Here is a 72,089-nt window from a genome sequence, read left to right as displayed (position 1 = left end):
AGGGTTTCCTTATGATATGAGTACGCCCAGTGTACACAAGTGTACGCCCAGCGTACTAGGGTGCGCCTAGTACACTCAGCGTACCCTTATGTACGCGCATCTTACTCCTCCTGGTCCCAAAATTGCAACTTAGCCCTTAGGCTTTTCATGGCTTTACCCTTCCATCCCCAGGGACTATAGATGACAAATCTTGGGATGATATAGTAGTGCATTTCCAATTTATTAATTTTTTGCTTATTGTAGAATCGTGTGAAGTAAGAAAAAATGAATTTGCTTATTGAACTTTTGGTTTGTCTTGGTTGTAACTGACTTTGATTTTACGATTTGAATTTATATTTTTCTAGATTATGATAATATCATAATGATTTCTATTTGATATTCGTTAGAGCAATTTCGAACCATGTAGCACAAATCAAAGAGACCACAAATCATACTTATGGACAATCCTAATTAATTATATTCGTTGTTCACGATTTTTCGTCCTCTTTCCATATCCATGTTAATATATAAAAAAAAACTTTTTTTCGAAAAAAACTCACTTCATTTTGTTATTTTTTTCTATATTTAAGTTTATTTTTATCAAAAAAACTAATTATACCAAAAATATTAATTTGTGTACTCTACTAATAAACATCAATACCAATTAAAAAAAATTCAATCAGTGCATACTAAAACTGTAAATCTACACTGTAAATATTTCAATTCGTAACATTCATAATTTGAAAAAACTCGATCAGTTCAAATTCACATTGTGAATCTAAACTATAAATATTTCAATTTGTAACATTCACAATGTGAATTTGACTTGCTATTTCAACTATTTAATCATTCGCAAATTAACTTAGTGAAATTTACACATGAATCAAAATATATTCCATGTAGTTTTATAATATTTAACATTTTCATTACTTATAAATTAGTTTGGTAAAATCAACAAATGGATTTATTCACATTGTGAACGTAATTTACTATTATTCACAATGTGAATATGAACAGGTTCGCAATGTGAATCTGAATAGGTTCGCAATGTGAATCTGAACTGAAATTTCGATTTTTTTTAACATCAATATGAATCTATGTTTAAAAAGTACAAGAAAAATATGAATTTTGATATATTTATTATTTTTTTTCTACAAAAAAATAAACTTTAACTTTTCAACAAACAAAGAAAATGAAGTGGTTTTTTGAAAAAAAAATCATTTTTATATATTAATATGGATATGTATGAAAAGAGGACGGAAAATCACGAATAATGGTATATTCTTTTTTTTTTTATAAAAACACGGCCTAAAAAAATTAAACTAAAAAAAGGAAGTGAGTTTTGTTATAATCCGGTGCATGTGCGTCCATTATAAAAGTCCACAACCCTTCATTTTACCGTTGATTGATTTAAATTTCGACGCTTCAGATTGGTTCATTCGTTTATTGATTAATAATGGTTCTCTATTGAACTATATATATATATATATATATATATATATATATATATATATATATATATATATATATATATATATATATATAGGTTCAAATGTTTCTCACATCTATTGTGTCTTAGAATGCACTAATAAAAATTTAGTAATAATTATATGTATATTAAATGTTATCCATACTTATAACTCATTTTCATGGAAACTAATTAAATTCGTTATTAATGTCAAAAATAATATTCTTTCAGAATGAATTCGTATCTAGAAGAATGAGAGTGTATTCCAACAGAATGAAAGTATATTATAGTAGAATACACTCTTGTTATTCATATTCCATGTAACTTTATTATATTTTAAGTGAGTGAGTCCTGAAAGTATATTATTCCAGCAGAATGAAAGTATATCATAGTAGAATACACTCTTGTTCTTCATATTCCATGTAACTTTATTATATTTTAAGTGAGTGAGTCCTGAAACAAAAAACGAACTCATATATAAAAACCTAGATGCGTATTCATTCTGAAAGAATGTTATTGTTGTTGACATTAATGATGGGTTTAATTAGAATTACAATTATGGATATCATTTAATATATATACAATTATGGAAATCATTTAATATCTATATTTATTTAATTAAATATTTATTTAATTTACTAAATTCATATTGGTACATTCTAGCACACAATAAATGTAAGAAACGCAATAACCTATATATATATATATATATATATATATATATATATATATATATATATATATAGAAAAGTTCAATAGAGAACCATTATTAATTAAGGAACCAATGTAAAACGTCGAACTTTAAAGTGATCAACGGCTAAAGGAATAGTTGTAGACTTTTACAATTGATTCGCATGCACCGGATTATAACAAAATTGACTTCCTTTTTTCGTTTAAAATTTTTTTAGGTCATGTTTTTTATCCAAAAAAAAAATCTGAATATACTATTGTTCACGTTTTTTCGTCCTCTTTCCATAGAGATGCATGATGATATAAAAAATGAACATTTTTTTTCGAAAAAATCACTTCATTTTCTTTGTTCAAAAGTTAAGGTCTATTTTTTTATAGAGAAAATTAATAAATATATCAAAATTTATACTTTTTGGTACTTTTTAAACATGGATTCATATTTATGTTAAAAAACGATATTTCAGTTCAGATTCACATTGTGAACCTGTTAAGATTCACATTGTGAACCTTCTCAGATTCACAGTGTGTATAATAGTAAGTCAGATTTACAATGTGAATCTAAACTAATCGAGCTTTTTCACATTGTGAATGTTAAAAATTTAAATATTTACAGTTTAGATTCACAGTGTGAATCTACACTGATCGAGGTTTTTTTAGTCGGTGTTGATGTTTATTAATAGAAAACAAAAAATTAATATTTTTGGTATAATTAGTTTTTTTTTTATAAAAATAAACTTAAATATTGAAAAAAGTAATAAAATAAAGTGAGTTTTTTTTTTCGAAAAAAAAATCTTTTTTTATATATCAACATGGATCTCTGTTGAAATAGGACGAAAAATCAAGAACAACGGTATATTTGATTTTTTTTTCGATAAAAAATGTGGCCTAAAAAAATTTTAAACGAAAAAAAGAGGTGGGTTTTTTGGTAAGGAGGTGGATTTTTTGGTATAATCGGGGATGTGTGCATCTAATGTAAAAGTGTACATCTATTTCCTTGACCGTTGATCATTATGATTTCCGACGTTCACGATTGGTTCACTGGTTCCTTTTTAATTATGGTTCTCTATTGAACCTCGCCCTATATATATATATATATATATATATATATATATATATATATATATATATATATATATATATATAGGATTAGGTTATTCTATTATATAACTAATTATTGTGTGGATATCGTATGCTATAAGAATTATTAATAGAATAAGTTGTTTAGCAATGCGAATACGTTCAATCTTACATAACTATTGTCATTAACACACGTTCTCACTAATTAAATCGTCTATAAGGTTATTATACACTTATTATTATTATTATTATTATTATTATTCTCATTTCTGTCAGAATGTTTATTTGGTCGTATTCTATCAGAATGAAAATGAGTGAAAAACGATGTGTGAGAACAAAAAATAAATAATAATTAGCGAGAATGCATGAAAATGACGATATTTTTGTAAGGTTGAACGTATTCATTTTGCTAAACAACTTATTCTCATAGTAATTCTCATAGCATACGATATATGCACAATAATTAATTAGAATACTTGAACCTAGTTATAAATATATATATATATATATATATATATATATATATATATATATATATATATATATAGGAGGGTTCAATTGAGAAAAAAAGGTTGAGAATGGGGGAATCATTATCAGCCACTCATTTATTTTTGCCGCAAAAGCCTCCATCGTACCAACGGAAATGGGAAAGGAATAAACATGTGTTTTCCAACAAAACATGTTTCCTTAAACTATGGTAATCATTACCTTAATATATACAAAAACATAGTTTTTTCGTTTTTTTTTAATTTTTAAGAAGCTATTTTTATCGAAAAATGATTTTAAATATACCAAAATTCATGATTTTTTATTCTCTACAAATAGACATCCATATTGATATAGTTTTAAGATAAAAATGCATATGTGAATAAAAATGCATCAAATTTTTGCAACAGTACATTCGTTATTCACTTATGAATAAAAATATATAATTAATTTTTTTTACAGTTTAAGTATTATTCATATATGAATATAGCATATAATAAACATAGTATATTCATATTTAAATATTAGACGATGAATTCACTTGTAAATATTGCATAATTTATTCACTTGTGAATATTAGATGATATATTCACTTATGAATATTAGATAATATTTTCATATCTGAATATTACATTGTATTACATGGTATATCACATGTGAATATTAGATGATATATTCACTTATGAATATTACACAGTATATTCACATATGAATATTACAAGGTATTTTCACAAATATATATAATTTTTACATATTATTCACATATGAATAACATACAGACTTGCATATTTGTTTTTTTGTTTTAATAGTCATATACTGATTCAGGTGAGAAAACATATTCATATATGAATATACCGTGGTAATTTAGTTTATGCATTTCATCAAACAGTTGGAGTGCATACAATTTAACTTTTTTAAAAATGTTAAAAACATGATACTTTGACTATTTAAATCTTACAAAATAATAGATTGATAGAGAATTATATGAAATTTTTCAAAAAAAAACGATTTGATTTTTTTCTAACCTCAATTTTGAAGTTTTATTTGAGAATCGATGTTGAATAAATGATATGAAGTGCATTTTTTATTGATTATCGATGATGTTGATCTAATGACGCTGAGAGTATAATTAATCGTAGATGTTGAAGATCTGATCGTATTCAAGCATAATTGAAGGTTGGATTAAAAGAACCAAAAATGAATTTTTGTTGTTAACTGTTGAATCGTGTTGATAAACATGTTATTGACGAAAATCGATGATTGATTAGCACTGGATGATGTTGATGATGGTTTAATTGAAGAAATCTGGATGATTGTTGAAGGTTGGAGAAGAAATTTGGATGATGAACGATGAATGAGTTTGATCTGTAATCTAATTCTCTACAGATACGTCTTTGAGATTGAAGGTTGTTATCATATTTACAAGTTTGCCACCGTGTCTTTTTATGCTTAGATTAAATGAATGGCTGAGACTGATTCCCCTATTCTCAACCTTTTTTATTTTCTCAATTGAACCCACACACACACACATATATATATATATATATATATATATATATATATATATATATATATATATATATATATATATATATATATATATATATATATATATATATATATAACACGTATATACAAAACATTTGCAATAATGTTTGACAAATGAACATCAACCAAACTTACTAGTACTAGACGGTGCGGTTAATATTCAATATTTTAATGTTATGATAAGAAAGATTAGGGCGACTTCTAGTGAATTATTATTTGGACCCTGAGTAAAATAATATTATGAAAATAATAATAATTCAAGAGAACATGGTTTTGAGGATGGCTGTTTAAAATCTTACGTCAATTTTACTACATGAGTTCACGATATATCTCTAGATATTGACGTTTATTAATTTTTTTTTTCCATATAAGGTTCATGCATTTTGAAAGTTTATATATTGAAAGCGATTGCTTAACAAAGGTAAGTTATATAACTAGTTATGCTTTTTTAAACGAAGATTTATCTTTCATTTTTGATATTGAATTCGTTTTTGCAACTTAGAATGTAATAGTGTATTAACTAGGGATGAAAATGGGGCGGGTTTAAGACGGGGTTGACCATCCCTGTCCCCATCCCCCAGTTTCTAACCTTGTCCTCATCCCCATCCCTATCCCTATGCCTGACGGATGCGGGGAATCAAATCCCTTCCCCTTTGTATTTTAGGCTTTTCCCTGGCCTATCCCCGACCCATCCCCAACCCATCCCCAATCTATCAACATAATAAATTCATCTTACAAAACAAAAACCAAGTTTAATAAGTGATCAAAATCATAGGCCATAATCAGATTCTGTTTACATCAATCATAAAGTTTAACAAGCATCAAAACGAAAAGTGACGATTTGATATACAGACCATCGAAAAAAGTGACGATTGATGAACTATCGGACTTGGGAACATAATTTGTTATATGGACTCTATGTATGATGGTCTAATATAGATCAATTCATCTTAGTGGACTTAATTCAAATTCAATAAATGATCGTTATACTAATATTATATATAGTCATCAAAGTGGGGTGGGGCGAATTGGGGATTGGTATACCCGGCCCCGGCCCCATCTCCGAGTTTAGCATAACGGGGATCCCTAGCCTCGAACCTGATACCCATTTTGGCAGGGAATACCCGTCCCCGGTTGGGGCAGGTCAACCTGGTTCCCCACCGGTTCGGGTAAAATTTCCATCCCTAGTATTAATTAAGTGTGAAGTTAGAATTATTACAATGGTAATTTTATATACAAGTTATACAAGACGAGGCAAACAAGAGAATAAACAAGAGTAAATTACACGAATGGTCCCTATGGTTTGGGGTAATTTGCACGCTTTGTCTCTAACTTATTTTTTTAACTCGGAAGGTCCCTACTGTTTGTTTTTGTTACACGCTTGGTCCCTAGAGTTTGTTTTTGTTACACGCTTGGTCCCTATCTTACCTAAAAAGACTATTATTTAAATTGTGAAAATGGTGAGGTAGGTAAGGTAATGTGAGGTGGGTAGGGTTGGGGTGTGTTTATTTAAAAAAAATCAAGGGCAAAATAGTCTTTTTAGGTAAGACAGGGACCAAGTGAGTAACAAAAACAAACAGTATGGGCCTTCTGAGTTAAAAAATTAAGTTAGGGACCAAACGTGAAAATTACCCTAAACCATAGGGACCATACATGTAATTTACTCAATAAACAATCATATCTACATTATAAATAGTAATTCTACTCTTGTACAACAACCCTGGAGACTACTTGAAGTCTCAGTGGGCAAACAGTATGCTCTGTGGATTATCAGAAACCCTGGAGACTATTCCAAGTGTAAGTGGGCAAACAGCACGCCCTATAAGTTATCAACAACCCTGGAGACTACCCTAAGTCTTAGTACTCACAGTAACACATATCATAGTAACAACAAATAAGACTCAACTGGTCAGCACGTATATACTACCACAAATGCAAGTGTATTGGGAAGATTTACCTGAATCCGATGCTACCCAATCTCACACACACACACACATGAGTTGCCGATGCGAATGCTCCTCACACTAATCATAACCAAAATGACCTTAATTAACAACTAAGGCAATTATCCATAACAAGGGTCCAAATTATATTCTATCGTGCCAAGGGTAAAAGATCATTTTACCCTTCCCTTACTTGACCCATCTAACCATGGCCCAAACCAAAATGACCCAATGCCCAAAAATGGCCTAAATGACTTTCTTGTGAGTACGTCATGCGTACCAACCCAGTATGCCCGACGTGCATCATACCAAGATGGTACGCCCAGCGTAACTCACTAATCTCCAAATCTTCGAGTGCTGAATCTTTTAAGAAAACTCATCCAATACTCATACATAACTCCTAAAAAGTTCTTAACTGATAAAGTTGACAACTTTAAGCTAACTTTTTCATGGCCTAATGGAGCCCAACACCAAATCCCTAGGTCCATAACTTCATAAAAAGGTTAACAACTCATGCATGGGTGACCTACAACCCCCAAGATTCAATTTTTGTGACTTAATAGCTTCAAAATGACCATAAGTGATGCTCAAAGGTTTTTGAGTAACTTTTACTCACATGATCCAAGCCATGGAACCAAGACATAGCCAAAACATGAGCCAATTCTAGATGTAGTGAAATGAGTGATAACGATTCAAGGTTTATACCTTCTGAGGTTGAGGAATGACAAATGAGTTTAAGATCCAAGAGCTTGAGCTTCACCAAGCTTCAATGGTAGACTTCTTCTTCTTCTTCTTCTTCAAGAAGCAAACGTCACTCACTTTCTAATTATGGCTTCTTTTTTTTCTCCCTCGAGAATGGCTCATTTGTTATGGGATCTCCCTTGATTTTGATATTGGCAAAGATATCCATAATGAGCATATCTCTCAAATCAATAATTTGTTAACTTTAAAGAAGTTGTTATTCCCATAAAAATGTAGATTTGTCAAAAGGATCTTTTGCATCATTATGCCTATGTACTCGATGTTCCAAAATGACTTTTTGTGAACATGTGAACATATGAAATGAATTTGCATTTGAGTGAAATGTTTCACCGAATAGCAACACTAACTTGATGAGAGCTACATAGACAAACTCGAGAATCACAATGTTACCCTTGACAAGAGTCTTGTTATAGATCTTGTACTTAGATCTATCATTAGTTTGTATGATAATTTCAACTTAATTTATTATATGAATAGTATAGAAAAGACATTGATGGAATTCTTAAACTTCTTCAAACCGAGGAAAATGGAAAGAAATTAGATTTTTTTATCCAATTCCATTTATCGCTTTTGAATAATTGTGGAAAAGGGAAGAAAACGTTCGAATCCTAAATGGAAAGGAACGGTTTCGTCCGAAACTTCCCATCATGAAGACTGGAATTGGTGTGTCCTCTATTCCATTCAACCATTCAAAAGAGGCAAGTTTCAATTAATATAATGACAAGGATCATATGAAATGATGATTACCCTGAGTATTTTGGAATGGTAAATTTAAATGTTTGACTGTACATCAAGTACTTGAATAATCAAACTCCAAATACTTCCAATTCATCGTTCCTTAATGCACGATGTAATAAACACATGTTTATGGCATTGTAGGATCTAAAGGAAAGAAGGAAGTTGAGCATCAAAAAGGTTGAATCGAATCATGGGAATGGAAAAATGTTGTATGTCTCAATGATTAAGGGTTTCAAGTTCGTGATTAGTAATGGAGTTAGGATAAAACTAGTTATTCGCTATTGCTCTTCGGAGATGTCTAGATAGACAAATTTTCATTTTATGCGTTGTATAAACATGAATTTCAATTTTTCTTTTGATAATGAAAAGGTGACAATTCTAGTTTATAAGGATGGTTGTTTTATGTTTAAAACTTATTCTTGAAATTAGCATTCATGAAATTGTAGTTTGTGTTCCAATAATAGTAGTGATGACTTGAGTAATAATTCATCTAATAGTTTAGATATGATCGTGCTTCTGCCATAGTCGCCTTAACCACATTATTGAGAATCGCATCACCAAGAACCAATTGGACCGGACTTGGAATCATTCGACCTTGAGTTTTTTGGGATACATATTTGTATAGATTTGATGATGCAAAATATATACATTATATTTCTAGTTTATCTGCTCAATGTAGACAGTCAGTCTTGTCTAACTAAGTGTAAATAATATAAATTAGACAAGTTGATCTGCCAGAGTTCACGATAATTAGTTAATCTGAAGATATGTTGATGGAAGTTCATATGCTAAAGACTAGAGATCATACCCTGATGAGCAAAAGACATTGCAGACACTATCAAGACTAAAGGCGCAAAGACACCACTCACTGAGGACTGATCAGTGTGTCCATACGCTGAAGGTCCTACACTGATGAGACAATGATCAGGTGATACGGTGATAACTCTCGTTGATGGTTATACTCTACTAAAGCTGAAGTTGCATGAGCTGAAGCTGAAGCTGATCAGCGTGTGACTCCCTGACGCTGACATTGATGCTCTGATCAGTGTATTTTGTACTAGTGTTAATGTCCAAATATGGAGCATATTAGATTTACTTAGGGAAGAAGTATTCTGAAGACCTGATATGATCCATTCCTTGTACACCAGATATGCATTTATCATTGAATAATCAATCCCATCAATCAGGGATTTGAAATAATCAAAGATTTGGTGAATCTGTAAAACTCCTGTCTCATAGGTTTGGACTATTATATATACTAGCCTCTCTCAGTAGTTAAGAGTTAATGATTTATATTGTATTCTCAGATTTAAAGTTTCTATATAGATAGATCTAACAGTTCTTGGTGAGTTATTAGATTGTACTCGTTGGCTTTGAGTCAACTACTTTGTGCACCCATTCTCTTTGTGAGAACCATTCTTAGTGAAAGACATATTTGTGAAATACTAATGTTATTATCCTGTATTTCTACTAGATTCATACACAAGTGTTAGGGTTTAGGACCTTACAAAGTTGGATGATGCATGCGAGTCTTGTATATTGGCAAGTCGAATTAGTCACCATTCACATAGACATACAATGGTGATACGGATTGTTAGATCATGTAAACACTAATGTGTGTAGACCCATCAGATCCACCACAAGGGACGACACATACTACTATGTCATATTTATTGATAGTTTCAGCAAATGTGATTTTGTTCAAATGATTAAGCACAAGTCTAACACTTTGAATAGTTCAACAATATCATAACAAAGTAGGGAATAAATCAGGCATGAAGATAAAGGGTCTTCAATCTGAAAGGAAATTAGAATGCCTTATTATCGGGTTCTTCAATCATCTTAAAGATTGTGGAATAATTTCCATAATTGGCTTCTCCAATGACACCATAATGTAATGATGTTACTAAAAGGAGAATTGGATGCTATATGGTTCAATCTATGATAGCTCGTGCTTCACTACCATTCACAAATGTTTGGGAATATACACTTGAAATAGTAGAGAATACTTTTGAACCTTGTATCCAATAAAGTAGGTTTCAAAATACCTCATGGAATATGGAGTTGGAAGGTTCCCTCACATTTAGTTCTGGTGTTATAAGGTCTTTCACTAGACGAGAAACCAATGATCAACTTGGATTGAGATTTATGAGGTGTTACATTTTCGAGTATTCACTTAATACTTTTGATATATGTCATGCTTATAGCTCAAAAAGAATGTTCCTTGAGAGGATTTAAACATACAAAGTTTCCAAAAAAAAGTGTGTAAGATTGAGAAATCTATTTATAGATATACACAAGCATCACGTAGCAAGGAATCTTTTCTTCCATGAGAAATTCAAAGAGTATTGCATTTTGATGACAATAATATCCATAGGATACATTGTCTCTAAGCTGCAAAGAGAAAAAGCTCGAGAATTGTTTCACTGTGATGGACAAGCGGAAGCGACATTGATACTTGGTATTTAGATCTAAAAGTAAAGATTGAAATAAATAATAGGATTCAGTTAAACTACAGTATGATGAAAGGTTTCAACATGGAAAATTCAAAATGGATTATCCATATGCTTCATAGCAAGGAAATGAGTGAATCTCAAAAGTCCTTCGTACTAGTCATGAAAGTGATAGGATGGTTCAAGTCATATATGCTTCAGATATAGGATCGATCATGAATGATATGAATTGTTCTTATTCTGATGTCAGATATGTTTTGAGCATCATGAGATTATATCAGAAATCAGCATGGATGAATTACTAGACAACTGTTAAGAGCATTCGAAGGTATTGAATGATATCATAGAACATGATTGAGAAGAGTTATAATGACATGAATTTTAGAGATGATTTTGAGTCATAGTCTAAATGGATATTCATTTTGAGTTGTAGCATGAAATGTTTCATGTAGGAGATGGTGCTAGATTTGACAATGTGGGTGAGACTACATCAGTACAAGTGAAGTATCCAAGGAGCGTACCTAGACTAGAAAGCTTCATAAATTGACCTTGGATTTGTTTTGAGTAACAAATTATCATTAGAAACATTTTGTGCAAGTGCAGTCATATTGAATAAGGATTTTTGACATCACAAAAGGTAAACGCATAGAAAGAGGAAATTCCACTACATCTAAGAAAAGGTTTGAGGATGGAGATCTAGTTGTGAAGTGAATATCTTTTTGATAATTTGTTCACAATAGTGATGCCCAAAGGAAAAAATGATATGCATGCTAAGATAATTGGCATGAGAAATATTGACAAACTTAATTGTTAAGTTGATTATCCTGAAACATTTATACAATAGATAAATCTGTAATTGTTATGGTGATTAAATAATAGGGAATTATTTATAATCCAAGAGTATGATGCCATAGAACAATTAGTTTATTATTGTGCTTCATTTTGTGTTTTATTTCCAAAATATTAATTTATTCTAAATTCCACAGTTATTCATACTTATGGGAGTAGGTATTGATTTAAGATTGTCATGTGTTGATTGTAGATTGTCCATAGAGATTGGACATTACATAGGGATTGCTGCAATATTCATGAGTATTCGAAAACAAAGATTTTAAGTATTAGTTAAACCCGCGCTTAGAGATTACTTCATAGATTCAATCACGAGTAATTCTAAGACGATAATATCTTCTATTCTTCAAACAAAGATATATAAGTCATATTTTACTAATCAGAAGTGCATTTGTTTACTCCAACGCATCTCGTAACTGGGTGTTATAAAGATTAATTTCATGTATGACATAATGAGTAAAAGGTATGATTATATAGTCAAAGTTTATTCATTCCTTTTTCCTTAACAGGAAAAGCGATATCTTTGGGCTCCTTGACAATTTGTTGCCGACATTTGAAGTGCTTAATCGAGTGGACTTATTGATGTGTTCAATTAGTAGTCTGAATTCAGTCGTCATAAATCAGGAAATCGAGAAACAGAATCTTGGCCTATGAGATTATTTTTATCCATATCTCGTGTCCATACGATATCTTGTAAAATGAAGGGATAACTAATCACTTAACTTAGGACCAACGTCTAATCATAGTTTGAAAGTGTCTTCCGAAAACATTTTTTACTGGTTGTTAGGAGTTGTACATGCAATTCTAGTTAGTGACTTATCCAAGTGGGAGATTGTTGGATTGAGGTGCCTAAGGTTATAACTAAATTTGTATAATGTTGATGAATAAAAGTAAAGTCATTTTTGGGTTGCCCTCATAACCAGGAAATAGCTTGGATTGATTAAAGGAGAAAGATAATGATTTATTAATATATTATATGATTAATATATTTATTAGAAATAGTAATAATTAATTTGGAATTAATTAGAAGTGCAAGTGTTAAATTTTAATTGTTCATTAGTTGATCAATTGAAGCAATTCTAGAACCTCCATGAGTATGGACGGTTTTAAGGAGTCTCTAAGGGTTTCTGGAAGGCTCCTGGTAGCATATAAGAAAAGGATTTGAATTAGGGATTAAATCTATTATTTAATCATTCAAATCTAGATTCATCTGCAAGTTACCTGAACTATAAATAGGATCCTTAGGCATCTAATTTTTGTGGATTCTCATACCTAGAAGGTGGAGAACAAAAATGTTCTCATCTCTCTTCTCTCCCCTCTATCCTTCAATGCTAGGGTTTCTTGAGTTTTAGGTGTGAACATTAGAGGTGGTTATATTGTTGGAGCTAGTTTTTCAAGGAAACTATAAAGGGTTAATGATTTGCTTGTTTCAAATCAAGCAAGAGGTATGTGGTTCTACTCAGGAATTTGATTCACAGGGTTTATAGCTTTGTTTCATAAGTATGTTTCTATTAATTGAGAAAAGACATAGATCCATTAGGTTGCATTTACCCTATAGAGTTAAGTGAAATTCTGCATATACACATTGATTGTAACCTAAAAATTCCAATATCTTGATGATTGTGGGAAGACGAAGGCGTGACTGTTTGCACTTATCAACATCATTGGGGTTATGCATTTATTATATTATTCTGATTTCTAAAAGAATTGTATATTAAACAAATGAGTTTTCCTAACTCGGGTTTTTATGAAAATGATGTTATACCTTAATTAAAAAGGAAAAAAAATTGTTTGTGAAAATGGGACGTTACACGTTATCGCTTATTTGGTTTAAACATAGGTGTATCAAGGTGCCTTTTAGAAGGATTGATTGGAGTTTCTCTTAATTTTTTTCTTGTAATTTGTACTATGTTTTGTGTTTTTTCCTCACTCTACTTTCTTTCTAGGAGGGATTCCATTTTATATCTTTATTGTTTCCAAAAAAATCTAAATTGTTAACAAACTTTAGAATATTACATAACAGGGGTCGCTTAACTAGTTTCGGGGCTTTAAGTGAACCAAAGATATGGGGCCCTTTGGCCTTCACTATACTTATGGTTATAAACCTTCATCCTTTATCTGGGCTTGGGACCGACAATAATTAATTAAAAGTTAATCTAGTCATTCCGGGTTAAATACCCTAATTTACCGAGATTTTTCGATTATATTACCGGCTTGTGGGTTAAAGTTGTTAGTAAATTGTATTTGAAAACGTGATTAGTTTGGGTGACAAATAGTTACCGAGTCTGGTTAGTGATCAAGTAATTGAACACTATGGTGAATATAATGATCAGATTAAACAAGTTCTAATAAACTTGATATATTGTCCAAATAGGATTGGACAAGTGATGAATTGGAAAGCAACGTTGGGGTGGAGGCCATAATAATAGTTGGTCTTCACTAACTAACTAAGTGAGTAACATTTACCTCTCTCTAGACTAATGATATCTAGATATGTGATAATTAATGTTCATGTTCATAGTTGAGTATAATATCTTAATTGTTATTTATTAATAATATATGAGTTGAGTAATTGTGATAATTGAAAATTATAGTATTTTATTACTATTTGAGTAAATAGATGAGTATGATTGAGATACACAGTGAAGTATAATATGCATAAGGAGTACATTTGAAATAATAAATATAGTATTAAAAGATGCGTTATTAAACTGCTATGTTTGAGACATGTAGTTCTATATTTCTATTGGACTTAATGAGTAAGAATTACTTAGATAAATAGTCAAGTGTTGTTATACGAGTTAATGAGTTAGTATAGTTGTAATATAGAGATTCAGAGAAGGAAGATAGATAGAGCTAGAGATGTTGAGATGGAAAGAGATATAGAGTTACAGATGCAGAGAGGGAGAGGGAGAAATAGAGAGAGAGATAGAGAGAGAGATACGAAAATGGAGATGTAGAGATAGAAAGAGAGATAGAGATAGATATGAAGATATATATGCAAACATTGAAAGAAAGATAGAGATATAGATGAAGAGAGGGAGAAAAAGATAGAGTTAAAAATGTAGAGAGGGAGAGCGATATGGAGAATAGAGAGAAACAGACATGCAAACAGACAGAGAGGAGAGATAAATGTAGAAATACAGGAAGAGGTAAATAGATAGAGGTATAGAAATAGATAGAGTATAAATAATGAGCTAGAGAGAGAGAGAGAGTATGTGTGTATGTCTGTGAGAGCGTGCAAGGGAGAGAGAGAGAGAGAGAGAGAGAGAGAGTGTGTGTGTGTGTGTGTGTGTGTGTGTATGTGTGAGAGAGAGAGAGAGAGTAAGTATCTAGAGATAGAAAGAAAATAGATTTTGAGTATAGAGATAAAGAGATATAGAGCATGAACATAGAGATAGAGCAAGATAGAGTGTGTATGTATGTGTATAGAGAGAGAGAGAGAGAGAGAGAGAAAAACAGAGAGAGAGAGAGAGAGAGAGTAGAAAGAGAAAATGCGAATAAATTTAGAGAATGTAAAGAATGAGAACGAGAATGAGTATCATGTGAAAGTCTAATGGCACCTTGAGTAACTGTAAGTCCATTACTATTGCATTTAGAGAAAATTGTTGAATTATGATTATTACGTGGATTGAAATAAGGATTCCTCACTAAGCTCTTTCTACCTTATACTTTTTTGATATGTGTTTTGCATGTAAATTTATATAAGAAAGGAAAAAAGAATAGAGATTGTGACACCCGACTTGGATCATCGTATTTAATTTTCTTTTAACCGATCACATTGATAACTACTTGTACTGGATTGTTAATGTAAGCGTACACAAATGTGTTTTATTAAATAAAAAGTGAAAAATTTTGGGTATACCTTGTGTAAAAAAGCCAAATGTTAAAAGTTGGTATCAGAGTCGTGATTTAAGTGAATTAGGTTCTTATAGTAGATTCCTAATCTTAAACCATAGAGTGGAGATGAAAATTGATATGATATGATGAATATGAGTTAGTTAATCAATTGACATCTAGGGAATTATGATATATATATATATATATATATATATATATATATATATATATCCTACAAATAATGTCGTGTAGTATTGCAGAGAAAGAATGTAGTGCATGATTGCAAGATCCACAGTGGAATATGTGGTGTAGTGACTAGAGATATGTGGTGCGGTGATAAGAGATATGCAATGTAAATAGCTTTAGAAATAGCAATGTACTTTGCTAACCATGAGACGGATGGAGGGTGATCACGACGTGGCCACTAAGTAGAGTGATATAACTGATCTATGAAGAACACGATGTGGCAATAGGGAAGGCCACAACATGATTGTGATCACGATGTTGTAACGACAAACGAGTAAATGAGATAACATATTCAAAGAGCGACAAAGTTTTCTACGATGTGGACTTAAAGTAGATTGCTCTATCATTAATTATGACGATAAGACCGTGTCGTGGTTGGGTTGATGGGATCAGACCACAACGTGTATACAAGTTTAAGTTAATTAAATATGTTATGTAATTAGAGAATGTTGTGGTGTTCATACTCATTTATTATTGAATGATGTTATGAACGTAAGATCTGAGTAATACGAGTAAGAGTTTTAACTATTAATATAATAAAGTATGGTGAGTCACAATATGTAACATCCTAACAATCAGAGTAAAATTTTTGTTTTTCAAAAACAACTCAATGACCATAATTGTTTACAAAACATTGTTTCAAAAGTGATAATCAATAATCAAAGTATCCCAAAATCCAAATAACATAAAATCCGAAGGATATGCATGATCACGCATTCTTGCCATGATCGTTTGAAATACCTAAAACAATAAACTGAAACTGTAAGGTAAATCTTAGTGAGTTCCCCCAAAGTACCACCACACAAACATATAACCAAACATATATCAGGTACACAACCTCCTGGTTGGATTACCTTTGGCCCACAACCTTTGGTTGGAATGCCCCGGCCTAGAACCTTTCGGTGGGAATGCCCCAGCCCACAACCTTTCGGTTGGCTTGCCCAATATATATTAGGTCCACAACCTCCTGGTTGGATTACCCCTAGCCCATAACCTCCCGGTTGGAATGCCTCGATCTATTGACTGACAACACAAAGCATTACAGTATCAACCCCACCATACCATGTCGACATATACATAGCAAATAACATATATCTAGCAACAGATAATCATATAACCAGTCAACAGCCAACAAGTAGATCTACAGATCACTACCAATAGCAACATCCTATATACCAGGATACAGATCTAACATATCACTACAGCATAGCAACATCCTATATAGCAGGATACAGATCTAACAAATCACTACAGCAAAGCAACATCCTATATATCGAGGTACAGATCTAACAAATCACTATAGCCTAGCAACATCCTATATTCCATGATACATATCTAATAGATCACTACAACATAGCAACATATTAAATACCAACAATCCAAGGAATACATAACTGTATATACTCAGATGTGAGATAGACACCTGGATAGGTGATCCTACTCTAAAGCCACAACCAAACAAGGAACATGCGAGAAAGCCTAGATCAATAGTCCTCAGTCTATCATACATGACTATATAAGTCCCTATGGAATCCTTCTACTAAAATATAACCAAAACTAGTGGGTCATGTAACTCCTAGTTCTTAGTATGTATTTCATTAAAGATTTATTCATTTTTATAGAAACTTGACGAGTTGGAGGCCACAAACTCGTCGAGTAGGAATGGAAATTAGACATGGGTTGTAAAGTCTACTCGACGAGTTGAGAGCCTCAACTCGACGAGTAGGATGGCAGGGGTGAAACCCTAATTTCGGGGTTTTGCACCCTATTTAAGCATCATAATCCCCTCATGCTAGCCTTATTTCCAGCCTCCAAGTCCCAAACCCTAAATCCAGAAACCCTAATGCATTTGTGAGCTTGTGACCCATTTTTGAGTGAAGATTTGTGTGTGTTGAAGCTTGTGAAGGAAGGAGAAGCTTGGGGATTCAAGAAGAAGCTAGTAAATCCAGAGACTCCATTTCATTCTCATCATTTCCTGGTAAGCAAGTCTCAAACTTGCTTAGTAACTTCTTATATCTTCTTATTATCATTTTATTGGGTTTTTGGTCCAAGAAGCATGACCTTTGGGAAATGGACGTCCCAAGTGAGTATACCATCAGATCTGGAACCATGGCGGGCTTTCATGGCATAAAGGTGCAAACTTTATGGCCATTGATGCCCCATGCAAGCTATAGGATGTCAATTTGGCCTTTTAAGCTCCAAAAGGCCATGCATGGAGAGAAAAGGTTGAAGCTTTACGTGTTCATGTAGTGTCTAGGGTCCAGATCTCAGTTTGTATGCTTTAGCTTGAAGTATTGATGGATTTTAGACGAAGATCTAGGTCCTAAAGAGTTAGGGTTTGAACTAAACTCATTAAGTAAAGGTATTAACAGGTAAAGTTGGAAACATTACCCTTAAAAGGACATTTTCAGTATGTATGTGAAGTATGAACCTTAGATTTGAAGTTAGGGGCTTAATCCATTGAGATGAAGCAACAGACTGAAGAACTCGTCGAGTTCATAGAGGAACTTGAAAAGTTGAGTCAATTTGTCCCGATTATGTAAAGGGTAGAACTCGATGAGTCTGAGGAGGGACTCGATGAGTTGACTCGCTTTATCACGACTACGAGTAGCATGGAAACTCGGTGAGTCAGAGGGATGACTCGACGAGTTGAGTCAACTCGGGGTGTTGACTTCGACTTTGACTGGACGTTGACTTTGACATTGACCTTGATTTTGACCAAGGTTGACCCGTGAAGGGATCTTGAGTATAAAATGGTATTTAAGGGGTTATTTATGTATAGGGCGTGAGTAGAGCCGGTTGCAGGAGCAGAGACGTTTCAGCTATTTCACCCGACATTTGAGGTGAGTTTCCTCTTGGTTTGAATGGGTCGAAGGCACCAAGGCTGGCCCGTATATGTTTTGATTAATAGTTAAGTGTGGGCGAGGCTCGTATCTCATAGATAGCCGAGTGTGGGCGAGGCCCGTATCTCATAGCATTATTTGAGTATGGATGTAGGACTGATTGATAGATGTGATTATACTTGTTTTCTGTGTGATACTTGTATGTATGCTTAATAGCTGAGTGTGGGCGGGGCCCTATCTCATAATTAGCCGAGTGTGGGTGGGGCCCGTATCTCGTAGTTAGCCGAGTGTGGGCGGGGCCCGTATCTCGTAGTTAGCGAAGTGTGGGCAGGGCCCATATCTCCTAGTTAGCGGAGTGTGGGCGGGGCCCGTATCTCCTTGAGTGTGGGTGAGGCCCGTATCTCCTAGTAGCATAATTATGTGTATGGTATGTGGTAGATTGGGGAGACTCACTAAGCTTCATGCTTACAGTTTTTAGTTTTGGTTTCAGGTACTTCCGATATCAAAGGGAAGAGCTCGGGATGATTGCAATGCACACACCATTTATTTATCCTGGGATGTTTCTAGTATGATATATTTGACAGATGTTTATGATATTTTGAGATTCACGACTTATGACTTTTATGTGATATTTGATAACTATGGTTTTCTTAATGATTTAAAATGAAATTTTTAGACCGTATTTTTGGGATGTTTCAGGCCAGCATTGGTGCCTTCGACTCACGAGTACAATGAGGCAAAACTTACCCGAAATGAAGAAACCTAAAAAACTAAGACACGTTTCCCTTTCAGCACTGTGTGCTCCCGCGAATCCGATAATCACGAAAACCAAGTAACACCTTAATTAACAATCCAAAACCCTAAAGTTTGACCTAAAGTCAAACTTAGTCAAAAGTCAAAGTCCATGGCAACTGCATACGCCTAGCATACTCCTCGTACGCCTAACATAATCCTCATACGCCCAGCATACACGACCTGGTCTTATTTCTCCATTAAGTACTTTATCACTTAAGGCCTTTTGTCTAGAGCTTAGATCTAGTCTCAAAACATAGACTTAAGTCATAAATTTTTCACCTTTATGACTTTCCATGGCTAGAAAAGGTCCAAAAGCCAAAACCCTACCTGATTAATTGCTTAAGACATCATAACTCTTGCATGGAAGGGATAGAAAGACCAAGTTCACATTTTTATGGTTCCTAATAGTTTCATAATGGATAAAGTTTCCAACTTTATCCATTAGAATGGTCCTAATAAAGAATATCTAGTCTTTAAGTCTCAAAGGGAGCAAAAGTGCATATTTTTCGACTTAATCCCTTAAGTCCAGGTCTCCAACCTTCAGATCTGAATCAATATGATGTTTAGATGGATAAATATTCCAACTTTATCCATAACAAGGTCACAAACTTTCAAGATCTAAAGTTTATGCACTTAAACTGACCAAAAGCTCATAACGCCCAAAACAAGTTAGATCTAACAAATGCATCATCAAGATTCAAACTTTATACCACTAGAAGAAATCAAGGTGAACAAGGTCTGGATGTACAAGCTCCAATGCAAACAACGCTTCTCCAATAAGCTCCTTCTTCTCCAAGAACACTCCAAAGCACTTAAAAACAAATTCTTTTGCTCACAAGGCTCAAACTAAGGTTAGGGTTTCAAGGGAGGATGTTGAAGGGGTGGAGGCTGAGAATGGAAAGGGTTTGGGGGAGTTAAGGAGCTTAAATATGGCTTTAAACACTCAAATTAAGGTTTTGCATCTGATCGCGTACGCCTGGTTTGCCCAGAGTACTAGGTTAGGCCTCCGTAATTGACCATGTCTAGTACACCTAACGTACTAGACTAAACCCAAACCTCCCTATCTTTGAACCGTCATAACTTTTTTGTTCTAACTCTGATTTTGACGATCTTTATATTCACGGAAAGGTGTTGAAAAGTTGCACAATATTATCTAAATATCTTGGACTAAAAACTTCTCGAACAAAAATGCATATTTCATGCAAGAACCCGACATATGATTTTTCCCTTTCTATCCTTCGACCCAAAACTCAATTCAAGGGTTAATTCTCTTAACTATCATTACCTACTTCCATAAGGACTAAACTTTTCCTCCTTAAGGCCCAAAGCCTTACACAATCGAATTTCGGCCAACCGCCTAGAAATGGCAATAAACAGGATGTTACAATTCTCCCCCACTTAAATTAGATTTCGTCCTCAAAATCAGCTATCACTTCCACTTTATGATGCAACCCCTCACATCAACCAAACTAACCGAAACATAAACAGAAAATACATATGAATACCAACACTGAAATCAGAGTAAAATTTTTATTTTTCAAAAACAACCTAATGACCACAATTGTTTACAAAACATTGTTTCAAAACTGATAGTTAGTAATCAGAGTATCCTAAAATCCAAATAACATAAAATTCGAAGGATGTGCACGATCACGCCTTCACCTCGCCACAATCATCTGAAGTACCTGAATTAATAAACTAAAATTGTAAGCCAAAACTTTTCATTTTTAAATTAATAAGATAGTACATCATCTCATTTTAATAAACCAAGGTAATAAAAGCTTTATTAATACATCATCATTATTAGAGTAATTCACAAAATGCGGAAACATGTGGTGTGTGCTCTACAATCATCCCGAGCTCTTCCATTTGAAAACTGAAGTATCTGAAACATAAACTAGAACCGTAAGCACAAAGCTTAGTGAGTTCCCCAAGATACCACATACCATACATACATAAATCAAATACTTGGCCCCCGCTGTCCATCAGGCCACACCTGGTATCGAGTCCCACTAGGCCTCGGGCTCCGCCCGGCAACAAGCCCCGCTAGGATTACAGATCTTTCAATCACCAGACCCCGCCTAACATCAGGCCCCACCCGTTACACACATAATCATATAACCATATAATCATATAAACGTATAATCTTACTAGCATATGCAATAATCATATAGACCATAACATACCATTCAATCATCGAGCTCCACCCTACATCGGACCTTGTTTGGAAAGCATGAGAACACACACTAACAACTAGCCTACAATATACTTATCAGGCCCATCTGGCATCGGGCCTTACCGGAAAGCATACCATCACATAACACATGCAACAGTCACGCAGACATCTAGCATACAAACATATAAACCATGGGCCAACATTGGTTCCTTCGACCCACTAAACTCAGTGAGGAGACTCACCTCGCACTACCAAATCTCATAGAAATAATGTGTGGTTGCTGGCCCACAAGAATCCCCGTGCTATCAATCACAAGTTAATCATCCATCAATAACCGGATCCAGCCCACAGTAAGTGTCCAAACTAGGGAAAAAGACCTTTTTACCCTCTTCATAACTTGGCCCAAAGCCAAGGCCCAATTCAAAAATTCAAAATCCCAAATTCCAATTAAACACCTAAGGCCCAAATATGGCCCAATTTTCCAAATTAAGCCCAACCCTTTCATGGGCCTTAAACCAAGGTGCAAAAACATTCCTAGTCCAAAACACTTGAATTTTGAAGGCCCAAAAAGGCCCAAAGCATCAAGCCCACAAGAATGTCCCAAACCGAAGCCTAACGATCTGAGGCCTACTCTGCTAAGTACGCAGGGTGTACTCAGCTTATACGTGCAGCGTACTTGCCTTAGGGCGTGTACACTAAGAGTACCTGCTTCTACACCCAGTGTACCCTCGCATACAGCCAACTTCCATTTTAAGCTCTTATTCCAAAAATACTTTACACCAAAACCTAGATCTAACTTCCATGGACTGATTAATCACATAAAGTTACCAACTTTACGTTCGTGCATGGCTAAATGAAGTTCTTAAGCTTTAAAAGAACTTAACATATGACTGAATGCATGCATAAGACCCAATAACCTATAAAGTTGGCACCTTTATGCATAAGGAACTCCCAATAAACTTAGATCCAAAAGAATAAGTCCTTCAAACATCCTAACTCATCAATCAACCCAAAGAGGGAACCAAAGGCATGAAAATCAAGACAGGAATATATCTAAGCATTAGAAAGTCAAGATTTGAACTTCATACCTCTAGGAGCTTGCAAAGTGATGAATGATTCTTGATCTCTAAGTTCCCCACACAGCTATGAACCTTCCTCCTTTTGCAATCTCTTCAAAATAAGCAAAAACAGTCACCAAATCCTCCTCAATAGCTCAAATGCACATTAATGGAGGCTACGGGGCGATTTCTAGGGTTTTGGGGCTTAGAGGCCATTAAGGAGACCAGCCTTAAAGACTTTAGGTGCTTAAATAGGGTACAACACCCTAAATTAGAGTTTCCACTAACTCCTTGTACGCCTTACGTAATCCTTGTACACCCAGCATACAAGGTCACGCATCCACGATCAATCCTTCTTAGTACACTAAGCGTATACCAGTGTACGCCTCGCGTACCGACCCTCGAACTAGTAGGCCCTGCGTACCCCTAGCTACGCCCCGTGTACTAGGGTCTCCCTTAAACCCTAATATAATTCGAAGCCCGTAACTTCCTCAATATAAATCTGATTCCGACAATCCTTATATCCATGAAAAGGTAATGAGAAGCTCTACGCTTTTATCAACTCATACTTGCCATAAAATTTCCCGAACAAAATCTAATTTCCATAAAAGCCCGAGCTGACACTTTACCATATCATCCCTTGGCTTTAAAACACAAACCGAACACCCGTATCATCTGAATTACGTCACCTACAGGGCTCTCCAACCCAAATTTGAACGAATCCTTTCTCAGCCTAAAACAATCCCTTGTAAAATAACCATGCAGAATAATCACATCTACACATCCTGACATTTGAAATCTCGAATTGGTCTGACTCCCTGACAGAACGCCCATATTGAACCATTGCTAATTCCATTCTACTTATCCCCCAACCGACTACTCAACTTCTGACAACCGGGGGTTCTTACTATAAAACAAAATTACTAACCAAACGCTACTTCCGAAAATCTCTTTAATGACCAAAGGGATTAGATATTCCCTCGAGAGAAGGCTCATCCCGATGATAACAATTTCCATGAATACAAAGAACAACGCGAGACAACTGGGAGATACACCTTCAAGTGTTGAACAATACACTACTTCCTTTAACTGCCAAACAAACATATTGTTGCTGAAATTCCAAAACCCCACACTTTTCTGACCCCCACACAGATAGAACCAAACAAAAACTCAATCACAAGAGCCTGATCTACCATCAAAACTGTAACCATCCTTTAACCCTGAACCCTTTACCTGATACCCTTGGCATACACATTCCTTAATTCATAACCTACTAAAATAACAACCTTGCACAAAGACACCCATGATTTCCCGCGTGATCTCCCACCAAGAACCAACTCGGTACCCAATCCATAATCCGAGATCCAAAGATTTACATTTGTATTCCACCCGAAACTTTCTAATTCACGGAAACCCCTCACTAATCTGGGGTATAGAGATTCCTAATCCATCTCTGAGACTACCACTCTCGCACTTGGTCCAGCCACCAGGTTCTAAGAGTCCAAATGACAAGACTACCCAACCCAAACATCCCTCTGCACCACTCATTGACCACGCACTCAATCCTACAACCCAAGATACAATACCTTGACCCAACAGTCTATACCAGGTCTCACCTGCATTGTCATACACACACGGGCCTTGCCCACGGGTCCCACCCAAACTATACCACGGAGCGGCCTTGTCCACGAGTCCCACCCATCTAGAGCAGCACAGGCCCGACTCTGCCTCATGCCCCAATGGTTGTCAACCTAAAACAGAAAATTGCTCCTCGAAAATCTTATATGTTGTGCCCAAGTCACGAGCTAATCCTCCTCTAAACTCTTGTCCACCTCAACGATAGGCTACCTCGACTGGTGAATGCTACAATACCATCACAATCTTACGACACTTCTAACCAACCATGGTTACCACCCATGGTTTCATCACACCCAAACCATCTCAACCCCAATTATCCTGAATCGAACCCGCATTTGACCGAAATCAATCAGGTGTTCGGGTCTTGCTTCGAACCCGAAAGTCTTCATCAGACAAGAACAGGCAGCGAGGCTCTAGCACAACCCTCGACCGAGCTCCATCCGCAAGCCTACTTTGCATAACAAAGAAGACGCCGACCAGATGTTGGAAGTTTCCTGAACTCCCACTCACACAACCTCTATCCAAACGGTCGCTTGGGTCATCTCTCTTCCTAGCCAGGATGTGAAACTTGCCCTAGTTCCACACCTGATTCAACTCCCAAAAATTCTGATCGATTCTTCCCCACGTAAATTAGAGGAAGCTCTCTCATCCAATAAATTTGATGGATTCCCAACCCATCAAACCTCATATAGCATGAACCGCTTATGACATTCGCTTACCAATACTAGCATTCTATTACTATCCAATCTCAATGATCGCCGAACTTCTAAAATCCCAAAGAATATTCCTTACAGTTTTAGCAAGTTCTATAGTTCCAATCACATCCCATGATACCACACCAATTCCTTAAGTTCTTATGTTGAAAACTAACACCATAAACCTTGCTCTGAACTAGCGAATCTTTAACCCCAACTTCCATGCTCAAAGAATTATTGAATTCAAACCATCTACCACCCATGAGAAATATTGAGTTTCCCCCTGGCACTTCTAATGGCCAAACAGCTCCTTCAACTATCACCACCATCTTCTTACTACTGCTCCTCCCCTAGCAATGATAGTGTTTGAACCCAAAATTTATTCCATAGACGATTGCCGATCCCACCAAATCAAAAGATAAAACAACTGAACCCTGACTTCACTCGAGAACTAAAACACTAACCCTGACCAAAGATTCTCCCAACAATACCCCCGAATTGATCCCGTCAAGAACCGGAATAGCAACCGAACACACTGAAACCCGCTCAACAAAATATGACCCACTAATGATTCATTAAAGACTCTCGGCATGCAGAATGGCATATAAAGTTCCTTGATAATATAGCCTAAGCAATAGCAGAGATCCAAACCCGAGATATTGCTTACCCAAACCAAAGCAAAATTCCAAAGCAATATAAATAACCAAGAAGAAAGCAGACGATAACATACCCGTAAAAGTACCTATTGGAATTCTTGACCTCCTCCTCCTAGGTTACCTTGACCATCCTATTAACCGCCTAAAAATTCGAGGTATGACCCTCAAACCTGACGACCAATCTATTAATGATGCACCCATAGATGTCGGGTAACTTCTCGCATAAGGCTCGAGAAACCTCCTTGGAAATCCAATCATAGAGACGACCCTCCTGAGGAAATGGTGTAAAACCTACCTCCAATCCTAATTGGCAAGAACTAACAATAATATCCTCCTTTCCAAGAGCTCATCGCCATACAGAAAAACAACATGAAAAATGATCAGAACATGCCCAATAATCCTCATCCCATAGACTCCTAGATTCTTTGAAACTTCTCCTGATTCGAGTATGGATCATGTGCTTTCAATAGTATGGGCCCAATACTACCTTCCACACCTATCCATACTTTCCTAAAGAATCATCCCTAATCCTCTAAGTCACCTCCTCAAACTGATACCCAAATATTCGCTAAACAATGCATCTAACCCCACCGAAACACCTCATAGGCTTCCCTAGTTTCCCAACCTCACCCTGCCATCAGCTGCTGAAGAACTCTCCATAATGTCAGTTACGTACTTCATGAATACAATCACATGCAACAAAGCTCAAATAATCCTTCAAGTAAGGACCCATCCCTACAACGGTTAGACTCATACAAGAGTTGCGCAATAAGGTCAAATCCATCACTCTGAGATTATTCAAACTTTATTACATGTGACTTAACATATTCACTTAACAGCTAAATTACATCACTTAAGAGTTCCACAAATCACAAAGCAAGCAACATTCTAATCCATAGAATAACCAAGGACATCCAATCGCACATAACACAACTCATGCTAGGAACTTCCACTCTCGCTGCCGATTGCCTTACGCATACGAATTATACCCAAACTAGCATCTCATGCTTCCGAGGCTACAAGCCATCACATATCAAGCCAATCTATCATTGACTAATTAGAACTAGCATGCAAGTCTAAAACCTCTTATAATAGGCATACAAGGCATCTCTACTAGCATTCTATCAAGTAAAAAATGAGCAGATCCTTAGCTCTAACTAGCACGTGATTCACAGATTCATAAATCAAATCAAATCAGATAACATGAATGGGTATTTTGGGAAAACTTACTTGAGTTCGGTAGATTGCATGCACCACACATTTTTTTTGTTTTAGAAAATTTGTTTTCTTTTTTAAATCATTTTTCTTTCATTTTTGAAAAAACTTACCAAATCCTTAGTTTAAGTTCAGACACACTTAAGAGTATCTATGAATCCCTCAAACCAAGGCTTTGATAACAACTTTAAACATCCCAAAAATAAGATCCAAAACTTTTCATTTTTAAATTACTAAGATAGTACATCATCTTATTTCATAAAGCAAAGTAATAAAAAGGTTTATTAATATATCATCGTTATTCGAGCAAGTCACGGAATGCGAAAAAATGTGGTGTGTGCTCTGCAATCATCCCGAGCTCTTCCATTTGAAAACCGAAGTACCTGAAACATAAACTGAAAACCGTAAGCACAAAGCTTAGTGAGTTCCCCAAGATACCACATACCATACATACATAAATCATAGATTGGGCCCCCGACATCCATCAAGCCAAGCCCATTATTGAGTCCCATTTGGCCTCGGCCTCCGCCCGACATCGAGCCCCGCTCGGATTACATATATGTCAATCACCAGGCCCCACCTAACATTAGACCCAGCCCGTTACACACAATCATATAACCATCTAATCATATAAACCAATAATCTTACTAGCACATGCAATAATCACAAAGACCATAACATACCATACATTCATCGAGCCCCGCCTGACATCAATAAGAACACATACTGATAACTAGCCTACAATATACTCATCAGGCCTCGCCTGTTATCGGGCCTTGTCTGGTAAGCAAACCATCACATAAAACCTGCGAGAGTCACATAGACATCTAGCATACTAACATATAAACCATGGGCCGACATTGGTGCCTTCGACCTTCTAAACGCAAGGAGGAGACTCACCTGGCACTGTCAAATCTCACAGAAATAATCTCTTTTGCAAGAATCCCCTCACTATCAATCACAAGTTAATCATCCATCGATAATCGGATCCGACCCACACTAAGTGTCCAAACTAGGGTAAAACACCTTTTTACCCCCTTCATAACTTGGCCCAAAGCCAAGGCCCAATTCAAAAATCCAAAAGCCCAAATTCCAATTAAACACCCAAGGCCCAAATATGGCCCAATTTTCCAAATTGGGCCCAACCCTTTCATGGGCCTTAAACCAAGGTGCAAAAACATTCCTAGTCCAAAACACTTGAATTTTGAAGGCCCAAAAAGGCCCAAAGCATCAAGGCCTACAAGAATGGCCCAAACCGAAGCCTAAAGATCTGAGGCCTACTCTGCTAAGTACACAGGGCGTACTCAGCTCATACGTGCAGCGTACTTGCCTTAGGACATGTACACTAAGAGTACCTACGTCTACACCCAGCGTACGCTCGCATATAGCCAACTTCCATTTTAAGCTCTTATTCCATAAAGACATTACACCAGAACCTAGATCTAACTTCATGGACTGATTAATCACATAAAGTTACCAACTTTATGTTCATGCATGGCTAAATGAAGCTCTTAAGCTTTAAAAGGACTTAACATATGACTGAATGCATGCATAAGACCCAATAACCCATAAAGTTGGCACCTTTATGTGTAAGGAATTCCCAATAAACTTATATCCAAAAGAATAAGTCCTTCAAACATCCTAACGCATCAATCAACCCAAAGAGGGACCCCAAAGGCATGAAAATCAAGACAAGAATATATCTAAGAACTAGAAAGTCAAGATTTGAACTTGATACCTCTAGGAGCTTGCAAAGTGATGAATGATTTTGGATCTCTAAGTTCCCCACCAAGCTATGAACCTTCCTCCTTATTCAATCTCTTCAAAATGAGCAAAAATTGTCACCAATCCTCCTTAATAGATCAAATGCACATTAATGGAGGCTACGGGGCGATTTCTAGGGTTTTGGGGCTTAGAGGCTGGTAAGGAGGCCAGCCCTAAAGACTTTAGGTGCTTAAATAGGGTACAACACCCTAAATTAGAGTATCCACTAACTCCTCGTACGCCTCACGTAATCCTTGTAGGCCCAACATACAGATCACGCATCCACGATCAGTCCTTCCTAGTACACTAAGCGTATACCAGTGTACGACTTGCACACCAAACCTTGCACCAGTAGGCCCTGCGTACCCCCTAGTTACGCCCCATGTACTAGGGTCTCCCTTAAACCCTAATATACTCCAAAGGCCATAACTTCCACAATATAAATCTGATTCCGACGATCCTTATATCTATGAAAAGGTAACGAGAAGCTCTACGGTTTTATCAACTCATACATGCCATAAAATTTCTGGAACAAAATCTAATTTCCAAAAAAGCCCAATATGACACTTTACCAAATTACCCCTTGGCTCTAAACACAAACTGAACACCCAGATCATCTAAATTACATCACCCACATCCAAATGGGAAACGATTCGGGACTATGCGTTACAGAGTTGTTGCCTATAATTATGTAAAATTTATGTGTTAGTAACATTGAGAGACAAATATAACTAAAAATGTGAATCAGTCATTTCCATGAATATGTGAATAAATTTTATACCCTTAAAACTAGCATTTGTGAGAATATGTTGTAGATACCTGAAATTGTTTTAATAATGAGATTTAATTGTAAAGAGTACAACTGTAATGGTAGAGTTAAAGGTTGCAAGATACTTTAGTATATCATGACGCGATGGAGTTGACTCGTCTCACGTCTGGTATGTGTGAACGAGTGAAATAACTTATTATTTCTAATATTTTTATGTATTATGTAACTACAGTATATAGGAATTGTATATGAGATGAACTTTTTCTGATTAATATAAGTAATAAATTTATGGTGTTAAATAGAGTTGAAAAGGATATATTAAATGTGTAACGCCAGTAGATCAGGGCTAGTCAATTTAGAGACGATAAGCATCAAAAATGATGTTTTGATGGAAGATTATTTTGAAGAAATAATCTTAACTAAGTTATAGTATATGTTACAAGGATTTCGTACATATAAAGAACGCCAAAATCTGAGTTATAGCGAAGAAGTTATGACCTGTCGAAGTTTGGCGACATAACCGACACGACGCTGAATGACGTAAAATGTGAATTTATGTTAGAGCGATATTTAGCCTTAGCGATCTTAACGAAATTCGTAGAGTTCATTAAACCGCGAGCGTGCATAAAAAGAACGCCCAAATCTGACTTCGTATGAGGAAGTTATGATTTTTCCGAAGTTTCGACTTAGTAGTATGTAGCCCGAATCCTCGATTTGAGATCGAGTGATTTTTAGCCGAAACAATCTAAATGAGAATCGAAGATCTCATCGATATTAATGAAACGATAAAAAGATAGGCGAAAATGGACGTCAGATGAAGAAGTTATGAATTTATAACGGAGTTTTCCTGTCCCGGCCTACTAAAAATAATCTAAAAGTAATATATTTACAATATATTAAAGATAAAATCAAAATTAGCCAACGGAGTCTAAACGATAGTTGTAGAGCATATTCTCACCTACGCGTCGATATAAAGAACGTCGAAAACAGAGTCCGTATGCGAAAGTTATGAATTTATGAAGTTCGGGGCGCGAAACCCCAAAACTGTCAGCCACCACGACGTGGCACGTGCTCTGGAGTCTGCCAGACCCACTTGCAATGACGCATGCAGTGACGACCCAGCCACCACGACGTGGTACACCGTACCACGACGTGGCAAGGGCAAATTTTTCCTTATAAATATATTTGAAGGGCCAGCCTAGTTTGGGTTGCTCCAATTCCTCTCTCTCACTCACGATACCCACTATAGCCATCCCAAAGTACCCCTGAAGCCCCGGTTTCATCCCGAGACCCGAATCAAGTTCTGAAGCCTGAAGATCCTGAGAAGAAAAGAGTTTCCAAGCCGAAGCTCTGCCCGTGAGAAGCCCGATGTGTGAAGTGATCCCGGTTTCACCGAAGAGCTACTACTCTTAGAGCCGTAGTGTTGTCCAATCATCTTCTGATCAAGTGAGTGTATAGTCCCTTTCATAAACACGAGTATAATACAAGTATTGTTTGAATATATTAAGTATATGATTGGGTGAGTGTATAGTTACTTTCTTCTAACACCTAAATATTAAGTATTTGCTATGAAATACGTGTTATGTGTTTTTATATATTGTTGTTTATATAGGTGAGTGTGTAGTCACTTTCTTCTAACACATAAATACGAAGTATTTTCTATGAAATACGCACTATGTGTTTATATATTGTTTGTCTATTTGAGATGGGCATAGAATTGATGTTTTATACAGGTGTTAAATGATTTAAACTGCGTAAGTATTTGTATCTACGAAAATGTTGGGTAGAACATGGGTAGATGGGATAGTTGGTGACTATGGAGTTAGTGCCTATTGTATAAACCTTGGTGACTATGGAGTTAGCGCCTGTTGTATAAACCTTGGTGACTATGGAGTTAGCGCCTATTGTATAAACCTTGGTGACTATGGAGTTAGCGTCCACTGTTAAGTGAACCTTGGTGACTATGGAGTTAGCGCCTGATAGCTATGGATTTAGTATCTCAAAGATAAACGTTGGTAACTATGGACTTAGTACCAGATAGATAAATTTGGTAGCAATGGACTTTGTGCCGATTCCTTAGGTCAATCCTTAGGAATGAATGAATGAAGGATAGTTGATTCTTAGGGTAAACCCTTAAAATATAAAGGAGATAAGGGGATGGGTATTTGGGTTGATTGATTGATGATTGAATATACTAAATGCATTATTGTGGGTTGAAAACAATATATGCTCATCAGGATCCCAAGCCTGACCCACTCAGTTTTTTCTTTGTATCACAGGTATCGATACGAAGACATATTTCACAGAGAGATTTAAAGGAGATATAAATCATTAGTGTAATTGAATGTATGTTCTGTTTATGCTTATGTGTCTGTATTGGAACATGACATCCTGATGTTTTATTATTAAATGAAAATACATGCTCTTTGAGAAATGTTTTGATAAATTTTATTTTATCAAATTTTATTTTGGGAACAAATTCCGCAACTCTTTTAATCAATGGGTTACTCTGATTTTATAAAATAAAGCATAAACAAATCGGTCTTTTTTTGCCGTGAAATTGGGGATGTCACAGCTGGTATCAGAGCATTAGTTTAAGCGAACTAGGAATTTTGTAGGAAAATTTGTAGACTTAAACTTCGAATGCTAAGTAATGATTGTGAGGAGTGTGTCTAAAATATGTTAGGTAATACACCTAAATTGACACAAGCACTAGTTTATTTTAGGAATGATGCCTAAAATGCTTTTATGTGCTAAATGTTATATGTTTGCCATATATGATATTATTTGTTCGGATCAATGGTCTGTTGCCGACCGGATCTAGAAACCTTATGTGTGTAGGATTCTAAGTGTACGTCTACGATATTAGAACTAGCATGTAAACGTTTCGGAGTGCTAAGGAGATTTATATGTCTATCGTAAATAAAGCTTCCCTATCTTAACATTCTCGCCCAGTACACCGAATGTATGCTTGGATGTACAAGAGGTCATGGTGAAGACTCGTAGATAAATTGAGTAAATGGAAGAAATAAAAAGGCTTATGATAGTGAATAACGCCTATCAGAAGATATTGTAAGAGTGGTATCTTGCCTTTGGAATATGTCTTATAATAATACCTTTAGAGGAGTACGGTATTTCTGAAGTACACCTGCGATTGGTAGGATGATGGAATGATTGGTGTAATTCTCGAAGTTGTCCCATCGGATGAACTTTCCACCGCCAACCAAGTTGAAACAAGATTGATGACTGGAGATACGCATGGAAGAAATCCTAGTAGAGTCTAGGAAAAATTTTATGATTATTTGGACACATTTGTATGTGTTAAGTTGATTTGTGATTTTAGGACTTGGGAACTACGAGACAATACTTGGGACGAGTATGAGTAGGTGTGAATGGTAGTAGAGATCTATACTACCGGAAGCACAAGACTCACGCTTGGATCAGGTAAAGTCACAAGATTACCAAAAAGCTAGTGATTGGTCTCGTTTTATTCAAGTATGTCGTTACCATTGTTTCGGTAATGACTAATGAGATGATTGTTATTCCGACCCTAGTGGTCATATCAAATTGATTTCGACTACGATGAGTTTGTTACGTGGTTCATGGAACCAAGTTCGATGTAACATCTGACCTAAGTCAGAAGATTGAAATCAATGCGATCAATAGCATCGCGCTCATTGTTAAGGAAGCTTGTAGCTAGAAATGCTACATGTAAAAAAATGTGATTATATCACATTAGAATACGAAGGAAGGTATATTCCATTTTGGAATTTAACTCTAAGAGACTTGAGTCTAAGCGTTGCATCATATGATGAGAGGTCATTAGAACATGACCCATCGGGCTGTTATAATAGATAAAGGAAAGTATTTATCCTAAGAAGAAGAAGGGGTCCTCAATAAGGACTTATTTGGTAACTCGAAGGTACGATTGAAAGTAGAACATAGTACGAAGAGTAGGTGCAAGATTGAGCATCACGGTGATTACTTAGGATGGAAGGATTACTTATGGAATCATAATACAAGCCCTATTTCGTTGATGATTCTGGGACGTAATCATCCTAAGGGGGAGATAATTGCAACGCCCGTAGATCAGGGCTAGTCAATTTAGAGATGATAAGCGTCAAAAATGACTTTTTGATGGAAGATTATTTTGAATAAATAATCTTAACTAAGTTATAGTATATGTTACAAGGATTACGTACATATAAAAAAACGCCAAAATCCGAGTTATAGCGAAGAAGTTATGACCTGTGGAAGTTTCGAGACAGAACCGACACGACGCTGAATGACGTAAAAAGTGAATTTACGTTAGAGCGATATTTATCCTTAGCGATCTAAACGAAAGTCTTAGAGTTCATTAAACCAAGAGCGTGCATAAAAAGAACGCCCAAATCTGACTTCGTATGAGGAAGTTATGATTTTTCCGAAGTTTCGACTTAGCAGTATGCAGCCCGAATCCTCGATTTGAGATAGAGTGATTTTTAGCCAAAACAATCTAAATGATAATCGAAGATCTCATCGATAGTAGTGAAACGATAAAAAGATAGGCGAAAATGGACGTCAGATGAAGAAGTTATGAATTTATAACGGAGTTTTCCTGTCCCGGCCTACTAAAAATAATATAAAAGTAATATATTTATAATATATTAAAAATAAAATCAAAATTAGCCAACGGAGTTTAAATGAGAGTTGTAGAGCATATTCTCACCTACGCGTCGATATAAAGAACGTCAAAAACGGAGTTCGTATGCGAAAGTTATGAATTTATCAAGTTCGGGGTGCGAAACCCCAAAACTGTCAGCCACCACGACGTGGCACGTGCTTTGGAGTTTGCCAGACCCACTTACAATGACGCATGCAGTGACGACCCAGCCACCAAGACGTGGTAAACCATACCACGACGTGGCAAGGGAAAATTTTGCCCTATAAATAGATTTGAAGGGCTAGCTGAGTTTGGGTTGCTCCAGCTCCTCTCTCTCACTCCCGATACCCTTTATAGCCATCCCGAAGTACCCCCAAAGCCCTGGTTTCATCCCGAGACCCGAATCAAGTCCTGAGGCCCGACAATCCCAAGAAGAAAAGAGTTTCCAAGCCAAAGCTCTGCCCGCAAGAATCCCGGTGTGTGAAGTGATCCCGGTTTCACCGAAGAGCTACTACTCTTAGAGCTGTAGTGTTGTCCGATCATCGTCTGATCAAGTGAGTGTATAGTCCCTTTCATAAACACGAGTATAATACAAGTATTTTTTTAGTTTATTAAGTATATGATTGGGTGAGTGTATAGTTACTTTCTTCTAACACATAAATATTAAGTATTTGCTATGAAATATGTGTTATGTGTTTTTATATATTGTTGTTTATATAGGTGAGTGTGTAGTTACTTTCTTCTAACACATAAATACAAAGTATTTGCTATGAAATACATGCTATGTGTTTATATATTGTTTTTCTATTTGAGATGGGCATAGAATTGATGTTTTATACAGGTGTTAAATGATTTAAACGGCGTAAGTATTTGTATCTACAAAAATGTTGGGTAGAACATGGGTAGATGGGATAGTTGGTGACTATGGAGTTAGCGCCTATTGTATAAACCTTGGTGACTATGGAGTTAGCGTCTATTGTATAAACCTTGGTGACTATGGAGTTAGCGCTTATTTTATAAACCTTGGTGACTATGGAGTTAACGCCTAATGTATAAACCTTGGTGACTATGGAGTTAGCGCCTATTGTATAAACCTTGGTTACTATGGAGTTAACGACTATTGTATAAATCTTGGTGACTATGGAGTTAACGCCCACCATTAAGTGAACCTTTGTGACTATGGAGTTAGCGCCTGATAGCTATGGATTTAGTATCTCAAAGATAAACGTTGGTAACTATGGACTTAGTACCGAATAGATAAACTTTGGCAGCAATGGACTTTGTGCCGATTCCTTAGGTCAATCCTTAGGAATGAATGAATGAAGGATAGTTGATTCTTAGGGTAAACCCTTAAGAAATAAAGGAGATACGGGGATGGATATTTGGGTTGATTGAGTGATGATTGAATATATTAAATGCATTATTGTGGGTTGAAAACCCTATATGCTCACCAGGCTCCCAAGCCTGACCCACTCAGTTTTCTTTGTATCACAGGTATCGATACGAAGACATATTTCACAAAGAGATTTAATGGAGATATAAATCATTAGTGTAATTGAATGTAAGTTCTGTTTATGCTTATGTGTCTGTATCGGAACATGACATCCCAAGGTTTTATTATTAAATGAAAATACATTCTCTTTGAGAAATGTTTTGACAAATTTTATTTTATCAAATTTTATTTTAGGAACAAATTCCGCAACTCTTTTAATCAATGGGTTACTCTGATTTTATAAAACAAAGCATAAACAAATCGGTCTTTTCTGGCGTGAAATTGGGGATGTCACAAAATGCGACACGATGACACTTTAAGAGAGAAATATTGATTTGTGATTGCCAGGATTACTTTCCCTAGAAATTAAAGTCGATCACTACCAAAGAGTTAGATGAAAAGAATAGTAAATATAAGACACAAGAGGTGTCTAAACATAAAAAATGTGAGCTGTTTAAACTCATAAGTGACATGAGAAATGTTTGAGAAAGAGTAAATAAAATAGAGTGTGGGAAACACAATTACAGTAGTAAATAAAATGAGTAATATGACATGAGAAAATGAGAATGAGAAGGGAGTCATGAATATGGTAAGAAGATGAGGTTTTGGTTGAATATAAAGAGAAATTAGTTAAAATTTGTGTAAGTTAAATGATAAGAGTATGAAATCATTAGAGGATTGATATCATTATTAGGAATCAAAGAGTTATTCGATTATCATATAATACATTATTATATAATACAAAGTTAAGTTAAGAGTTGATATTTTATTTGAATGATATCTTTTATAATTATTGTGAGCATTATAAAAAATATATTGTATTGAGTTCTTTTAAAAATAAAAGTTTAAGTTATACCTTTATTGAGAATCATATAATGAGTTAAGAGGAGTGAGAAATCATAGCCTAAAGTTATAGCAAATAGTAAGAGAAATACTATGAGTTGAGAATAACCAAATGTTATAACTGATTGTGAATAGTATTAAGAGGAATACTACCAGTTGAAAATAGTTAGGAGTTGTGTCTGATAGTAAGTAACATACTATCAGTAAGGATGGTTAGATTCAGAGAGAGAACATACATTATAAAAGTCTAATGATAATAGAGAATAAAATATTAAACCATTAGATATATGAGTAGAGCTTAAGAGTTGTCGCAATTATGTGTTAGTTGATTTAATTGCATTGTAATGTTAATTACTTTTAATATTTGTCTTTGAGATATTGACAATTGCTTTAACAATCAATATGAATTTTAAATGTATATTGTTCTTTAATGACCGTCTGGAGATTTATCAACACGTTTGAAATACATATAAATATTATGCACTATAACAAATGGTGAGAGATTCAAACACTACTTTAGTAGGAGACAATAATCGACGTGATAAGTTGAGGTATGACATAATTAAGTTACTATTACGATAGAGATAAATGACTAATGAGTTATTGGAGAAATTTTAAGATAAACTAATTTAAAATACCTACGAGTATTATATGGAATAAGAAAAGAGTAAGAGTGTTTGAGACACTTGAACATTTAATTTCAATGAGACAAAAGTCTTGTAATAAAATGAGATTGTGACTTGAGAATCTGAAAAAAGACTTATGTGGAGATATCCTTACTTACTTAATGAGATTATGAGGATGGAATCTTCTTAAGGGGGAGAGAACTTGTAACACCTATTTTTTCATAACATGTATTATTTCAAACAAAGTAAATTGCTGTGAGATGAGTAAGTGAAATAAAGCATAGAGTTGCTTTAAAATTAACATTTTTTGTTTAGCAAAATGGAGTTGAAAAAGTGATAGATCTTTTAAATATGAATGTGTGGATATAAAAATCATCAAAAACGGAGTTCGTATGAAAAAGTTATGGCTGTTTAAAGTTGGAATGAAAGTACGATGCTATTTTGAGAAAGTCAACGTAAGTCAAAGTCAACAGTCAACTCTATGATTACCATAAAGTGGTGGTGTATTTACCACAATGTAGAAATAAATGAATCACCAAAACACATGTCAACCAAAGAACAACATGTGGCAATATGACCACCACGACATGGTAGAAGATTCACCACAACGTGGTATGAGGCAAGTCATTGGGATACGTATCGAGAGAGTGTGACATGTGGCGAAAACGGGGTTCACTTGATCACCAAGATGTGACACATATACAGTCATGACGTGGCGATGCCCATGATGTGTACAAAAGTACCTACTAGTTTAAATTTATAACCTAACTAACTTAACTAACTAAAATGCACCTAGGCAATGTACCTACTCAGATTGTAATGTAGTTTAAGTAACTCGGGATCGAACACAGGTAACGGTTTTAATTAATTAATTAATCTACCTACTATTAAGTTAACCTAGAATTCTAGCAAAGTAATGGTTTTTATCTAATGTTGCAAGTTTAGATGAACTTAACTAATCAACAACTATCAAATTAATAAAACACTTATGTTAGTTTAAATCCACTTTCCATCAATGGTTTATATATTAATTATGACAATTTCTGTTGGTTGCCAATTAATATATTATTAGCAATTCAATTCCAAATTTACTAATATTCAATTAATTCATATAGAGCTATGTATGGTCACACATAATTTAACACATAATCAATTTATTAAATAGAATTAAAGCTATGTAAGATTGAGTTGACAAACACAATTATGTTCATAATATGAGTTCTCTAGCACAACTAAATTCAATAATTAGCTCTAATAATCTAATGTTCACTAAATGACTAGGTTTTCAAATTCATGCAGATTAATGGTCACTAACTACATAGAATAAGAAGTTTAAGCAATCTAATTATCAAATCAAGCATTCTAGATATAATCAATCAAACACATGACATTAACCAACAAGAAAAGTATAAATTACTATAAGCAAACCATGAGTTCCAGCTTCATCTAGCTAACAGATGTAGCTAGATTTAGCTACTAATTCTAACAAATGAACACAAACAAGTTATAATAAAAAAACATTGTAAAATACCACAACTAGAAAGTAATTATGAACTTATTCATCTTCTTTGGTATTAGAACCAATTTCCTGACCTTCTAACCTTCTGAATATCGAATTCTGGAAACCTTGTTTCACCAGCCAACCTTTTAAACCCGTAGAGATCAAGAATATTTATAGTTGTCATAAAATTACATTCCACGTCGTGGACATGGACGAATCCTTATCGGGCAAGGATTTCGACTTTGCGTACACTCATCTTCCAGAATATTCCTTTCCACATCGTGTATACAGCTTTTCTCGTGGGTTTTATCTTCTTTAATCTTCCAAGCCTCCAAAGTTTCTTCTTTTTCCACTTTTAGTCCTTCTTCAAAATGACTTTTTTTGGCTGCAAAATACAATTTAATGTTATAAGTACCATTATTCCATGCAAATAACCAAAAATATGTATAAAAATGTATTCAAATATTGCCCAAAAGTATGTATAAAAACGGCAATATCAGCCCAAAGTATAAATACAAGCATTTCGTGTCATTTGAGAGATTTTGGCATGCCTGATCGGAGATGTTGCTCAGGAGTCGTTCTCAGGAGATTATAATCAAGAAGATATGTCGTTGAACAGGAGATATGGGGTTGAGTTATTGGATTTACGGTGGTATATTTTATCCTATAATTATATGATATTTTGTAGAGAATATTATACCCGAGTATGCATTACAGGATTTATTGATATGCTACTATTACGAACCCGACAATTTGTTAAATGTTAATCTAGTCATTCTAGGTTAAATACCCTAATTTACTCAGATTTTTCGATTATATTAACGACTTGTGGGGTAAAGTTGTTAGTAAACTGTATTTGAAAATGTGATTAGTTTGGGAGACAAATATTTACTAAGTATGGTTAGTGATCAAGTAATTGATCACTGTGGTGAATATACCGATGCGATTAAACAAGTTCTGATAAATTTGATATATTGTCCAAATAGGATCAGACAAGTGATGAATTAGAAAGCAATGTTGAGGTGGAGGCCATAATAATAGTTGGTATTCACTAACTAACCAAGTGAGTACCATTACCTCTCTTTAGACTAATGACATCTAGATATGTGATAATTGGAGTATTAATATTCATAGTTGAGTATAATATATGAATTGTTATTTGTTAATATTATATGAGTTGAGTAATTGTGAAAATTAAAAATTATAGTACTTTATTACTATTTTAGTAAATAGATGAGTATGATTGAGATACACAGTGAAGTATAATATTCATAATGAGTACATTCGAAATAATAAAGATAGTATTAAAAGATGCATTATTAACACTACTAGAATATAGGCCTTTAATGACACACAGTGATTTACGATACGCAAAAGCGTATGTCCTAAAAATAATGTCATCTCTTCCAAAATTTGAAGGATTTAGGATACACATTTTTGCGTGCCCTTAAAATTAGTGCCATAAAAAAACACGGAGGGCACTCAGCATAAAAGGCATGTCGTCTAAGCATGTCATTTTATAAAATTTTCATCAAACACACGTTCTCCATATTTAATAGCTAAGGGGGAAATCAAATCCCAAAAAATTAAAACCCCCACCTTATTCTTATCTTCTAACAGCCGAAAAGCCCGTCTCTTTTCCATGACCTAATGAATGAAGCTCTATAAATTCCATAGCCGTTTTGAAATCTATAGATACGCTTTGAATTAGATCTAACCATACCTTTGCCCAAAATTCTTCAGATATGGTCCATCTTCATATTTTATCTTTGCATATGGCCCGTCTTCACATAATCAATAAAGATACTAGGGCTTTGAACCAGACCTCACATAATTCTTAGAGCTCACAGCAACTTCTCACGTTTACAAGCCCTCAAAACTATGTGTCTCTATTCTATTTCTTCCTCTCACATCGGCGATTGAAGGCCATATCTATTTCTTCTCTTCTGCTTGCTGGAATTTATTAAAGAAACATGAAATAATCTTATTCCATTTGTTTTCATGTTCTCTTCTGACGACCATTTTAAGTTGGTCAAAAACCCTTCCCGACGGTAAAAAAAATCCTTCAGGTGGACACCTTAAGTTGTCGCTGCCTTAAGCATCGCCTCCACCTCCGCCTTAAGCAGCGCCTCCACCACCCACCAAGTGTGTCATCGTCTTCATCTAGGAGTTGTTCAGTTGGGATTTCGGGTGTTAGGGAATCATCATAGTCTATTTCTCTGTCCCATTATTCATTGGGATTTAGTGGGATTTCAAGAATTGTCTTGTAAAAAACTTATTTTTCACTTTTGATTCGCTTGTTTGGACATCAACTTCTTTTGTTGTTCTTTGCGTACTTGCATACAATCAGAAGAAAATGTGTACGTATTCAATAATAGTAAAAAATGATCCCAAAAATCTTCATAGCTCTCAATACGTAAATGAAACATATTATATTTCCTTATATACTTTATTGTGTTTCATCCATCTTATTCTTCCCCATAGGTCAGAAAAAACAAATGATAAACAAATTCACAAAGTTTGTTCTTTTAGTATTTTCTTTTCTTGAATCCCTAGTATAAACTGATGGATTGTTTCTACATGAAACGGTAAACCAAAAGGCAATACTAAATTAAATGGCCTTGAGAATGTCATCCATAGGTCAAGTTCAAGTATACTTTATAAATACTCATATATCATACTCATTTAAACAAGCAGATGATAGATCTTTTGTATGTAGTAGAATTCATGGAGGATATGGGCATCACAAATCATACATTATATGACTAACTTATTGCGAGAATGAATGTTATTTCAACAACACCGCCAAGACATCATTTCCTATGGCTTCACCTTTGTTTTCATGTACATTAGAGATTTCCATGATGTTAATTTCATGGCATAGAGCCTTGAGTTGGTTGGTAAGTTGGTTCGACGTCAAGCAGCAATGATCTTGCAACCATCTTTGGCTAAGTCGATACATAACTCCCTACCAATACCTAAGGATGCACCGGTAACAATCATAATCTTGCATCAAAGGTCTAGCCATGGTTCAGACACGCTTGTTGCAATTTGTGTAGAAACCGTCGTTGATCTTTAAACTTTGATAACTTGTTTCCCAGTTTTAAATGAACTAATAACAAAAACAGGAAACTACAGATTTTATAAGCTAGCTAGCCATTGCTAATGTACATGTTTAGTCCAAAACTTTCATGTGGTTGTATATTTTCAAATGAAAAGTTAACTTTATATCCTTTTGATCATGAATTTAATAATAAGTGTGAATTGTTGGGTAAATCTTAATATCCAATCATGTATACTGCAGAATAAATCTTGGTCGTTTGATTTCCTGATTTTTAAATGTCGTACAACTGCAAATTAAATGGTTTGTTGTTTACAGGCATGTTGTTACCACCATTGTCATGGCCCTATTCGCCATTGATTAGTTAAATGACTTGAATGGCCTTTGGCAATGTGAAAATTTTGGAATCATGTCTACAGAAGTTTTCTGAAATCAATAGGTTGTAATGATGATATGGGGCAAATATGTAATTCTGACAACAAAGTTTTGGCAAGAAACAAAAATTTTCATCTTTTCATTTGATTTTGGAAGTAAAGTAGTATGGTTTCATAGGAACAAAATATATATTCTTTTTTCATTAACAATAAATACTAGAGAGTTGATGATTACTTACTATAATATGTTGTTTCATGTCAAGCTGCATACATGACTCCTGTTTCTTCAAATGTTGTCAACTTACAAAATCCCAAAGAAATTCATAATTTGGTTACCCCTAACCCTACACTCCCTCTTGTAGCAGCCAAAATTACCAGTAAGCCCTTCATCAATAAACAGGATAACACTGTTGCATCACAATACTTAATTAGCTTCATTTTCTTTATCTTTATGAATTGTTACTTTACATAACAATATTTAATTAGCTTCATTTTCTTTCATTTTAGGCAACGAGTCTGTTGATTAAAACAAAGAGTTGAAATATGTTACATATGTAAATGGAGGTATCCATAAAATCTTATCATCTGTGTTCAGTGCTCAAGTGAAAAATTACCGTTTTAACCCTCCATTTATTTTGTTTATGCAGTGGTGGTTATCTATGGAAGGACTCAAAGCCTCGTTGAGAGATTTGAAAAGAGAGAGAGAAGTTGAACACTGATTAATCACAATTGCCCAGGTATTAACCAACACATATACACCTACCCTAATAGTGAACCCCGATACCCGAGACTAAAACACCCCACCCTCTGAACCTGAAACCAAAACATTCACCATGTCCGGAAAAAGACCTGATGTGACTAAAATACCCACAAAGGCCTTTGCATCTAAAACCTTCACCATCCCTGAAAAAAGACTCGATGTGACCCAAATGCCCATAAAGACACTTGAAGTTGTAACCTTCACCATGCCTGAAAAGATACCGATGTGACCAAAATACCCATAAAGGCACCTGAAGCTAAAACCTATACCATGTCTGTTGTGACTAAAATTCCCCTAAAGGAACCTGAAGCTGAAACCTTTACCATTCCTGATGTGACTAAAATGCCCCTAAAGGCATCTGAAGCTGAAACCTTTAACATGACCGATGTGACTAAAATGCCCCTAAAGGCACCTGAAGCTGAAACCTTTATCAGACCGGAAAAGATACTTGATGTTTTTTCAAAAAGATTTTCTTATTTCCTATTAATTTATTCAGGTTTCAGCACTATTAGTTATTTATGAATGCAACAATGAAGGATCTAGTTTAGTATTGTGGGAAATAGTTGAAGCATTATGTAGACATGTGTCAGATGATTCTCCTATGGTCAGGCATATATGTCTAAGCGTACTTGTCCAATTCATACATCTTACAATTCTTATTTACATTTATTAAATTTATTAAATTATAAAATTACTTTTTTCTTGAAGTCTAAATTTTTATAAATGTAACAGATTCTTGAGTCATCACCAAATGGCGTGGAGCATGTTCTACTTTGTTTGTGTGTGCGTCTTTGCAATCTTCAAGTGAAGTCTTAAATATAAAAGTAGTACAAATAAACTAAATATCTGATATCAGTCTTTTCAAAAGAATGAACTTATAATAATCTATTTGAACTGGTTCAGAGAGCTTGTGGTCATAATCTCTATGTCCGGTTCATATCTCCCAACTCAGTATGTCTACTTGTCTTTATGAATAGCAATGCTTCATGATTTATTTATTTACTTATTTATTTATTTATTTTAGAACAGTTAGCAATGCTTCATTTACATTTCAGTGTCTTGATCAAAATTAATGTGTTCTTCCATGATCAACATGCAGTAGACAAGAGTCGTGAAAATAACTTGACCCACAAGCTTGTATAGGTTGTGTTTGGTTCTTTTTAAAAGGTATGATAACTAGTCCCTAAAACATCATTATTATTACTTCATGGCTTGTAGAGGGCGTGTTTGGTTCTTTTCATTTGTTGTATTTTTAGATTTTAAGGTTTTTTATTGTGTGATTAATATTTTTTTTTGTTTCAACTAATGCTTCAAGCCCTTACTTGCCATCCACGCCCGGTGGACAATCGCCCATGACACCAAGTTCAACACTTTTTACTTGGGGTACCACTTGGCAAACCAATGACATAAAGGATTTTTTTACATGATATGAAGAAGGTTTCCCTTAATAGCAATGTAGTATCATGTTATATATTTAAGGAAAACCCCTTAATAACAATGTACTATCTGATCACCTTAATATCAGTGTATTACAACTTTTTGATAACTTGATTGACATGACATTGGATGAAATTGATTGTTTTGGTATAAATTTATTTCCATATGTTGTATTATGTGTAAATGAATACCGTAAAGGCACGTCATAAATGGATGCTGAATTTTATGACATCTAAATGTGTGTCATCTTCATTTATGACAAGGGCTTTAATGATATGCAATACGTGTCGTAAATGCACGTCGTAATTTGTGTGTCGTCTTCCTTTATGACAGGGCCGTCCTTGACACACAATGTGTGTCGTAAATATGCGTCGTAAGTTTATGACACACAAAAGCGTTTCGACTTCCTTTATGAGAGAGCCTTCATTGACATACATTTGCGTGTCATCTGTGGTTTTTACAACTCGCAATGCGTTTCATTAAAGGGTATTTTGTAGTGGTGTAAACTACTATGTTTGAGACATGTAGTTGTATATTACTATTGGAGTTAATGAGTAAGAATTACTGAAAGGAAGAGAGATAAAGATAGAGATACAGAGAGAGAGAGAGAGAGAGAGAAAGAGAGATGAATAGATAGATAGAAAGAGAAAGAGGAAGAGAGATATAGATACATAGAAGAGAGATAGAGGTAAAAATACGGGAAGAGGTAAATAGATAGAGGTGTAGAAAGAAATAGTGTATGAATAATGAGAGAGAGAGAGAGAGAGAGTAAGTAAGTAAGTAAGTAAGTATATAAAGATAGAAAGAAAATAGAGTATTAGTACAGAGATAAAGAGATATAGAGCATGAACATAGAGATAGTGAAAGATAGTATGTGTAGAGAGGGAGAGTGAAAGAGAGAGAGGGGGGAGGGAGAGAGAGAGAGAGAGAGAGTAGAAAAAGAAAATGAGAATAAGTATAGAAAATGTAAAGAATGACAAAAAGAATGAGTATCTTGTGAAAGTTTAATGACAGATTGAGTAGTTGTAAATCCATTAGTATTGTATTTAGAGAAAATGGTTGAGTTACGATTATTATGTGGATTGAAATAATGATTACTCACTAAGTTCTTTGTAGCTTATCATTTTTGTGATATGTGTTTTGCAGGTAAATTTATATAAGCAAAGAAAGAAGAAAAAATATTGTAATATCCGATTCAGATGATTGAATTTTTTTTTTTTTGAATCGTTCATATTGATAACTATTTGTATTGGCATGTTAATATAAACGTACACCAATGTATTTTATTAAATAAAAAGTGAAATTTTTTGGGTATACCTTGTGTAAAAAAAGTCAAGTGTTACATTTTTGTACAAAAAATAAATAAATGAGTGACCTTTTAAAATAAACATGACAAGCTCGTTAGGCTAACTGGAAAAGAAGTGACACAGATATTGTTTGGCGTTGAGGATTTGAACAATTGAAAATCGAGATAGAATAATAGAAAATAAATGTGATGTTTCAGTTTTCAGCATCAAACTAATGTGTCACATGTGTTTCGTCTTCAAGAATCAAGATCGCTCACTGTGATGTGACATATCGGACAATTAATAATGGACTAATTGAGATTTGAGATGTATTAAATTTGGATTAATTTTGAAGAATATGAACCCTTTAGAATTAAATCCATTAAAACTTAGCTTAACAAAATGAGAAATTAAATATCCAATAAACTTGCAAAACTCACATTACATACAATTTGCATAAAACACGTGTAAAGTATCATTTTTACGCGCAATTCATTTTTTTAGTAAATCATATGAAATCACACTTCTTTATATAGAATATAATTCCAAACAACCTTCGGTTTCGAACTTGTATTGTCAATTTGTCATTACACAAATCACCAAATATAACCATATAAGTCCAAAATATTTTAAATTACACTAGTAGAATGCAAACTCACGATATCCCTATATTCTTGTAGAAACCTTAAATTGGTCTTTTTAGACTTGTAATTTTCTATATCATATAAATGCTTTTTCTCAAAAAACATATGTTTTAAATGTTATCTATCACACTTAACCGAGCACTATAATCCAATCATTTAAAAGAGTTCCTACATATTAAATACATTCTATGCGTCATAAAGATATCAATTTAATGTCATTTATATGTTTTTTCCTTAGTCATACACCATTATTTATCATCCATTAACGGTAGTGCATGAGATCATTTAGTGTGGACTTATATTTTTCTTATGTTAGATGTCCTTAACAGAAGCACTGTTCATATTTTCAAATAAAAAATTGATTGTCTATAATTTTTAGGAATTAATTCGTACATAATATATTTTTTTCATATATAACAATTAATGTTTTATAAATTTATACAATATAACATTTTAATGCATAAATTATTATGTGTAGAGAAAACTATTATGTACCTATAGCTATCATAATTCTAAATCAAAATGTTTTATTGTACTTTTATAAGACTTGGATATTATTGTAATTTAAGCAGCAATCAAAAAAGTGGTTTAAAAACAAAACCAAATTATAACACAAACCATCAAACTTAAACTTAGCTGTAGATGAAATTCATCAATATAGTCGTGATAGAATCAATATAGTCGTGATAGATAAGGCATCATACCATATTAACATTTATAATTGTTTGTAACTACTTTTAATCTTAATCATTGTTTTCTTTTGTTAAACTTATTAAAATCATTATTCTATAATTTGTTTAAATAATTTAGTTTATTTAAAATTCATTCTTAAAAATTCTTTAAACATCATACAAGCGTTTTTTTTTGAAGTAGAAAGCGTCAAATTTATTAGACGGTGGCAATAACGTCTGCATGTTCACAACCCCGTTTATCCAATAAAATATAGCCATGTCAGCAAATAGAAAGATGCAAGTGGACCCCACTATCGACCCTAAAACATTCTCACTAGTTTTCTGACTCTGTCTCTTAATTAAATAAAATTCATTAAAAAAGTTAAAAATAACAAATAAAATATATTACGCTGAATATTATTTTATTAAACTACAAAAGAAATTTTATGTCGAATAAAAATCAATTTTTATAATTTATAAACTTTCAAATTTGTAACTAATTCTATGGTAAAAAAAAAGTCAAATATTTAATGAGTGGAGTTATTAATGGCAACTTACCTTTGTTAAAATGTAAAATTTAAACCCCGTATTAATTATTCATAAAACCGTTAGAGGTATTATCTTTAGCAACAGACAATTGCCCTAAAAAAATGGAACAAATTTTCTAAAAGTTCCAAAATAAAGAAAAATAAAACCCACCGAATTTTTATTTTTTATTTTCAAAAAGAAAAAGAAAACAATTTCTCCCCATTGTCTTGTCTTATATTGAGAGCTCTGTTCTATAAAAGACTCAACACCCTTCTCTCTCCAAACTCCCCCCCCACAAGATTTTGCTTTCTTTTCACACAATCACCACGGAAGAAAGAGAGAACGAGACAAAAAATGGAAGAATTTTCATCTTTATGGAGTTATCAAGAGGTGGGTTATGATTCATCACTCATTCTTTGTTTGATGTTTAGTTCTTGAGTATATACCGTTGTTTTTCGCGATAAATACTGGTTTTTCCGCCATTGTTGAGTTTTACTGACTACAAATTGAGCTCAAAATCCGACGTTTCACTTCTGGGGTTTAACCAATTTGTGGATTACTTGCATTGATTATCAATTTAATTGAATTTTGAAATGGGCGTTTCGTTAATTAGGGAGTTATTTCAATGGGTTTTTTAAGATGGTGATCTTCTGATCTTCAGATTCTGATTAAACCATATATTAAATTCAGATTTCAAGGTATCTCTTCTCGGGTTTTGACAATATGTTATATGATTGTGCTTATGGTTCACTTGGATTCCCTTTTGAAGTAAAATTTAGTCAAATTAATAGTTTTTCGATGATTTTTGGAGTAAATTTTAGTCAAATTAACAGAATTTACTCGCTCTCTGTTCTTCAGAAACCCTGTGAAACCATTTTACACAAAAAGGGACATTTTTCTTTAGATTCTTCTTGAAATTCTCAATTGTGAGATCCTTGTTGATTTTTGGTCTCATTAATGTGGTTTAATTGTATCTTTATGTGCAAAAAGATTTATTGCATTCTCTGTTTATCAGAAACATTCATGCAATAATTATTTGTACGATACATATTTGCATCACTCTGTACATTTTTACTGTCAATTTCTGATTTCCTTTTATGAATTTGGTTATATATTTATTTACGGTCCTTTTTTAGATATAAAAAAAGTGTCTTTTCTGTCCACTTTTTCTTGGCTTTTTGAAAACTTTTACATTCTCCATCATATTATTGTTCATGTAGTGATAAAATATGATATATAGTCCTTATGCCAATAGAAGTCTTTGATGTTGATTTCTCTTAACCATTTATTGTTATTAAACACGATAAATATTATAATCAAAATGTCATTTTTACCACATCAAGATTGTTGGTTGATCGGTATATTGTCTGCCTTTAGGTGTTTATGGGCCCTTGGGATCCGATCATCGGTCCCATTTACCGTATAAAAGTCACTTTTGACTTGTCACACTTAATTTAACAGTATCTCATTTTATTCTGATTTGTGTGTAATCGATTTTATGTGGTAATCTTAAAACAATATTTGAATTTTTGACTAATCGATATCTTGAAATTCTTGAAATTGCAGAACGTCGATGAACTCAAACAAAAACTTTTGTACACGACACTTGAATTGGAAGCAGTAAAAGCCGAAACGGATGAAAAAATGAAAAGAAACACGGAATCGATGAAACAAGTGTTACAACTTTTAAAGATTGCTTATGAAGAAAGAGATGAAGCAAAAGATCAACTTCAAAAGCTACTAATCAAGATTATGCCAACAAATGATCAACAAATCTTCAATCCCGCAAACCCTTCAATCCCTAATTGTTTCATCAACGATCAAATTCAACATCATCAAGGCCCATTGATGATACCCGCTAAAGCAAATTCAAGTATCACCGAATCAAATAGCCTCTCGGATGCATACAATCATAGCTCATCTCCCGTTGACTCTTTTTTTGACCCAATTCCATCACCCGAATTCTCTAACATCAATGTTGAAACCCCATTTGTTCAAGATTATAACGTACCAAAAGTGGATCAAGCTACTTTGATGATGGAGAGGATGATTAGAGGCAAGAGTTTGCCACAAAAGGGGAACTTACTGCAAACAGTTTTGGAAGCGGGCCCGCTTCTGCAGACACTGCTTGTAGCAGGCCCGCTTCCAAGGTGGCGGAATCCGCCACCATTGCAAGCTTTTCACATCCCACCAATGGTGGTTTCATCAGATCATATTCCTACAACTCAAAAACAGGATGTGGGGAGTCCTTTTAAGTTATTGATGAAAGAATCGCAACCGTATGCTGAAATGGGGTGCGGGAGTTCTTCTCAGATGATGGCGGTTTCCGGTGGTGGTGGTGGCGGCAGTGGTGGTGGTGTTTTGAGTTTTGGTGATGTTAATTTTGGTAGTAATTTTCAAGGGAGTATGATAGGTTGCCCTGGTGCTAGTAGTTTTGGCACAATTGGAAAGAGGCAAAGGTTACATTAAGTTCTGAAATTTTTATTTTTACATTTTGTAAAGGGTTTTTGATATATAATATGATGGGGTGTATATGGTGAATTGGTGATATCCTGTTTTTGGGATTTTGATTTCATGAAGCTGATTTTATTATATCGTTTTAGTATAATTTTCATTTATGTCAATTTCATATTTTTTGTCAAGTTGTAACATCATTCGACATGAGAATCTTAAAAACGATCTAAAGATTGTCTCCTGTGTTTTAACAATATAAAATCTCACTGGAAATTGTATGATTGGAGGGTCATCAAGAAATCTAGGGTTATTACTACATTCATTCTTGGTTATTTTATAAGTGTCAAAAATGGCACCAAACAAATAACATTTCGAGAAGAGTCACAAAATTGTATGATTGTACTTAAATTATCTCGTATACTTTTTTGTATAAATATGTCAATTTGAATAGTATTGTGGATACATGTGTGTGAAATTCAAAATCATATGGGATTATCTCGTATACTTTTTTGTACAAATATATCAATTTGAATAGTATTGTGGATACATGTGTGTGAAATTCAAAATCATATGGGATTATCTCGTATACTTTTTTGTACAAATATATCAATTTGAATAGTATTGCGGATACATGTGTGTGAAATTCAAAATCATACCTGATTATAGTCCGAACAAAATGGTAGTCAGTTTCATAACTTTGTATCTGACACATCTGATGAGTCATTTTTATATGTTTTCGGACTAATTAAAGGGATATCAGATCCATATATATGACCCATCTTTGTTCTTTTTGTTTCAAAGTACCTTCTATTTTCATCTGTAATCGGTGTCAATACTGGAACTCGACCAACAATTGCCAAACCGTAACCCTTGAGACCAGTAAACTTGGCCGGATTATTAGTCATTAGCTGCATTGTCTGAACTCCAATGTCTCTTAACATCTACAAAAAAATAAATAAATAAATAAATCATTATCCAATACAACACAATGGTGTTTGTATCAGACACACATACGTCTAACAAACATATTGTGCCTAACACGTAATACATATCAAACATAATGTGTCTAAGTGGACACAATATATGTGATATGTAACAGACACATTGTACACATTTACAATGTGTCTGTCTGATACAAAGAGTCTAACCACCTGAGCGCCGATTCCATATTCTCGTGCATCGGGAGCAAAACCGAGCTCGAGATTCGCTTCTACAGTATCATGACCTTGATCTTGCAAATTATACGCTTTTAACTTATGTCCCAACCCGATACCTCTTCCTTCATGTCCCCGAAGATAAATTAGGGCTCCTCGACCCGATTCCTCAATTATCTGCATGGCCAATTCCAATTGTTTCCCACAATCACACCGACCCGACCCAAATATGTCCCCGGTCAAACATTCTGAGTGAACCCGTACTAACACATCGTGCCCGTTTCCAATGTCGCCCTGTTTACAAAAGATCCGAACCATTAGACCCGAAATTGATTTAGGGTTTTGAAAATTGTTGACTTTTGTACCTTGACTATGGCTATATGCTCTGTTCCATCTAGTTTTGATCGATAACAATAAGCTTCAAACAAACCCCACTTCGTTGGTAGCCTAGAAATCGCAACTCTTTCAACTAATCTTTCCCTCTTCCTTCTATACCTGCAATTCGAATCACGTTTACCAATGGATTCAATCAGTCGATAAAACATGAACGATTACCTGATCAAATCGGTGATCAGAACAAGAGGGATGTTGTGATCAAGTGCTAGTTTTTGTAAGCGATTCAATTGGGCGATAGAACCATCTTCTGGATTCACGATGGTTGAAAGAACAGAAACTGGATCCAAACCAGCGAGTTTGACAAGATCAACGGACGCCTCCGTGTGCCCTGATCGTCGGAGAACACCGCCGTTTCGGTACTTTAATGGAAACACATGGCCGGGTCTTCTGAAACTTTCAGGGCCGGAGGAACGGGATGCTAAAGCAAGAATCGTTTTTGCTCTATCGGAAGCAGATACTCCGGTTGCTGTGTCGATTGCGTCCTTATAAAGAAAGTGAATTGTTAGTAATTTTGGAAATGAACAAGACACATTGATGTTTCGAAATGGTTATGGAAGAATAGTAGAATACCACTGTGATTGTGAATGATGGTGCTGAAGATTTGTGTTCGTTTTCCGGTGACATTAGAGGGAGGTTTAATCTTTCGAGATCGTTAGTTGTCATGCCGACGGAGATGATCCCGGAGCCGTGTCTGATCACGAATCCGATGGTTTCTGGAGTTGCAAATGATGCTGCCAAGACGAAGTTTCCTTCGATATCGCCATTTTCGTCGTCGACAACGATCACAAACTTTTAAAGATTTGATTTCAATAGTAATAAATAAGTCCAAATGTATGGTAATCAGAAGTGAAGTGTAATTATGGTGATGAGGATGTTTGTTTACCAACCTTTCCTTCCCGGAGAGTGGTAAGAGCATCCTCGACGGAGGAGAAGCCGTCGGAGGGGCAATCGGGATCACCCTCGGCATCGCTAACAAAGAAATTAACGGTGTCAGGGGTTATCTCAGCATCGACTGTCATAAAAGCGTCTGAAATTTCCGGCGTAGGGAACAGTTCTCCGGCGTCTGAAGCTGAAACACCGAAACCCAAACCGTTCTCACTGCCGCCGTCGTCGTTCCCGAGTGCCCAGCAAGTGAAAGTGAGTGTCTTGTGGGCGGAAAGCGGTGGTGGCTTGGGAGGTGCGTAGGTTGATGTGTGTCTTGTGGTGGTGGTGAATGGTGGGAATAGTGGGTGGTAGAAGATGACGGAATCCATGGTGGTAGGCGGTGGAAAGAAGCACCTCTTGTTGTGGATGCGATTTGTAACGTGGCTTTGTGTTCTGTTTTCTTTATCCAAAACAGGGGAGTTGCTCTTGAAGTGACACCCGAATTTAAACTACACTATTTGTTATATCAAATTTTCTTTATCCATATCTATTATTCATAATATCAAGTTATTATTAATGATTTTTTTTCTTCAAAAAATTGATGTTACGAAGCAAAATGAATAGGCATCAAATAATCGATTATAGTTCTAATATGTAATTTCGTAAATGAATAGGCATAAATTATCGATTATAGTTCTAATATGTTATGTGCCATGAACCTTTGAATAAAATCAGAATATGGTGTTGTTATTTTTAGAAATAAGTTACAAATTATGCTTTTGAAAAATTTATTTGATTAGATGAAATGAAAAGAAAATTCAGTAAACAAAAATAATATAATAAAATCACTCATTACATCTAATTTTTGTGCAACGGGTAAATTGTAGAAATACCGAAAACGAACAAAAACGTAGTAGTGCTAGCTAAATCCCAGCCCAATAAATGTCCTGGTGGGCCTGGTTGAGGCATGGTTTGGTCCAAGTCCAATCCGGTTTTTATATTTTCTTTTGGGCAATTAATCAAAACACCAATGTAAATGTGTAATCTTCTTATTTATTCTCTAATAAATGAAGTATTTTTTTTTTGCCACTTGTTACACTTTCATTTATTTTGCCACATATTATTTTGTGATTATTTTGAATTAATTTTTATTCCATATGTAATTTTGTGGTTTTCCTATTTTATTAAATTTCATATGGTATTTAAATTTAATCTACCCTAATAAATGAAAATGTTATTGTCACTTGTCTTTCTCTCATTTAATTGGTCACATGTCATTTTGTCATAATTTTGAGATATATTAATTTTCCACTTGTCATTACTTTATTATATATTTTCAATATATCAATAATTAGTTTCCATAAATTAAACCTACCATAATAACTATTAATTTCAAATTTGAATTTAAAAATTTCAATTTCAATTTCGAATAAATTTACACTTTAACCTTTGTATTTAACATTTTGTTATAATAATTTGTTTAGTATACGAGTCTAACAATTAAACACATAATTTTAGTTAATTTATTTTTTGTATGTTTTTTTTTGTCATAATTTTCACTTATTTCATATTTTAAATTCAAATACACTTCTCATTTAATCACTCATATTTAACATTATATTTTAATCAATCCGTATAATATACGGGTCTCACAACTAGTAATAAATGTATATCAATTTCATTAATGGACTTTCCTTATAATTTCAAAATTTTAAAATAAAATCTCATTAATTTGCTTTGATTATTTTATCAAAATGATTTGTTTAAATTTAAAAGAGAAAAAAACACTTTAATTTTAGTAATTTAATATTTTTTTTATTTTTCTTATAAATTCAAATCTCTCAAATGTCTATACATATTTAATTTTTTTAATAACATCTATGTAATACATGGGGCTCACACCTAGTAACTAATAACTAATAACCATACATTCCAGTAGCAACAAATTAATTTTATTTCGGCTATTATTTTCTTCGTGGAGATTAACATCATTCGGCGGATGTCAAATAATTTATTTTCAGTTAATAGTTTCCTTATAGATGTTTCCAAAGAAATGAAGGGTTGTAGCGATCAAGTGATTCCCATTTGACCAAATAGCGTTTTAAATAATTTTATATTTTATTAATTAGGTTTAGACATGTGCAAACTAAAATTAACAAATTAAAATAATATTGATACTTTAATGATTTTGAAAGAGTTATTAATTTCTTTTGTATATTTTAGATGACTTTGTGTGCAATTTTATAATGGTTTATTTAAATTGATTAAAATGTTTTGAAGATAGGAGTGACGTTCTTCATGTGTAGATTAATGAGAAAAATGATTTTATTGTATAATAAAATAAAAAATTAAATAGAATAGAAAACGGAAACACAAATAACCATGGAAATGCAATTGTTATATGAAAAAAATTAAGATATTGTAAGACACATATATGAACACAAAATAAATTACAAATGAAAATCAAGAATAAAATGTGTTTTGTTATTAATAAATAAAAGATATTATAAGAAATAAAATTCTACAAGATGCTTCTAAAACTTATGCAAACTACAACATCATAAATATGTGAATTTGATTGGAGTTGTAGATGATTTTTCAAATTAGTAAATAAATAATAGACATATTACAAAGCTTCTAAATTGTCATTTGGTCCTCACAACTTTGATGGTGTTTTTTTGTATATTTTTCTAATTATAGGTACCATCAGTAAAAAAAAGAGTAGCCCTATGGAAGGAACCCAAATTTCTCCATTCGATATGGTTTGAGGTAAAAAGAAAAATAAGGAATAGAAGAAGGTGATCAAGAAAAAAGGAGTGTTGTTGAATTTCTTGATATCCTCTTTAGCCATAAAGTAAGGCTTTTATTAGTCTTACAAGCACTAAAATCAATGAGAATCCCATTTGAAAATACTTATGTACACCCTTAGGATTATAATGTCATATAGGTTTTATGGTTTAGCGGTTACTAAAAATGAAAGGTGGAGGGAGAGGGCAATTACTCGTTGTGGGAGGTGTGGAGGGGGTGGTTACCCATCTTGGGAGGTAAGGGTTAGGGTGGTTATCGATTATGAAAGGCGGGGGAAGGGTGGTTTATCGAAAGTATGAGGTGGTGTAGTGGGTGGTTATGAACTTGCACTAGTAACAAAAAGAAACATCATAGTTATGTAGCTCCACTTTGAAGCTTTCAAAAGACAAATCAATTTATAAATGAACCTCAACCAATAAAACAAAAAAACTTTGGGGGCTTAGAATGGATCCAACTTCAAAGGGAATAGTAACAATAATTTAAGGCACAACTAACATCAAATTAAAACGATAGTGATAAAGTAAAGCAACGGGAGAAAGCATATCTTCAACCTTAACAAAGGATACAATATGAACATTGGGCCAAAGTTTTGAAAATACAACCAAAGCAAAAGCAACAACGAAAATTAAAGGTGCAACAGGCTACTCGATAGTCGTGTGACTCCATTAAATTAGGTAATGAACTAACAAAATGTTCCCCAACATGGGAACATGGCCTAATACACCAACCTACCAACCTGTACGATTAAAAACAATACCAAAAAGCACTACGAGGCAACTTTTTACAATTGATGAATCACATTTTGTGATGTGTTTTGCAACCTACTCGAAAAACTAGCTTTCACATGATAAGCTAGTTGACATTTGATAAATAATAAAATTTGGTAAAAATTAGTCGATAAGCTAAATGACAAGTATAAATTGACAAATAGGAGTATATTTAAAAACTTGTGTAAATAAATATATAATGTTATATTTGGAAAACTTGTGTAAAAGTTTGATGAGATTATGACTAAGTTATCTCATATATATATATATATATATATATATATATATATATATATATATATATATATATATATATATATATATATATATGCTTAGGTTATTTTGTTTTTACTAAGTATTGTGTGTCAGAATGCACAGATCTGGACCAACAGATGAAAGTAATCAATGGACATGATTTGAGAGTGTATGATATTACAATGGGATAACATGCATCATATAATCACACAAGTTTTAGCAAAAGGGTATTCTGGACAATTAACTACATTTATAAAAGGAAATTTTCGAATTTTTAAGGATGACTAATTCTCCTAATTTAAAAAAAATCTGAATTTTTTAATTAATTCAATTTCAATTTTTACCGATTTTATTCTGTCAGAATATTTTTTGTCATAATGATGCTCTTTCAGGATGTTATTCTAATAGAATATTATTGAAGAAAAACAAAATTCTTGAATCAGATGGTGAAAAATAACAAACATTCTAATATATTCTTATATATCCGAACTTAAATACAAATTCATACATATTCTTACAGACTAAAATCCTTATACATTTTAAATATAGTTATACATATTCTAACAGAATATCCACTTGATCTTCGCATATATAATTGTTTTTGAACTATATTCCAAATATTTCTCTCGTATGATCAATATTGAATTTTTCTCCATGCAATTTTGAAAGAATAAGATATATTACTAATTAGTATTACTTAGTATTATCTGTTAAACAAATATACTTGTTGTTAACAAACATTCTCAAAATATATTCTAACAGAATGTATTTATTTAAATAAATTCTGACAGAATACATTACATAATGCACTTAAATACCATTCAAACATTCTCAAAAAACCTTCTAACAGAATGTGTTTATATAAATAAATTCTGACAGAATACATTACAGAATGCACTTAAATAACTTTTTTTTGCAATCAAAATCCACTTTGCCAATATCCATGTGAAATTTAGAACCATGTGAATTTTAGTAAAATGATTTCCTATCTACAACCATTAAAATCTATCTTTGATAAAAAGTTATATTCTATGATAATGTCATGAAATCAAATTCTAGGCATTTACAACATGTGAGAATTCTGCCATGAAAACAAAATTCTAGGCATCCTTGAATGTTTGAACAATCATATCCTCCATCAGAAAATAAGAAATAACAATTTGAGCTGAAAATTTGGCCCCGAATAGCCTATTGTACTCTTTTGTAGTTTTGCATAAGCACAACACAGAAAATTAATTTATTGACAAAGAAAATCGAATTTTGAGTTCAATAGATTAGAATTGTAACTGCACAACGAACATGAATTTGTAAGAAAAGTTGCAATTTCTACAAAAATCGATTACTATTTTATATACAACCCTTTATAGAAATTAATGGAAAGAGAATAAAACAAACCTCAACATAAGTCAATGATGGAAGCGTGGTTGAAAATTGGAATCGATTGGCATCAAACAAAAATCAAAACACAAGAAAAACATACTTGCAACTATGGTTAACTGGAATCGATTGGCATCAAACAAAAAACAAAACACAAGAAAAACATACTTGCAACTAATGATACATGATGAAACAGAATGCTTACTTACCTCAAAATCGAAACCACCAGGCACCCCTTTCTTCTTCCTACTCGATTTCAGCCTCACTTCTCTTCATCCTCTTCTCTTCCGATCGCACATCCCCTCCCCTCCATATTTCTCTTTCTCGGCCGATAGCAAAAAGGGAACCAACGCAACACGTCCTCACACAATAGACTCGGACAACTAGGGTTAGTTTAGGGCCTTTTATGGTAACTGTTCCATTAATTAAGGAGTTTTCTCTCTATATAAGAGAATTATTTTTTGTTTAATAAATGCAGGTGATGTAAAGTTACAAAATTACCCTTATATTATTTTTTAAAAATTTTATTATTCCTAAATTCCTATTGGTGCATTTATGCACACAATAATTGCTAAAAACATTTGAACTTATATATATATATATATATATATATATATATATATATATATATATATATATATATATATATATATATATAACTTAGTCATATTCTCATGGAACTTATTACACAAGTTTTTCAAATATAACATCTTATAAGCTACTTTAATAATCTCACCAAACAATATCGTGATAAACCAATAAGCTAAAAATATATGCTACCTTATACATGACACATACAACTTTTCAAATAAACTAACTTACCGTCAGGGCTGATTTTGAAGGGGGGCAAAGTGGGCATTTGTACATGGCCTAATTTTTTTAGGGGGGGGGGGCATTTTTTATATATATTATTTTCAACCCAAAGCGATAGTCCATATTCTTACTAATCGACCAGTCCACCACACACCAGAAAGACGGATCACATGTTGAAGATACACGATCAAGCATTGAATATAAAATATTATTGACTATTACAGTAGTAACAGTGTCATGCATAAATGAGTTTTTCGAAATTGAAGTTTTTGAAACCTTACTTACGCTCCACACTTATCCAATGAAGAATTAGTGGTTTGAGGATGATATCTATCGAGAACAAAATCTTAGAGAGTATATACTACGAAGAGTTGATCAACCAATTTGTTAACAAGAATGTTTGGAGAGCTTCACGAGTCATCAATTAGTTGTTACAATATGTCATTACTAATTAAAATACTATGATTTTGCTATGTTATTACTATAAAGTTTATTGTCGTTTTAAAAAAGACTTTAGTTTATATAATCTAATTTGTTGCACGTTATGGCCTAAAGACCTTTTTTCCGACTCATCATGGGCATTTAAATCCTCAGGGTCGGTCCTGTTTACCGCCACACCCAAATCCCGTACTCGGATAACCTACGCAACTAGATGTTGAATATACCAAAACGCTTTCACCCGACAAGACAAAAGGCAAATTATCAATGAAGGCATAACTTTGAAAGGAAAAGACGCACACCAAACTCAAACTATAAACAACCGTGCAAAAGATGTACATTCGAAAACATAAGCTAACAAATCCAAACACAACACGTACGAATCCCACCAAAATCCCCAACCAAATACATTGCAATTCATAATGAACATATTTTAGTTGTTGAAGATATTAGACATAAAACCCAAATTTTCGTTTTCAATTTTCGAATATTTGTTTACTACAAAAAAATGAATAAATACAAAAACATTGATTATAGTCATATAGTCATGTAGACGACCCTATAAAATAAGCGTAAGAGAGACGGAAAGGCGTGCTTCCCATCATCTTCCAGACAAAAAGTAGTCCGCTTTCCCACAAAACTAAAATTTAAAAGGGTTTGAGAAATAAATACAGAAACTCGCCGGTGAAAACAAGGAGAGGAACTCGCCGGAGAAACCGCTAATCTTCTCATCGATGATCCCGTCATCTTACTACACATATATTAAATTCAAAAGCTTGCCCTTCACTCGATGGTTCTGGGTTTCCGACTGATCCTAGGGTTTATCTAACATCTTTGTTTTTCTGTATTTCAATTGGTCGTCGATATACACCTACACTGCCTTCGAAACCGGCGGTGGTCGGGGTTTTGCTAATGGATGGTAGTATGACTGACCCACCGTTAGTAGATGCCAAGGAGAACAAATTCTTAAAGGGTACTTTTGCTGTTGTCGGAATTATGTCTACTCTCGTCATCTATGGTGTCTTACAGGTACGTTTTGTTTAACCAAAAGTTACATTTCTGTAATCGTTTGTATACATGTGAAGACGAGCTGAGTTATGTGGAGAATTTGTTGTAAAGTTAAATCGAGTACGCGAAGGTTAAATCAAGCTAATTGCAACTAGATTTACGATTGATTTTGTTCAATCCGAAGAGAAAAAACTCAAGAAATTAGGGGAAACGAGGTTTTGGATGTAATACACAGCTGCAATAATGATTGTTACAATTGGCATTTTTGAACATACAAAAAGTCGAATCCTTTGCTTTAAACTCATTGATTTGAATATAAAGTTTATGCCAATCTTATTTCCATGTTTTTCTTCTGTCAAGATGTTTCATTTGGTAGATTGAATGATCTTGATTTGAAAAAAGGGGCAACAGAATTGAAAAAAGAGATGATCATGATCCAACACTTTGTGTAGTGATTCATTGTTAACACCTGTTCTTGAATCTTCATCTGCAGGAGAAGATTATGAGAGTTCCATATGGTCCAAACCATGAATTCTTCAAACATTCGTTATTTCTTGTTTTCTGTAACCGAATTACCACTTCTGCAGTATCTGCAGTTTTCTTACTTGTAAGTTATGAACATTCTTCAACAAATGCAACATTTCATAAAATTTCTTTCACCACATTATACATTCTTTTTATCTTATCTATCTTTTTATTTCCATCACAGACAAGTAAAAAAGCTTTGGATCCTGTTGCTCCAGTTTACAAGTACTGTATTGTATCAATATCTAACATACTAACTACAACATGTCAATATGAGGTCATATGTTCTTTTCATTCTTAATTCTTATTATCACTAACAAATCTTTCTTTGTGTTTATGCTTACATTTTAACATTCTTGTTTTATCTTATATCTTCAGGCTCTTAAATATGTTAGCTTTCCTGTTCAGACCCTGGCTAAGTGTGCCAAAATGATACCAGTAATGGTAAGTTTCAAAAGTACAATACTACCCTTCAAAAGAAAATAAAAAATAATTTTACAGATAGCTAATACTTCTTTTTACATGATATATTTTTTTTGTTTGTAGATTTGGGGAACATTAATTATGCAAAAGAAGTACAAAGGGCCAGATTATTTTTTGGCTGTACTAGTTACCCTTGGGTGTTCACTATTTATTCTATTCCCAGTAATTACCATTCTACCCCTACTTGTCATTTTGAAAAAATTGGGAGAACATCAACAAATGCTAATGAATTTATTCTACCCTTTTTGTAGGGAGCAAGTGAGTTAACTCCTTACCACAAAGGAAGGGAAAGCACAGTGTGGGGAGTGTCCCTGATGATTGGTTATCTCGGGTAGGGGTAGTTTGGTAATTTTACATTTATTTCATCAATCATTTTCCTAATTAATCATTGCTACCTCAATAAATAGATAGATAATCAGTTGGTTAGAAGGTGAGGGTAGTTGGGTAATCTTACATTTATGTTGATAATTAATTTATATGTAGCTACTTTCTACCTTATTGTTATCTGAACTTAATTAACCTTAAATGATCAGAAAAATCATCATTATAATTAAAAACATATCAGTTTGTTAGAAACATTGATATATTTTTAATTTATATTTTTTTTTTATTTCTCAGTTTTGATGGGTTTACTAGCACATTTCAAGATAAATTATTTAAAGGATATGATATGGGAATTTATAATCAAATTTTCTACACTACACTCTGTTCTTGCATACTCAGCTTAACTGGTAAGTAACTAATAAAATCTCGAAAACATTTTTTTTTTTTAATTTTTACACGAGATTATTGGATTATTATTATTATTATTATTATTTTTATTTTTCCATTTTGGTAGGTTTAATCTTGCAGGGAAATCTTCTCATGGCAATGGATTTTGTTTCTCGCCACAAGGATTGTTTCTTTGATGTTGCATTGCTTTCAACTGTAAGCCATTTTTACCAAGGGCAATTTTGTAAAAAACACTAAAGTTGCACCTCTCAAGTGTCAAAATGTGGACTTTTTTTGGACACCATTTTTTTTAATCTCATAATATGTTAATTTTTTTTTAATTGCAGGTTGCAACAGCAAGTCAATTCTTTATCTCTTACACAATTCGCACATTTGGAGCTCTTACATTTGCCACTATAATGACCACTAGACAAGTAAATAAAAAAAATATATAATTAATTAATTATTTATCTTCCTTCATATTTATACTCTCCATTAACTTTTTTTTTTTTTTAATAAAATTTTGTAGTTAGTGAGCATTCTGCTATCCTGTGTGTGGTTTGGCCACCCCCTTAGTGTGGAACAATGCATTGGAGCTGTAAGCATCCATTTACACCTTTTTTTAGATGACAAGGGCATTTATGTCTTTTGTGTAAATGAGACTCCCACCTTGCTTCACATTTTTTTGGGAACAAAAGCTGAATTTTTTGTCTTATTGACATGATATGATATGATATCATATGACATATGATTTTGACATGACTAGGCAATCTTTTTCTAGACTGAAAAGGGCATTTATGTCTTTTTCACCTTTTTGGATGTGACAAAAATTTGAAAATTTTGATCCATTGACATAGCAAGAGAAAACAAGACAAAACATGACAACCTTTCTATTGCTATTTTTGATGCTTATGATGAGAAGGGCATTTATGTCCAGTGTATACCAAATACAGTATAATCTACATCATAATAGAGGGGCATAATAAGGTCAAAACATGTTACTAAATAAATAATTTTTTTTTTCAGGTTATTGTTTTCGGGTCTCTTTATGCAAGGGGTTTCTTGAAAAAAGCCCCCGAGAAACCCTTGCCCTCATTACACAAGTCAGATGAAGAAGAAGCAAGTGTTCCATTGAAGGTGATTGCCTAAATACAAAAGGGCATTTTTGTCAGAATTTGGTAAAAAGATTTTTTAGATACGGTTATGGCTGACCATTATACATCCGATTTTAGCAAATGCTACCAACAGAAAGACTTTTTTTTAGACCATAGAGATTTAAGTGCACGTTCTAATTATCTTCTGGTTTTCTTTGTTTTTTTTGTTTAAAAGTTTTTACTTCTAAGGTAGATATGGACACATGAGACTTGAAAACGTGTTGATTATTTTAATTTCTGACTTAATTACTTTGAGATTATAATGGGGCGATAAAATAATGCCCTTGAATTCTCTTAGTTTCGTTGTTAACTTAGAAGAAACTATTGTAGTATTTAGTTAACAAAGCCCTTAAATTTGATCAAAATATATTCCAAGTTTTTAGGGACACAGTATGTTTGGCAAAATTAGTCGGAAGTTGGAAATTGGAAGCCGGAAGTTGGGAAGCTGGTAGCTGAATCTGTACCTTTTATTTGTGTACAAGTGTTCAACAAGAGTAGTTATACGCTTTTAAAATGTTTAAAACAAAGGCTTTAAGCAATGCGTAATAAGTACACCACTACACTTTGAAAGCATTGTACCTTTTTCTAATAAGAAAAACGAAAGTTATATGCTAAATTGCTAATTGGGTAGAAATTGAAGAGGTGCCATCAATTATGTCCATGCAATTACATGTACCTAACAAGTAAAAAGAAAATAGGTAACATATAAATTGTCGATATATATAAAAATGAAATACTTGAAAAACATTATGTAAGAAATAGATGTAGTTTGTCAAATTTAAATGTAAGTGTTCATCTTTAGTAAAACCAAAAAAGTCCTTAGAAATTCCATAACTATGGAATCAAGCTCGAAGATCATAAGTAAGCAAGTTATTGTTATAGGTCATTTATTGTAAAACTAGTTATGAGGTCTATATGATATACGAGTTGGATAAAACAAAAAGCTTAAATATGAATGTTTAAACAAAAATTTAAAATTTAAAATTTAAAATTTGGATTTAAAAGGAAACATATTAAATACTATGAGTTGTAATATACTAATATTGTAATTTATTGGTTGTTTTCAATTAAGACAATTATTAATTAAGGTGTAAATATGATTTGTTAATTAAGAAAAAGATTAAAAAAAAAAATGAGAAAATGACAAATGGAAAGAACATTTCTTCAAAAATACCAAAAAATGACATCTATCCAAGTTAATGAGAGAGTGAAATGTGGCAAAATTATTTTCATTTATTAGGGATGATGTTTTCCAACCCTATGTAAAGGTTTGTCCTAAATACCTTCGATTACCTTGAATTGCAAATATTTGTTTTTTTTAGCCTTGTATTTTGAAAGAAAATATACTAAAGGGCATTTGACTTGGTGGTATCAAATCTATTATACTTTAAAGTACAATGCTTTAATAAAATAATAAAATTAAAATTAAAAAACAATAAGACGTTAATTGAATAAATTAATGGAAAATTACAGTAGCAGATTTTTAAATGAATTGACCAGATAAAAAAATGACTTGCATTATTTATTACTTTAAACAATACATAGATATTCATTTTTTTTAAAGACTACATGGATTTCATTCCTTTGTTATTGTGGACTGGATTTATAGAGAACGCTTTCTTTGTCACATTAACATATACTTTGTTTTTTAGTAACATACTTTGTGGATAAAGCTATTTTTAGCAACATACTTATGAAATATTGTTTTCAGCAAGATACTTTATGGAGTAAGGTTCTTTTTAGCAACATTCTTTATGGAATATTGTTTTTTAGCAACAAATTTCATATAATAAGATTTTTTTTTGCAACATACTTTTAGAATAACTTTTTTTAGCAATATACTTTATGGAATGATGTTTTTAACAACATACGTCATGGATTAAGGTTATTTTAGCAACGTATTTTGAAATTATGTTTTTTAGCAGCATGTTTTATGAAATAACATGCTTTATGAAAATAAGGTTGTTTTTAGTAATGTACTTTCTAAAATAATTCTGTATCTTTTAGCATCATATTTTATGAAATATAGTTCTTTTAAGCAACACACTTTATGGAATAATTGTAACATTCTAAGAGTAAATAGATATGGATTTAAGATTCTAATCTATTTAATTCGGCTTTTTGAAATTGTGAGACCATAAGTTATTTAGCCCAAGACAACCAGACCAGGTTTTAGCCCAATTTTCATTAAAACAAGATTAAATAAAATGTTTTGGGAAATTCGAAATTTTATTTTTGGATTTATAAAGTAAATGAGGAATTTAAGAATTTAATAAAAATAAGAAAGTAAAATACAAAATTTTGTATTTATATTGTAATTTTTGATTTTTTTGATAATAATAAAGGCAAAATTACACAAAAGGTCCATATGGTTTCCTGGATTCGCAAGTTTTGTTCCTAAGTTTTTTTTCGTTACATAGATGGTCCATATGGCTTTAATTTCTTACATGGTTGGTCCCTAACCCATATATATTAACTTTTATATCTATTTTATTTTATTTTACCATTTTTAACAAAAGTTATATAAAAAAGAAGAACAAAATTAAATAAAAACAAAATTTTATAAATGGTCCATGTAGTTTCCTAAATCTAAGATTCATTGCATATAGTACTTTTGGCTCTGTCATTTTTCGTCTGGTTAATGTGTTCTTGTGCAAATCAAATTAGGACAAATGTAACTTTTAACTTTTGACACTCATTTGCAAATCACACCTTGAAAAGTACTTTATGAGGGAATTTTGAATCTTTTTTAGCAAGTCTTTGAGCATGAACACATATGATGCATGTGTGTTTTTCACGTTACATCTGATTTACCAAGAACACAAAACCCAAGGACACGAAATGATTTCTGGAAAATTGCATATCTCTCTCTCTCTCTCTCTCTCTCTCTCTCTCTCTCTCTCTCTCTCTCTCTCTCTCTCTCTCTCTCTCTCTCTCTCTCTCTCTCTCTCTCTCTCTCAAATAACATTCACTATGAAACACACAAACAAGCAGACAAAAACACAATTTCAGTTCTAGAACACACACTCCGAACACACGAACTCATTTTTTTATGTATTTGTTCTTTAGAAATCATTTTATGGGTTTTCAGTTTTCAGGTTTGTTTTTCAAAGAAATTGGGTTTATGTGTGCTTTTGTGTTCTAAAAATCGAGATCTCATGTGTGTTCTTGGTTTGTATGTGTTCTTGTGATTAGATCTTCTAAAAGTTTATGTTTGAACGGAAAAGATGACCGAAATCTTATTGGAGCTGTCATGGACATAAAAAACCAATTAAACCTGTAATAGCTGGCCATAATTATATTTTATGAACAATGTTAAATTTGATGGTGGTATGAAAGATATAAATAACTCGGTATATATACATAATAAAATTTATTTATAAATCATTAACCTTAAAAAAATTGTTGAGTAAAAAAGTTCTAGTAATACTCTAAAGAAAGGCTTTGAGAAATTCATATAGAAGACGATGTTCAAATATCACGATACGAATCTTTGTAATTCCAACCTTTTATATTTATATTTGATATATTATATTAAATAATCTTTCGTTTTAGTATTTTATACATGCTTAAAAATTGAAATACCTAACCAATAATGGTGACGGACAACGTGATGTCAACTAATGTTTTTAAAACTAAAATATGATCACAACATATTTATGAAATATGTCAATGGTTATAAAAACAAAAAAAAAAACATGCTAAAAAAAGAATAATGTTATTTTATGTATAGATGCAAATAATCATTAATAATAAAAAGTCAAATATATATATAGAGTTAGGTTCAAATGTTTTCAACAAGTATTGTGTGCCTAAATGCACCAATCACAATTTAGCAAATTATTAATTAATTTTTTTAATCCATAAGGGTAATTATGTAATCTTTCATTTTAATTCCTTATTTATTCTGAATATTATCCCTTTATATTAGGCAATGTTTTATGATTGATTTAGTTATCTTTAATGTAATTTTCTCTATATAATCGATTTTAACGTCCAATCCACAAACACATATCACAATTCTCGAATACATAACCTGCCGATCAATTTGTGTTACTCATTCGATGGATGTTCATACTGGAAATCGGAACCAGGTATTGCTACATATTTACAAGCATCTATCAACGATAATCCTGATTTTGTTTCAAACGTCCCCCACACACCCTTTTACTGTTTTTATATATACAGATGTATTAAATCTGATAATCTTCCAGGAAAACGATGATCAAAATCCCGGGAAGGATTTGGGTAATGTCAATGATCCCAAGAATCCGGTGAATCAAGTTGTGAAGAAAATAAGAAGATGTAAAACATGCTTTGGAGTTGGTCATGATAGCAGGAATTATCCTTCTGGATTGAAGAAATCATAAAACTACAAGAACTTCATCAAATTGGTAGTTTTTAGATATTATTTAGTTTGATTTCAGTAAAATAAAAGTAATTTTTGATGAATTATATGGTATTATCAAGTTTCAGTTCAGTGTAATAAAGTGGTCGTTTGATGAATTCTATGTGTCTTTCTTTAAGTATTATGGTTAAAATTAATAAGATGTTCGTGTTCTCTGCTATATTTATGTGTTATATGATCATACAGGTTATCTTTCCAACAGAATATCAGAGCAGATTCGAGTTAACAAAAATTATGAATGCGTGCATTGATTCGAGTTAACAAAAATTGATATGTTTTATAAGTCATACTTGCTATAGTATTCTGATAGAATTATTTCATTCCGATAACATGCAAAGTTTTGTAATGCATATTTATATAACATTCTAATAGAATACTTTCGTCAATAAAATATTCTGCAACTTTTCTTTAAAAAAATACTCCCCCCGTCCCAAATTAATTGTCCACTTTTGACTTTTGAAGTCTTTTATCTTCAACTTTGACCTTAAATATTTTTATTTGTGTTATATATTAATTGATGAAACTTATAACAACAAAAAAAACATTTAAAATACAATCCATTCATATATTCTAGATCAAGTATTGTCTATCAAAAGAAAAATTATTTAAGGTCAAAGTTGAAGACTAAAGACTTGAAAAGTCAAATGTGGACAATTAATTTGGGACGGTGGTAATACATAATAATATTGTTAAGTAGTTAATATAATGTACTGTTGGAATTTTTTATATTTGGAATGTGAATATAGTATCGTATGAATATTTTTTCCTTTATCATGTTTTTAAAAAAAATCAAATCGGAATCATTTATTTTTATCAATGATCCCTAATATCAAGGCTTTTAATTTGCATAAAATCCGTTTTCATCCCTATCTAGTTTGTATTACATTTTTAAATATTTTAATTTTTCAACTAACAAAGCATATACAAACACTCTCGGAATTTCTTAGCAATGGGCGATCAAGAACCAGATGTCAATAATCATATTTATGAGGAACATTATTTGGCTAGTGATGATGACAATGGAATTGAAGATTTCGATTTTCCTGATAATGATACACTATATAATGACAGATTTCAAATAGGAGAAAGCAGTAATCCTAATTTAGGTTAGTTTTTTGATATTTTGTTTAATTTTTCATTCTATTTTCAGATTCTATATTGTAACAAACATGTTTAATGGTAAATGTTAATACTTTCATTGCTGAACATACAAAGGACGCAAATAATGATGAAGACGAAAATCACTTCATTGATGAAGATATAGAGGTTAATATTGATTACAGTGAAGGTAATAAATTCAATTCAGGATACTAAAGTTGTTACAGAAAAAAGTTAATGCTTTCAGAATAATATTTATATAATTCTTTCAGAATGATTATGTATTTTCTATTTTAAACAGGACAACCACATGTTACTCATGAAGATACAGAGTTTAATATTGATTTCAGTGAAGGTACCAATTTCAATTCAGTACATTTTATTTTTTACAGAAAAAATAAAATTGTGTCAAAATAAAAGTTATATAATTCTTTCATAATAATTTTGTATTTGCTATGTTTAAGCAGGACAACCACATGTTACTCATGATTATGTTTCTCCTGGTGGCACCTTGTATTGGACTCCGATTGTTTTAGACGACATCAAACCAAAAGTTTCATCAAAATTTAATTTATATGGTGAAGCAGAAACAATGTATAGAAAATATGCATTAGAATCTGGTTTTGATGTCAGGCTTGGAAGAGTCCAAAAAATGAAAAATGGGATTATTACAAATAGACATCTTGTGTGCAATCGGGAAGGTAATCCGAATACTAGTAAACTAGATACTCTAGATATTCAGCATAAAAAGACTCAAAGAAGGAAAGATTTATTTAGGAGGAATTGTAAAGCGAAAGTTGTTTTAGAAATAATTCTTGGTACTCTTACATATGTCGTGAGTGATTTTGTAGAGCGACATAATCATGAGTTGTTTAGCAAAGGCAATATGCACTTATCTCGTTCAAAAAGAAAACTTGATTATTCCCAAGAAATTTTCATTCATAATTTGTCAAAACAAAACATTGGTCCTGTAAAAGCACATAGATTGTATAGTGCTCTTCAGGTTGGTCCTTTGGTTCGAGGTGGATTGGTTACTGATTTCAAGAATGCTAGGAGGAATCTTAATTGTTACATAGGTGGGAGGGACACAAAATTCCTTGTTGACAATATGAATGACAGGAAGAAAAATGTCCCATCATTTACTTTTGAGTATAAAGTGTCGAACAAGAGATTGAATTCTTTATTCTGGGCTGACGAAACAGCAAAGTATAATTACAATTCATTCGGAGACGTTGTATCAATCGATGCCACATTCAGCATGAATAAGTATTTATAACCTTTAATACTTTTCAATAAGAATCATTATTTCCAGTTATGTAAACTAATATTTTATTTTTTAAATAGGTATGATATGGTTTTTGTTCCGTTTACTGGCATCGATAATCACAAAAAATGTGTAACATTTGGTGCTGGTCTTTTAAGTAAAGAAGATGGAGTTTCTTATGAATGGTTGCTTAGAGCTTTTTTGAAAGCTTTTAGAAAACAACCTCAATTGGTTTTATCTGATCAAGATCCAGCTTTGAAAAAAGCTATAGATAAGGTTTTCCCATTGGCACATCATAGGTTATGTATGTGGCATATAATGAAGAAGTTGCCAAATAAGGTATGCATAAAAAGAATATTATTCTTATTTTTTTGGTATGATTCTACAATTATTTTCTCATATTCTACCAGAATGTTTTGTTTTAAACAAAATCAATTGCATTAACTCTTAATTTTTCTTATCATTCTTCAATGATTTTTTAAAATTATGCATTCATTATCTCATATTCTACCAAAATCAATTCATTCTAACAAAACCAGTGTCTTTAACTCTTACTTTTTGTTATGATTATACAATTATATCATATTCTGACAGAATCAATTAGTTTAACTCTTACTTTTGTTATGGTTCTACAATTATTTTTTTCATATTCTACCTTCATGATATCATATTCTAACAGAATGAATTTATACAGATTTTATCAATTGAAGATGCAACAACCAATCAAAAATTTCGAAAGTGTTTTCACTCTATAATTTGGAATTCTAAGCTGGAACCACATGAATTCGAGAATGTGTGGCGTCAGATGTTGGAGGAGTTTAAAATTACTGATAACACTTGGATGAATACAATGTATGGATTGCGAAAATCTTGGATCCCCGCATTTTTCAAGCACATTCCAATGTCTGGTCTTATGCGAACTACATCGTTGTCTGAAAGTCAGAATTGGTCATTTCAAACCACGACATTAACCGGTTCTTATCTTGTCATGTTTATGATGACATTTGAATCAGTTATGGAACGACAACGACATAACCAAATTCTCAATGATTTTAATACTGCCACCACTATTCCTAAATTCATTACCTGTACTCCGTATGAACCTCATGCTTCAAATGTATATACACAAAAGATTTTTTATCAGGTTCAGAAGGAGATATCAAGATCTGAAGATAATTGTTTCCAAAAGAATGTGATATCTTCCAACGGTGTTGACACGATTATTGTTATCGAGAAAACAAAGAGCATAGCTATTAGGCAAACAAATGATGTCGATGTTGATGACAAAGATGAGGAATACAATTACGATTGTCTTATAAGGGATACTGAATACACGGTATGTTTTTTTTCACATTAATTGTCATTTTATCATTTGCATTTAAACACTAAAAATTTACAACTTAAACATTCTCACTAATCATCTTATATTTTCCAGGTCACACACTCAACCAAAGATGGTTCGTTCAAATGTACTTGTATGCATTTTGAACATTTAGGTATCTTATGTAGACACATATTCTGTGTGTTTAAGTTTTATGGCATCGAACAAATTCCTGAAAAGTACATTTTGAAACGTTGGCGTAGGGATGTCATTCCAACAGAATTACTGAAAAGACGCTTCAATAATTCTTTTGACGATTCTACTTCCGACATGACTGCTATTGATATTTTTTTTAACTGTTGACCGTTGTGCGTCTTTTTTGAGCCATGATGCAGCAAAGTTAAAGTTAGGTTATACCTCGACGAACAGAATAAGTTGAAAAAAAATTCGTAGACGACTGTCCAAATCATGATCTACCGACCATAGCAGATCATTTCAAGAAGCTTTTAGGTGTGGTTGGTCCTGATGTAGAATCTGATGTTAATGACATTCAGAATCCTATAGATATTCGTAACAAAGGCTGCGGTAGTCGTGGGAAAAGATTAAAATCTACAAAAGAGATGATTGAGAAGGAAATCTCGAAACCTAAGAGAAAATGTGCTACATGTGAACAGATGGTTCATCATGACAAAAAAAATTGTCCTCTAAAGAACACCAAGAAATAAGTTCCTTTTTTTGGGTTTATTAGAATGGCATTTGATTTAATTCTATCGATTCACACTCATTGTTATCTTTTATGTCGTTCAATAAAGTATTCACTTTGATTACTATTGATGATGACATTGTCAATCAACATAACAATATTTATCTTTTCTTATTACTTAAAAATACTCATAAAACATAATACAAAAATTCATTCCATCGACTGTATAAATTCATTATTTTCAAAAATTTTAATACAAAATTTCCATCGATTGTATAATTTACAACAACATATACAACTTCTTTCAATCATTTTAAGATTGATTTTAATGTTAACAAAAATGTTTTATTATTTAGTGTAATATACAAACGATATATGCAATTTGTATACAAGAATTCATTATATTTTTATTCTATTTCAAAATGACTACATATTACATAAACATATTCATTCCAACAAAATTTTATATATACACATACATTTACACACACATACTTACTTTTAAACAGGGTACATTTTAATGCCAAAAGATACT

The 72,089-nt window shown here is 33.2% G+C and overlaps 4 protein-coding genes across 5 annotated transcripts; 3 read left to right on the top strand and 1 right to left on the bottom strand.

Annotated features, from left to right (window-relative positions):
* The first annotated feature begins 47,825 nt into the window (after positions 1-47,825).
* Positions 47,826-50,145, top strand: LOC145055194 (uncharacterized). The gene is made up of 2 exons (XM_079003496.1): positions 47,826-47,943; positions 49,120-50,145. Exons 1-2 carry the CDS (start codon positions 47,908-47,910, stop codon positions 50,020-50,022), a joined length of 939 nt encoding a protein of 312 aa, XP_078859622.1. The 5' UTR covers positions 47,826-47,907; the 3' UTR covers positions 50,023-50,145.
* Positions 50,146-50,557: 412 nt separating this feature from the next.
* Positions 50,558-52,936, bottom strand: RIBA3 (monofunctional riboflavin biosynthesis protein RIBA 3). Its single transcript, XM_079003495.1, has 6 exons — positions 52,445-52,936; positions 52,128-52,346; positions 51,717-52,039; positions 51,527-51,656; positions 51,159-51,455; positions 50,558-50,948 (listed from the first exon to the last, which is right to left on the bottom strand). Exons 1-6 carry the CDS (start codon positions 52,808-52,810, stop codon positions 50,697-50,699), a joined length of 1,587 nt encoding a protein of 528 aa, XP_078859621.1. The 5' UTR covers positions 52,811-52,936; the 3' UTR covers positions 50,558-50,696.
* A 6,527-nt stretch (positions 52,937-59,463) lies between these two features.
* On the top strand, positions 59,464-63,426 carry LOC145055192 (UDP-galactose/UDP-glucose transporter 5B-like). Of its 2 annotated transcripts, none has more exons than XM_079003493.1 (12): positions 59,464-59,908; positions 60,381-60,494; positions 60,597-60,689; positions 60,791-60,856; positions 60,959-61,057; positions 61,147-61,226; positions 61,514-61,626; positions 61,734-61,822; positions 61,954-62,040; positions 62,136-62,204; positions 62,633-62,743; positions 63,144-63,426. In XM_079003493.1, the coding sequence occupies exons 1-12, from the start codon at positions 59,792-59,794 to the stop codon at positions 63,210-63,212; spliced, it is 1,107 nt and encodes a 368-aa protein (XP_078859619.1). In that variant the 5' UTR covers positions 59,464-59,791; the 3' UTR covers positions 63,213-63,426. The 2 variants fall into 2 exon arrangements, with proteins under 2 accessions (XP_078859619.1, XP_078859620.1); XM_079003494.1 differs by having other exon boundaries at positions 63,137-63,426.
* Positions 63,427-68,344: 4,918 nt separating this feature from the next.
* On the top strand, positions 68,345-71,576 carry LOC145050977 (protein FAR1-RELATED SEQUENCE 5-like). The gene is made up of 7 exons (XM_078999141.1): positions 68,345-68,456; positions 68,568-68,621; positions 68,734-69,532; positions 69,611-69,869; positions 70,210-70,866; positions 70,966-71,209; positions 71,305-71,576. The coding sequence occupies exons 1-7, from the start codon at positions 68,345-68,347 to the stop codon at positions 71,574-71,576; spliced, it is 2,397 nt and encodes a 798-aa protein (XP_078855267.1).
* Positions 71,577-72,089: the final 513 nt, after the last annotated feature.

This window comes from Lactuca serriola, chromosome 5, assembly GCF_051521515.1.
Source record: "Lactuca serriola cultivar US96UC23 chromosome 5, Lser_US96UC23_V15, whole genome shotgun sequence".
NCBI classification, from domain to species: domain Eukaryota; kingdom Viridiplantae; phylum Streptophyta; class Magnoliopsida; order Asterales; family Asteraceae; genus Lactuca; species Lactuca serriola.
Note: the sequence above shows the minus strand (reverse complement) of the source record. Positions and strands in the feature narration are given on the sequence as shown.

Bases quoted from the DNA above. Each gene is read 5' to 3' on its own strand.
- LOC145050977 (XM_078999141.1), top strand. From the start codon at position 68,345: ATGGTAAATGTTAATACTTTCATTGCTGAACATACAAAGGACGCAAAT. The intron at 68,622-68,733 runs GTACCAATTTCA...ATGTTTAAGCAG, and splicing joins TAATATTGATTTCAGTGAAG to GACAACCACATGTTACTCAT. The intron at 69,533-69,610 runs GTATTTATAACC...TTTTTTAAATAG, and splicing joins GCCACATTCAGCATGAATAA to GTATGATATGGTTTTTGTTC.
- RIBA3 (XM_079003495.1), bottom strand. From the start codon at position 52,810: ATGGATTCCGTCATCTTCTACCACCCACTATTCCCACCATTCACCACC. The intron at 52,040-52,127 runs GTATTCTACTAT...TTTCTTTATAAG, and splicing joins CATCATTCACAATCACAGTG to GACGCAATCGACACAGCAAC. The intron at 51,657-51,716 runs GTAATCGTTCAT...TTCGAATTGCAG, and splicing joins CTGATCACCGATTTGATCAG to GTATAGAAGGAAGAGGGAAA.
- LOC145055194 (XM_079003496.1), top strand. From the start codon at position 47,908: ATGGAAGAATTTTCATCTTTATGGAGTTATCAAGAG. The intron at 47,944-49,119 runs GTGGGTTATGAT...TTGAAATTGCAG, and splicing joins CTTTATGGAGTTATCAAGAG to AACGTCGATGAACTCAAACA.
- LOC145055192 (XM_079003493.1), top strand. From the start codon at position 59,792: ATGGATGGTAGTATGACTGACCCACCGTTAGTAGATGCCAAGGAGAAC. The intron at 59,909-60,380 runs GTACGTTTTGTT...CTTCATCTGCAG, and splicing joins TCATCTATGGTGTCTTACAG to GAGAAGATTATGAGAGTTCC. The intron at 62,041-62,135 runs GTAAATAAAAAA...AAAATTTTGTAG, and splicing joins CTATAATGACCACTAGACAA to TTAGTGAGCATTCTGCTATC.